This window comes from Carassius carassius, chromosome 21 (genome assembly GCF_963082965.1).
Source record: "Carassius carassius chromosome 21, fCarCar2.1, whole genome shotgun sequence".
Lineage (NCBI taxonomy): Eukaryota > Metazoa > Chordata > Actinopteri > Cypriniformes > Cyprinidae > Carassius > Carassius carassius.
In genome coordinates, this window is record NC_081775.1 from 22,991,594 (window position 1) to 23,063,682 (window position 72,089).

At 36.1% G+C, this 72,089-nt stretch overlaps 3 protein-coding genes across 3 annotated transcripts; 2 read left to right on the forward strand and 1 right to left on the reverse strand.

The window, feature by feature from the left end:
* Positions 1–20,396: 20,396 nt before the first annotated feature.
* On the reverse strand, positions 20,397–26,305 carry LOC132097290 (NACHT, LRR and PYD domains-containing protein 3-like). The gene is made up of 5 exons (XM_059502920.1): positions 24,426–26,305; positions 21,815–21,988; positions 21,573–21,743; positions 21,252–21,298; positions 20,397–21,001 (listed from the first exon to the last, which is right to left on the reverse strand). Exons 1-5 carry the CDS (start codon positions 26,303–26,305, stop codon positions 20,472–20,474), a joined length of 2,802 nt encoding a protein of 933 aa, XP_059358903.1. The 3' UTR covers positions 20,397–20,471.
* A 16,022-nt stretch (positions 26,306–42,327) lies between these two features.
* On the forward strand, positions 42,328–46,555 carry mutyh (mutY DNA glycosylase). The gene is made up of 15 exons (XM_059503888.1): positions 42,328–42,691; positions 42,796–42,926; positions 43,396–43,435; positions 43,534–43,607; positions 43,690–43,731; positions 43,820–43,891; positions 43,997–44,110; positions 44,788–44,885; positions 44,985–45,129; positions 45,214–45,304; positions 45,411–45,593; positions 45,692–45,837; positions 45,966–46,115; positions 46,220–46,261; positions 46,373–46,555. Exons 1-15 carry the CDS (start codon positions 42,583–42,585, stop codon positions 46,517–46,519), a joined length of 1,584 nt encoding a protein of 527 aa, XP_059359871.1. The 5' UTR covers positions 42,328–42,582; the 3' UTR covers positions 46,520–46,555.
* A 455-nt stretch (positions 46,556–47,010) lies between these two features.
* On the forward strand, positions 47,011–49,631 carry elovl8b (ELOVL fatty acid elongase 8b). The gene is made up of 8 exons (XM_059503889.1): positions 47,011–47,259; positions 47,643–47,713; positions 47,875–48,062; positions 48,177–48,257; positions 48,418–48,474; positions 48,579–48,693; positions 48,866–48,993; positions 49,209–49,631. The coding sequence occupies exons 2-8, from the start codon at positions 47,656–47,658 to the stop codon at positions 49,374–49,376; spliced, it is 795 nt and encodes a 264-aa protein (XP_059359872.1). The 5' UTR covers positions 47,011–47,259; positions 47,643–47,655; the 3' UTR covers positions 49,377–49,631.
* The last annotated feature ends 22,458 nt before the right edge of the window (positions 49,632–72,089 follow it).

Consider the following 72,089-nt stretch of genomic DNA (forward strand, 5'->3'; position numbering starts at 1 on the left):
CCTTGCAAAAAAATATCTTTGTATGCCAGCAACAAGTGTCCCTTGTGAGAGGATTTTTTCAAAGGCTGGAGAAATTATCTGTAAAAAAAGAAGTAGGCTAAGTCCTTCCACAGATAAATTAATATTTTTGAATAAAAATCTCTAAAAAAGTGAGACATTGTGGCTTGATTTCTTTTATTAATATTCATTTTTCATGACCAAAATAACATTATGCACAGTGAGGAGCCTATAGGTTACAAGCTTCACATATTAGAACATTATAATAATAAAAAACAACACATTTTTTTAATGGCTCGTCAAGGTTGTTTCAGATCAACACCTGCAAGTGACCACTAGGTGTCACCGTTGAGACGGGTGTCGGATTGATTCGAAGCCTCGAAACAATATGGCACATTTGGTTCAACTGTTTCATTGGTTCACGAGGCCTCGATTTTGCCATCACTACGTATGACTGCCTTTAAAATTTGGTTTTGGGGACATGTTTTGCAGAGTAATTAAAACCCTTTACAATAATGGAAGTGCTTCGATTAAATTAAAGACTGGCACTTCACCAAGGTTTAGTTTATCCAGAGGAGTAAGACAAGGTTGTCCCCTTTCTCCCTATTTATTTCTTCTCTGTGTGCAGCTACTGTCAACTTTTGTATATGAAAGTGGTATTCAGGGTATCCGTGTAGCAGATCGAGAAATATTTATAAGTCAATTAGCAGATGACACCACCTTATTTTTGAGAGATGCTTCCCAAATCCCTATAACCATTAATTATATAAAACTGTTCTCTGAAGCTTCAGGTCTTAATCTAAACATAAGTAAATGTGAATTAATGTCTATTAAAGATTGTACAGCACTCACTATTTATAATATTCCAGTTAAATCCGAGATTACATATTTAGGCATTATGATAACTAAAAACCAAGATAAAAGATGTACACTGAATTTTGATCCGGTTATAATAAAAGCCCAAAGAAGATTCAATGCATGGTTGCAGAGAGACTTGAGCTTGAGAGGCAGAATACTGCTTGCTAAGGCGGAGGGCATCTCCAGACTTACATACTCTGCACTCTCTCTATATGTGGACAACAAAATTTGTAAATCAGTTGATAAAATCCTGTTTAATTTTGTTTGGAAAAACAAAATCCATTATATTAAGAAGTCTGTATTAATGAACACATATGAGCATGGTGGGTTGAATGTCCTTGATTTCTCTTCTTTGAACAACACTTTCAAAATTAATTGGATTAGACAGTTTTTGTGTAACCCAAACTCAATCTGGAATTTTATCCCCAATTACTTTTTTTCCAAATTAGGTGGTCTCCCTTTCCTATTGATCTGTAATTATAATATTGCTAGAATCCCTTACAATTTATCTAAATTTCACAAACAGGCATTACTTGCATGGTCATTAATCTTTAAGCACAATTTCTCCCCTCACCGGTACTTCATTTGGAACAATCAAGACATTTTATATAAGAGAAAATCTTTGTTTTTTAGTAGTTGGTTTGTGAAAAACATTCTGATTGTTTCCCAGTTATTTAACTCAGAAGGTCTTCTTTTAAGTTATGAAGAATTTTTATGTAAATTTAATTTTCCAGTAACTCCCAAAGAATTTTCCATTGTCATGGACGCTATTCCTAAAGGAGCTGTTATGCTTTTAAGGGACTCTGTTAGATCATCCAGCACTTTATCTATTTCTTTAGACCCATTTGAAATCCCAGTAGGAAAACTATGCTTTCTGTCACCTTCTTCATCACGTAACTTTAAGATTAGATCACTTTTTCAAAAGGAGCTTGTAACAACTCCTTATGTTGTGTTTTATTGGAGGAATGTGGTTGATCATATTGATTGGAAAAAAGTATGGACTCTGTCTTCGAAATACATAATAACAAACAAGGTTAGAGAGATCTCATTCAAATTATTACACAGATTTTACCCAACTAAAGTGTTTTTGAAAAGATTTAAATCAGACATCGATACAAGCTGTTGTTTTTGTGGTGACCCTAATGAAACAGATGTACATATATTTTGGGATTGTCCTCACACACAGCAATTTTGGATTGAATTCTGTAGTGTTGTCAATCGCAGTGTGCTCCATGGTTTCTCTCTGCTTTTTAAGGATGTACTGTTTGGCTTCTTTAATATACCAAAAGATAAAATTAAGGAATATTTTATTATTAACCTATTATTACTTCTTGCAAAATTTCACATTCACCGTAGTAAATTCAATCGTCAAAATCCTTTATATATTGTTTTTGAAAAAGAGGCTCAACAGTATATTCAAACTATTTCCTCTTCAAAGAATCTCAAAGCTTGTAAAACGATTCATTTATTTAATATTTTTAATTTATTTTGTTAAAGTTTTTGTTTTGTATTATTTATTTACTGTTGCATATGTCTGTTAATGATGCTTTGCACGTAGTGTCACCTCTTTGCACGTGATGTTGATATTATCTGTATTTGTATCTTTGGTACCTTGGCATTAAAAAAAAAAAAAAAAAAAAAAAAAAAAAAAAAAAAAAAACCTATGACTGCCTTTAAAGGTTTAAGCATAGACAGTAAAAGAGGGTTCTTCTTCTTCTTCTTCTGTATTTTTTATTGGCAGTTTGCAATCAATGTGCATTACCGCCATCTACAGGGCTGAGGTGTGATCGCATAGGGATGTCAAAAAAAAAAAAAAAGGAAAGCTTCAGCTGGCGCTGCGTGTTCAGCTCCTCCAGCTTCCACTCTTATATCTCCTCAACCTTGAATAATAATATAAATTAAATAGATAAATAACTAAATTCTTCTTGCTAGTTGGCTTTCTTTAAGATAATTAATAACCGCCCTAACTGTGGACTGTGTGCTGTTTACACTCAATAAATTTCCCATGGTTAACTCTCTGTCTAGTGCTCTCTTCATATTCTCCCTTTCTCTGGTGTATTGTGTACAATCTATAAGTACATGTTTTACATTTTCTACTACTCCACAATTTATGCATAGTCCAGTCTGATGTTTCCCTATTATGTGCAATCCACTATTTAAACTTGTATGTCCCATCCTCATTCTGGAAAACCATGTTGCCTCCTGTCTTTCCAATCCACTGATTTTCCTAGCTGTAACCTCTTTGTGTATATTATACAAATGTCTGCCTTTTCCCTCCTTATCCCATCTCTCCTGCCACTTTCTGTTAATTTTATTCTTAATAATACTTTTAATTTCTGACCTACTTAATTTAATATCGAGTTCGACCAGTTCTGATGTAACTGCTTCCTTTGCCAGCATGTCTGCCTTCTCATTACCCTTCACTCCCCTGTGTGCAGGAACCCATATATACCCATATACGCTTATGCTTTGTTGACTTATTATAAAATTTATTTGATTAATTTCATCTAGTAAATCCTGTCTACATATAGATTTTCCACTCTGAATGCATTCTAGTGAGGACATTGAGTCTGAACATATAATCACCTTATTTGGTTTTACTTCTTCCACCCATTGTAAAGCCAGAATTATTGCTACCATTTCTGCTGTAAAAATGGCCAGATGATCTGTTGTCCTTTTTTTAATATTTACATTATACTTTAAAATGTGTACTGCTACCCCTGTTTTCCCAGTCTGATCTTTTGATGCGTCTGTAAAAATCTGAACTGTGTCTTCATAATTTATGTCAATATATTGCTGAACTTTTTTATATATCCCTGATTTAATTATATTCTTAGCTTCCAAATCTACCCTGGGATAACAAAACATCCATGGTGGGATTGTTGGTGTGCTAACAGTTTTGCAACAAGCAATGTTGTCAATTTCCATATCTTTGGCCTCACTATTCCCATGCCACCCAAAACTGCATAGTGGACGCCCATACTCCCAGCATTCTAATAACACCTTCTTTGTAGGGTGTGTTTCTTCATGGCCTTGCAGATTTATCCAATAAGACATGGATAGTTGTAATCGCCTTAGATCTAACGGCATTTCCCCTACTTCTATTTGTAATGATGGAATAGGTGTTGTCCTAAACGCACCACTACATATTCGAAGTGCCTTGGCCTGTACTCTGTCTAGTTCTTGCATTAAGGTTTTATTTGTTGAGCTATAAACTATGCTTCCATAATCAAATACAGAACGAATCAATGCAGTATAAATCCTTTTAAGGGATATGCCTGATGCTCCCCACCTAAACCCTGCTAAACACTTCAGTATATTTATGCCTTTTTTGCACTTATCTATCATTTTCTGAATGTGCGTTTTAAAATTTAGCTTAACATCAAACCATACCCCCAAATATCTTATACTATCAACTTGTTTAAGATGTTGCCCATACAGTTTAAGTTCTATAGTAGGATTCGTTCTTTTTTTGGAAAAACATATAAATTGTGTCTTTTCTACAGACAGATGAAAACCCCACTCACATGACCACTTTTCAACCTTAACAATTGCTGACTGCATCTTAACCTTCAGGTTATCAATATTCCTTCCTCTCACCCATAATGCCCCATCATCAGCATATAGTGCTCTACCCATTCTCTGATCTATTCCGTTAAAAATGTCATTAATCATTATATTAAAAAGCATTGGGCTACATACGCTTCCTTGTGGAGTACCGTTCTCTATTGGATATATATTTGAAAATTCCATCCCTACTCTCACCTCTATGGTTCTGTTATTTAAAAAAATCTTGAATCCAGTAAAACATCCTGCCACCTATGCCCATCTTATTTAACTTAATTAAAAGCCCCTCCTTCCACAACATGTCATATGCTTTTTCAATGTCAAATAAAATAACTAAAACAGCTTCTTTACTTACTTGTGCTTTCCTAATTTCATTTTCTAGACAAATAATTGGGTCCATTGTTGTACGCCCACTACGAAAACCACTTTGGTGAGGGGAGAGCATTCCTCTTTTTTCAATTACATATCCTAGTCTTATAGTAATCATTTTTTCCATAATTTTGCATAAGTTGGATGTAAGAGCTATTTGTCTATAGCTTTTAACCTCTGTTTTATCCTTGCCAGGCTTTCCTATAGGGACTACCACAGAGTGTTTCCACATTCCAGGCAACTTCCCTTGCTCCCATATCTTGTTATACAATGTTAAAACAACACTCTTAGCCACATCTGATAGCTGCTCTATCATTTTGTAACACACCTCATCTTTCCCTGGTGAAGTACTCTTAACTCCTATTAAAGCTCTTTTCAACTCAAATAATGAGAAATTTGTGTCAATTACACATTCATTTGTGACTTTCCTCCCCAATATGCCTTTATTTTCCTCAATCACCTTTGCTCTCCACTCTAATTCTTCACTGGGTAAGTTTTTTGTGCTATGTACCTTAACAAATGCCCTAGCCAGTACCTCTGCCTTTTCTGCATTAGTTACTGCTTCAATGTCATTTTCTCTTATTACTGGTAATGCTAAATCCCTTCTAATGCCTCCCATTTTCCTTATCATTCCCCAAACCTCACTAACCTTGATTTCAGACCCAATGTTGCTACAAAAATCTCTCCAGTATTTTCTTTTTGCCTCACGAATGACCCTTTTAGCATTGGCCTGTGCTTTTTTATATTCAATTAATTTATTGAATGTGTGATTTGATTTAATTAATTTAAAAGCCTTATTCCTTGCCTTAACTGCTTCTTTACACTTTTCCGACCACCATGGAACCATTTTCTTTTTCCTCTTCCCAATAGATTTGCCTATAGTCTCCTCTGCTGATTCATACATTATGCCAGTGATCATTGAGTTTAATTCTTCAACATCATTTCCTGAATATGACATAATCTCCAACTTTCCACTTGCTACCTTACTATAATGTTCCCAGTTGACCTCTTTCATTTTCCATCTTGGGAACCAGTTATCTTCTAAATATACACTTTGGTCAACCATCTTTGTCAAAATAGGGTAATGATCACTTCCCAAACTATTCTCGTTAAAAACCTCCCATTGACTTCTCCCTGCTATATGTTCTGACACTATAGTCAGATCTATAGCTGACTCTGTTCCTCTGCCTACATCAAATCTTGTTCCTCTTCCATCATTCAAACATACTAGATTGTGCTCATCCATATATTCCTCAATAATCCTCCCATTTTCATCTGTTCTTATACTGCCCCAGAGTGAGCTGTGTGCATTAAAATCTCCACATATTATTACTTTACCACTTCCCCTTTCCCATATACTTTCTAGCATGTCTTTTGTTAACTTTTGACAGGGGTTATAAAAATTAGCTATTTTAATTTTAGTTCTATTAACCCATATTTCAACAATAACCACTTCAATCTGTACATCATTGTTTATAGCCCTAAAATTAATACCTTGTTGGATGAATGTAGCCACTCCACCCCCTGTAACAGTACTTCTATCCTTACGTACAGCCGAGTACCCATAAATTATAAAATCAAGAGAGGGTTTTAGCCAAGTTTCCTGAACACAAATGACTTTAGGTTTAACAGTTAGCTCTTCAATAAAAGACTTTAATTCTTGTCCATTAGAGATTAAACTCCTGGCGTTCCATTACAAAATGGATACACCCATCAGGATCCACCACCACTTGATGACTGACTCTCTAATACCTCTGTTCTAAGCATTTCATTAATTGACTCAGTTGTTAGTCCCTCTTCACCTAGATACTTCTCTGCTGCTTTTAAGATGATCTTAATTCTCGCTGTTCTACTGTCTGTTTGTGCTGTGCAGTTAATGACTTCCACCATAAATGCAATAAATGCCTTCTTTTCTACAATCAGAGTATTTTCATTTACTTTACAACATTTATGAACAATGTTTTGGGCTGGATTTTGGATCACAGGTACTAGACCTTCCCTTGTGCCTAAATTATTCCTTGTTTTACTGTCAACTTTTTTGATGGCTTCAGCATATGTAATTTTTTCTTTCACTCTCACATTTTGGACTTGAACTGCTCTTTTGTGTGCTTCACACCCCTTATACGCAGCACTATGTTCCCCCCCACAATTACAGCATTTAATTTTGATCCCTTCAGCACATTTACCATATTCATGATCCCCCCCACACTTAGCACAATGGGCCTTAGCCCTACACGCTACAGCAATATGACCAAAACGTTGGCATTTAAAACATCTTGTCGGTGGGGGGATGTATGGTCTCACTACATAACTAACACACCCAATTCTAATCCGTTCAGGTAGTTTATCCTCATCTAAGGCCAACATAACAGACAAGCTTGGTCTTTTAACACCATCTCTAGTGTATGGCAGCCGTTTGACGTTGTTTACACGAACTCCTCTTATATTTACCTTAATCTCCTCTTCAGTCACATCAGTTGGTATTCCAGATATAACACCCATAGCTCTCCCTCTTTCTTCCCATATTTGCGGCTTCACAGCCTTCCCCAGCAGTGTATTACACTTCATTAAAGATTGTTGTTGATCTCTGTTTTTGCAAACAATTAACAAATTTCCATCTCTTAGAGTTTTGACTGTATATACCTCTCCTACTATCTTGTATACAGCTTCACTGATCTTTAAAGGATTCAACTTACACAGTGTTTGAAATCGAATTATCACTTTTATTTCACTTTCATTACCCTCATCTCCTTTGTTCCCATTGGCTCTCCTTCTTTTTTTTTGTCTTACCTCCTGCCAACCTCCATCATTTGAATTCGTTCCATTAGAAATAATTGAAGCTTCATCACCTTCCATTTCATCTACATCGTTCTCGTATTCTCTTCCTGCATTCACCTCCCTTCCTATCCATCCCGGATCACTCCTCAGCCCTCCTGGCTCTCTCGACGGATCTGGGACATGCTTCTCCATTCCCCCCTCGTCCTAAAAGAAGGTTTAAGGCTAGCAAAGAGATTAAGCTGCGGACAAAATCGACAAAATCTCGCGAAACAGCAACCATCCGGCGAGATTTCGCGAGATTTTGTCTTCTTCTTCTTCTTCTTCTGTTGAGTTTATATGGCGGTTGGCAAACCAACTAAAGGTGCATTTCCGCCACCTACTGGGTTGGAGTATGGAGCACTACTTGGTTAAATGTAAAAAAAAAAAAAAAAAAAAAAATATATATATATATATATATATATATATATATATTTGGCTATATCTTTTTTTTACCAGTTCTGTATCCTTTATACATTTTAATACTTTCTCGTGTATTTCATACTTTGTTCCTTCTCCTAATATTTCCTTGAGTGAATAATTGGTTACACCCATATCCTTAAGTGACTGAACTAACTCAAGTCTTTCTCTATTGTATGCTATACAATCTAGTTATATGTGCTTTACTGTTTCAGGATATCTCACCTTTATACCTAAATGCTTTATGTTATATAGCTTCTGTAATGTTTCATTTAAAATATCTTGTCTTGCTAAAGATTTTCCACTTTCTAAACTCTGCAAAACTGATAGTGAGTCTGTACATATCACACTACTCTTAGGCTGCTTTTCTTCTATCCATTGTAAAGCCAATAACATGGCTATCAGTTCTGTTGTAAAAACAAATATATTATCTGTTGCTCTTTTTGATATTTTAATATTGTACTGAGGAATATATATTGCTGCAGCTGTTGAAATTGCAACAGATGGAGCTACCTCTATCTCAGTTATACCTGTTTCCAGTGCCTCCTCATTTGCTACCCAGCCAAAACTCTTTATATTCCCATACTCATACTCCCAACAGTTTTCCAGTACCTTTTTAACTGGATGCCTTTCATCATGTCATTTTATATTGATCCAGTATCTCATCCTTAACTTTCTTCTACGAACTTCCAATGGCATTTCTCCCATCTCTACTTGAATAGATGGTACTTGAGATGTTCTAAATGCACCACAGCTAATCCTTAGAGCTTGAGTCTGAATTACCTCAATCTTTTTGAGCCATGTTTCTGATGCAGAGCTGTATACCAGACTACCATAATCTATTGCTGGTCTTATTAATGAGCTATATATACTTCTTAAAGACTGTCTACCCGCACCCCACTCTACCCCGACTAAGCACCTCATTACATTTATTCCTTTTTACATTTATCTATTAGCTTTTGAATGTGAATACCAAATGTTAATTTAGAGTCCATCCACATACCTAAAAATCTTAAAATTTTAACTTGTTCCAGACTTTTTACTACAAATATTTCATTTCTTCCCTTTTTCCATAGTGCACCATCATCTGCGTACAGTGACCTCCCTATTCCTGTGTCAATTTTTGTATATATATCATTAATCATAATGTTAAAAAGTATTGGACTACACACGCTACCTTGGGGAGTTCCATTGTCTATTTTATATATTTGTGAATATGTTGTCCCAATTCTAACTTGTATTGTCCTATTCAATAAGAAATCCTTTATCCAATCATACATCCTTCCGGTAATTCCCATTTTATCAAGTTTCATTAACAAACCCTCTTTCCATAACATATCGTATGCCTTCTCAATATCGAAGAACACTCCAACTACTACCTCTTTATTTACTTGAGCCTTCCTTATTGCTGCCTCCAGACTAAGTACTGAATCCATAGTGCTACGCCCCTTCCTAAAACCACTCTGGTATTGTGAAAATAACCCCTTTTTCTCAATAAAATATACTAACCTTGACATTACCATTCTCTCCATTAGCTTACATAGACTAGATGTCAGAGCTATTGGCCTATAGCTGCTTGGTTGAGCTTTATCTTTCCCTGGCTTGCCGATTGGTACTATGACCCCATGTTTCCACTCAGAAGGAAGTTTCCCTGTTTCCCATACTCTATTAAACAATCCTAGAATTGTATTTAATGATGTTTCTGATAAATTTTTTATCAATTCTACACAAATGTCATCCTTTCCTGGAGAAGTTTTCCTTACCCCTGAGACTGCTCTCTTCATTTCATACATTGTAAACGCTGCCTCTATTACACTACCTGAATGCCCTCTTTTTTCTAAAATATTTGGATTTTCTCTAATGCGTTGTCTCCTGTGTCTTCTCATTTCCTCAGAAATATTCTCATTACTATGCACCTTCATAAATGTTTCTGCTAATACTTCTACTTTTTCTTTATCTGAAACTGCTGATTTTTCTTTATCTATTAAAACTGGAATGCTACTATAACTCTGAATTCCACTCATCTTTCTAATCATCCCCCATATTTTATTAATTTCAATATCTTCACCAATACTTTCACAGAGTTCCCTCCAATATTTTCTCTTAGCTATTCTTATTACACGTCTCACTTTTGCTTGTGCTCTTTTATAGTTTATAAAATCATTAAAATTAATACTTTTTCTTACTTTTCTAAGAGCTTTATTTCTTATATATACTGCTTCACTACATTCCTCATTCCACCAAGGAACCACCTTTTTTCTATTTCCAGACTTCTTTTTTCCTACTGCTTCTACCGCTGCCTTCCGAATTGCTATACAAATATTCTTATCCAACTCATCAACATCATCTATTTCTCCCAGAAAACCCTCCAAATACACTTCACTAATCTCCTTAAATTGCTCCCAGTTTGCCTTTTTAAATGCCCAACTTTGAATTCTCTCTACCTTTTCTTTTTGAATATCTATACCTATTTGACATAATATTGGAAAATGGTCGCTTCCTATATTGTTGTAATTTATTACTTTCCAAGTACTTTTCCGTGCTAAATTATCTGGCATCAAAGTTAAATCTATAGCTGACATCTTTCCACTTCCAATATCTATTCTAGTGCCCGACCCATCATTTATACACACTAATCCTCTTAAATCTAACATTTCTTCCACTACCAATCCATTATGATCTGTATTTTCACTCCCCCACAAAGTATTATGAGAATTAAAATCTCCACACCATACCATCTTTTGTTTACCGTTCTCATCTATTTTTTCCAAATCTCCTATATTTAGTTTCTTACATGGATTATAAAGATTCACTATTTTTATACTTTCTGATCCTTCCCATATTTCAACTACTATTACCTCGTGTTCCTCATTAATCTCAACAATCCTGTATCCTATATCTTGTTTTATGAAAGTTACTATCCCCCCTCCATTTCCACCTGGTCGATCTCTACGTATTGCGATATATCCGAATAGTGTAAAATTAAGACATGGTTTTAACCAAGACTCCTGAATACATATTATATCTGGGCATCTTTCTTGTTTAGATATAAAGTTCTTAAATTCCTGTCCGTTTGCAATCAAACTTCTTGCGTTCCATTGTAATATTCAGAGGTGGGTAGAGTACCCAAAAACTGTACTCAAGTAAAAGTAAAAGTACTTCTAGAAATATTTACTCAAGTAAAAGTAAAAGTACTAGTCTTGAATAGTTACTTGAGTAAGAGTAAAAGAGTATCGGATAAAAAAATCTACTCAAGTAGTTAGTTACTAGTTAATTTGGGTCATATATACTGAGCCTATTTTTATTTAGATATATAGATAAAATGTATTTAATGTATGTGTGTGTGTATAAATGTATATATTTCATCAGCCTTTACTCTAATTTATAATTTTATCTTCCTCAAACAGATGCAAAAGCCTCTAAGTGCCATCTGAAATTTTCTTATGAGCTTTTTTTTTTCAAGCTCGTATTTAAGTTCAGTAATTTAAATGACAATTAATAGGTAATTTTCATTGCCAGTAATGTGAAATAAGTGAACGTAAACATACAAGCTTGATAAAAATGATCATTATTGAAGGAAATTTCAGATTGCACTTAGAGGATTTTTCATCTGAACTCTTCATATTTAGAATAACCTAAAAAACTGCATCAAACAGAGGGGCGTGTTTTACTAATAATTTGTTTATTTTTGCACAAGGCACTACATCGTTTTAATTATTTTGGTGTTATCAGAATACATAACACTTTAAAATTAAACTTACCAAAATAATTGAGTAAAAATTCAATAAAAGCCAATGTCATGTATGTATGTATTTGTGGTGGTATGGAATACTATTTTATAAAGGTTTCGAGGAAATAAAAAAAAGTTAAATTACTTAAATAGTTAATTTATAAATATTGTTATTTTTAAAGTTTAATGTTAACTAATTTCTACTCAGTTTTATTTATTAATGTACCAGATGCAGTTACTCAGATTTACTACATTTTTTAGAGTGTATCCTCCATCTGTTTGCATCTGTAGATTTCTTCTAAATTCAACAATTTAGATTTCTAAATTTCAGGGGGAAAGGCTCTTGATGTTAATAACTGGGGACGTTCTGTATGCAAATTAGGCGTCAACTAGTTAAAATGCGCACATTTGCATCTAATTGACAGGGAAATGCAGGTAAATAGGATAAACAAAATAACTAAAGCATATCACCTGGTGGTGATATATGCATATTTTATTAACTTATTTTATTACATGGCTTGGTTGAATTCCAATGTAGAATGCGGTCTGTTATAACCAACGGACCGCTGTGCAGAGTAGGCCTATAACAGACCGTTGCCATGAAAAACAGAGCGTTGCTATGGACTCACAGGATTCTAACCGTAGAGACGGAGCGGACTATTTATTTAGCGGAAGCAATACAATCGGGTTTAACAATCGGGGGAGAGGGAGAGGGAGCGCTTCAGAACTCCTGACCTGATATTTAGATACTATATTTCAATAAATATAGTTTTTTGACAGGGAAGCTGTGTGCAAACAGAAATATATATTATTTTTTCAAAAAATAAAAAAAAAAGCATCCCCGAAAAAAGGGCACTTTCTCTCCAGGAATAAAAAGGACAGGTGCTCAAGCCCCCTTTCATGTCTATGTGTTCACGTGCCTGGCCCAAGTTATTACCTGTTAAACAGTAGACAGCACACGCGGTGTTCATCTAATAAGGATCTCCATCGCTAGCAAATAATAGCCTTTGCAAATCTGCTTTCAATTCAGTGCAGTTCCATAGCCACGTTTTCAACGCTGCTGATGTTAAACGTTACAACTCCGAGTGAACCACTTCAGACGCTCAGCGCGTGCGGCAGGGAACTGAGCGACTCACTCAAACTGATTCATGAACCAATTCACTCGTTTGCCAATTGGTTTGATCAAGCCTTTGAACAGAATTGACTCAAAAGAATGAATCATTCGCGAATGGGCATCGCTCATTGCCCAGAGAAAAGTAGACGGCGCATTTGGAATAAACTGAAGCAGTTATAACATTTATTGCATTAAGATAAAGTAACGAGAGGAGCGTCGCGCACAGTAACGAAGTAAAAGTACAGATTTCCCCCCAAAAATTTACTCAAGTAAGAGTATAAAGTACCCATCTTTAAATATACTCCGAAAAGTATTAGTTACCCCAAAAAATTACTCAAGTAAATGTAACGAAGTAAATGTAACTCGTTACTACCCACCTCTGGTAATATTATTAAAACCATTACAAACCTCCACCACATGCTGTCTGGGTGTTTCCTACCTGTATTTTTAGTTTTTCATTGATCATCTCCACATTGATTCCCTCTATCTCCAAATACTTTTCTGCTGATCTCACTATTATTTTAATTCTCGCTGTCCGACTTTCCGTTTGCGCGGAGCAATTTACCACTTCAACTATAAATGCTACAAAAGACACTTTATCAATCTTCATTGGATCCTTCTCGTTCTCTTCTATGCCTTTGTTCATTACCTGAGGTGCAGCTTTCCTAATTTCTTTGGTCTCTGTTTCCTGTTCCACTTTCTTCAGGGCCTCAGCATATGTTAATCCCTCTTCCACTCTTACATTTTGAACTTTCAGGACTTTTTGTCTCGCTTCACATCCTCCATATCCTGCGCTGTGATCTCCCCCACAGTTACAACATTTGAGATTTACTCCTTGTTCTCATTTACCGTAATCGTGCTCTCCTCCGCATCTTGCACATCTTTGCTTCCCTCTACAAACTGCCGCAACATGGCCAAATCTTTGACATTTAGAAAACATCTTAATGGGGGAGGTACATATGGTCTAACCATATAACTCATGTATCCTAAATATACCCTTTCAGGTAATTTATCCTCATCAAAATGTATCATCACAGATAAACTGTCCTTCTTTTCTTTGTCTTTGACATACTGAAGTCTTCTAACTTCCTTCACTTCTGCTCCAGAGATATTCTTTTTGATTCTTTCTGTTGTCATGTCAGTCGGGATTCCTGTTATTACTCCTCTTACCCAATTTTTCTCTTCTGGAATTGAACTTTTCACTTTTTTCCCCAGCAACATTTTCATTCCTAATGCCTTTTTCTGTTGCTTGTTATCTTTACAAAATAATAACAACTTACCACCCCTCATCATTTTTGCATTATCAATCGGCCCTATCTCGTCATTAATTGCTTTAGTTAATTTCAGCGGATTAATTGCAGATTCAGATTCAGATACGAATTGTATCATTACCTTATATTCCTCCTTTCTTCTCCTTAACTGATGTCTTCCCTTATCACTATCAGAATCCGAATTCTGTCCCCAGTTTGGTTTCCTTTTTCGATTTTCAACTACCTTCCATTCATTACCTCCATTTCCCACGCCTGACACTTCCTCTTCCATTTCCGGATCGCTTCCGGAATCAGCTTAGTTTCCTACCATGCGTACTCCACTCTCAACCCAGCTGTTGCCACCACCTGTCCAAAGCGCGAAAGTCGCGAGATTTTGTCTGTAACACTTCTAGACACAACCCCACCAGATGCGCAAGATGTGGTAGCCTATGCTTAATGCAGTTTTAAGAAATCAAATACTTATCTGTTAAAAATAATAAAGGTGTGATAGATTATAATATAGTAAACAGATATTGATTGTTTTTTATTTGTATTTCCCTCCTAAGCTGTTTTCTCTCCCTGAGGGTAATACGAATTTAAACTTTAGTGTTTAGTAATTAAAACTTCCTGGATGCAGAACTGTCTGTCCTGTCAGACGTTTCCTGTTGTTTTAGGCCTGATCGAAACTTTATCACATCTTTTGTAGGGGTGTGAAGAATGTGTACTTATGCTTAGCTGGGTCTTTCTCCTGCAGAAGTGCTTTGATCGAAATTTTTGCAAGAATAAAATATCAGATCTCAGTGTTAATTTCATCTTGAACACCGTTTATCCACTACAGAAAGAACATATTTTATTTATCTTTTTAAACTTTTTAACATGAGTGTAAAGCATTAAACTATTAATCAAATTATGGCAAGAGTGAAATGTGTAACTGTATATGCGCTTATGAGATATTAAAGAATCTTGTTTTATGCTGTAATTCTACTCAGAATTTGGCTGACTGGTGTATTGAGGCAGTTATCATCCTCTGTTAGGTATAATGACTGTTTTTTCTGTAATGTAAGCAGAGCGGCCTAAAAACTCCACCACGAGTATTAAAGCTGACTTCTGCTGATGAAATTGCAAACTATGTTTTTCAGTAAATTACTGTATTAGAAGAAGAGAAAATTTACAAGAAAGCAAGTCCAGAGTCCAGAGCAGATGAAAAGAATGTGTAGGACAAGGTACATAACAAATCATAAATCCATTAAAGATTAGGGTATTGCATTTAAGATCAGAGCATTGCAACTGTTGATTTCCTCTTTAAAAATATGTTTGTTTTCTGCATTCATTTCTCATATAACATCATCTGATCCTCATCAAATTGACTACTTTGTTGGAAAAAGTGACTATACCTTGTTGTTAGCTAAGATTTTTTATGTTTTATGAGTCTCTTGTTGTTCTGAGAATTTAACAGAGAATCGATTCCATATGTTGGCGCTGCCATCTCAATTAGAGCTAGGTAACCGGTATTACATGACAAAGGATTAAAAGACTCACAACTCAGACATTATCTGGCCTTTAGCCTGCACTCCCGCACAAGATAATAGCTGCCCTTTTATTAGTGATTGCACACCTGTGTATATTACTCCACCCACTTCTTGATTACAGTCAATTAGAGAACATATACAATTACATAAGTCAACACCCCCACTTGTTCTTAAATTGACAGAATATAACACATACATGCATTTAGATAATTCTTCGTACTCCAAATAAAAAACACATAAATTTATCCATTTTAGCTTTAGACACAGATTTTGTTAAAATGTCTGCCACCATATCAACTGTAGGACAATAATGAATAATTATTTTGCCATCATTCAGTACAGATTGGACAAAATGATACCTTATGTCAATATGCTTACTCCTTTGTCGACACACCGGATTCTTTGTAAGTGCAATAGCACCCTGATTGTCCTCAAAAATAGTCACTGGTGCATATTCAAGTACATTGTGCATTCCATTGATTACATTGGTCAGATACAAGCTTTCTTGCGCAGTAGCTGATAAAGCCATAAATTCGGCCTCACATGTGGATAAAGCAACAGTTTGTTGTTTCTTAGACTTCCAAGAAACAACAGGCCCATTCTTAGACAAACTGAAACAGTATCCAGTAATACTATGCCTGTCATTCAAGTCTGCTGCCCAGTCTGCATCGCTATAAGCCACTAGTTCAAGATTTACATCACTTCTATTATAACATAATTCCAAGTCTGCTGTACCTTTCAAATACCTCAACACATGTTTAGCAGCCACCCAATGTTGTTCTTTTGGTGCCCTTAGATATTGTGACAATTTACTAACAATGAAGCTCAAATCGGAGCGAGTACTTGTCATCATATAGATTAAACTGCCAATCACTTCTCGATACCTCTTTAGGTCAACAGGTTCTCCATCATTGTCAAATTTTACTTTGATTTCACATGGGGTTGATCTTGGTTTGCAGTGAGTCATATCAAATCTCTCCAAAATTTTTAAAATGTATCTTTCCTGATTCATTTTTACTTTACCATGTTCTTGCGTAAAGTCAATGCCTAAGAAATGTTGAAGTTTTCCCAGATCTTTAACTTTGAATTTAATTCCCAACATTTCCTTCATATCTCTGAGTATTTGATCATTACTCGCTGCAATGAGAAGATCATCAACCCAAATAATCAGTATGACTCTTTCTTTGTCAGTTTGTTTACTGTAAACACAATCTGCTGAATTTTGAAAAAAAAAATCATTTTCAATTAAGAAATCATGCAACATCTTGTTCCAATTTCGTCCTGATTGTTTCAGACTATACAGTGATTTATTGAGCTTACATACCAATTCTTCTCCTGTTTTTGACTCAACTTCAAATCCTTCAGGTTGCTTCATATAAATTTCACAATCTATAGGAGCATGCAGATATGCAGTTTTAACATCCATCTGATGTAAATTCAAATCATATTGTGCTGCAAGCTGCATCAAAACACGCACTGAAGTTATATCGGCAGTAGGTGAAAATGTCTCATTATAATCAATACCTGCAACTTGACTATAACCCTTTGCCACGTACCTGGCTTTATATACTCTCCCATCAGGATTTTCCTTTATAGCATAAACCCATCTTCCCCCTACTGCCTGTTTACCTTCTGGTAGGGTTGTTAATGTGAAAGTATTATTCTCTTTCAGAGAGTTCATCTCATCCTCCATAGCTTCAACCCACTGCTCTGATTTTAAAGAGCCCAAGGCTTCCTTCAGTGTCCGGGGAGCATCACATGCAACACTATAGCAATAGTCAATAGTCAATGGCTGATCTGCATCATCTTTAACTACATAATCATAGTCTGCAAATTACTGAGGGGGTCTTCTTTCTCTTTTTGGATATCTAGTACCTAGATCACTCTCTTTTTCACCCTTTGTACTGACTTCACCTTCTACTTTCATTTCTTGGGGAATTACCTTAGTCCTGTCTAGTTTTGGTACTAAGGTTTCAACCTCCTTCCGGTATTCCATATATTCATCCACATCCTCCACTGTCTGAGTATCCCTTTCATTTGTACTTTTTGTGACAAACTTCACCAGTCTACTCTTAAGTACTTTCCCTGTGTCTGGATAGAAAACAAGAGAAGCAGGGCTATTTTTGTCATAACCAACAAATATACCCTTTTCACATCGTGCATCCAACTTTTTCTTGTCATACTTGTATGCATAACACTCTAACCCAAACACTCTCATTTTGGATAGATCAGGCTTCTTTCCAGTTATCAGGTAGTATGGAGTTTGTCCCAGACATCTATTATAACATCTGTTTCTAATTATAGCAGCGGTTTGTACCGCATATGTCCACAACTCCTTTGGTAATTTACTCTTAATTAGCATACATCTTGCCATTTCAAACAAAGTCCTCCAAGCTCTTTCAGCTGTCCCATTTTGATGGGGTGAATAAGGAGCTGAGGTTTCATGTCTAATAGCATTCTTGCTGAGCAATGACTGAAATACGGAAGATGTAAATTCTGTTCCATTATCTGATCTTATACATGTAATCTTAGCATACGGTGCAACATCAGCAATGAATTTGTCAGTGGCTACGGGAGTGTCACTTTTGTTCTTCAAAAAACAGGTAAACACAGCTCCTGAATAGTCATCTGTGAATGCTAAGGCAAATCTGAAACCATCTTTTCCTGCTGGTTCTATAGGACCAGCCAGATCTGCATGAACAAGTGCAAATACATCTTTTGCTTTCTCATCTAGATCTCCATTTCTGTTCTGAGCAAATTTGCCGTTTACACACACTTCACATTTCAAATTGGATCTGTCAATTTTACCTCTAATTTTCATCCCTTCTGTAACATTCTCCAACTTTAACACATCATCATAATTACAATGACCCAGTATTTCATGCCATGTCTGAATATCATAGCACACATTATACTCATCAATCTCATTAGCAACAGTACTCAAATAAAACAGTCTGTCATACATATGAATATCAAAAGTTGTACCATTTTTGTGAATGAGTCGGTTCTGTCCCTCTTTGAAGATTACTGTTGCTCCGTGTGAAATTGCTGCTTTGACAGAAAATATGTCTTGAGAAAATAATGGCACATAAAGTGCCTCCATCAACATCATGTCCACAATGCGACCATTGCTATTTCTCAAACGCATTTTAGCGGTACCCTTCTTCAACACGATTCCACTGGCTCGTTTTCCATCAGCCAGGTCCAGAATGTGGCTCTGTGGCTTGAAACTTAAATCGAAATCCACGAACTTCTCAATGTCCGTAACGATATGTTTAGTAGCTCCAGAATCCACCATGAGACCTTTCATTTCCACTCCACCATCCAGGACTTTATTCACCTGCTCCACCATAAACGCAAATGTGTGATCCTCCTCTTCGTCCACCGTTTGCTTCACTTTATCCTGCTTTCTTCGACGACAGTGCACGTCTATATGTGAGGTGCTTTTACAGAAACTACACCATTGTCTCCGTTCCCCGCGCTCCCCAGCAACCACCATGAACTCCCCGGCTTTGTGACCCTTATGGCCGCAATTGTAACAGGTGAGTCTCATACACCAATTGTCCCTTCCTTTAATTTTCATTATGCTGTCCTCTCCCGAACTAGCAACGCCGAACTTCTCTGTGCTTTCATAGCTCCTCAGTTTTACTTTAAAGTCAGCAAATGTTCGTTTTTCATCACTCTGCGTAATAAAAATAGAAAATGGTTTGAAAGTATCGGGCAAACCCTTTAGAATCATGGCAGTCAATAAATCATCGCTCAAAGTCTCTCCCGCATTCCGCAATGCTGTAACTACAGTCTCTGAACTAATAATGTAATCTGTAACGGTTTCATTTACACCTTTCTGAAGAGATGTAAACTCCGTATACAAACTTATCACATGTGGCTTCCCCTTACCAGCGTAGTGATCTCTCAAAATCTGTAATGCCTTTCTGCTATCATCCGCAGCCTCTCTCATCACAAGCGACATACTCTTGTCATCTAATAATTGGATCAGAACTGCATATGCCTCTTCATTTTTACTGTCGTCCACCACCTCCGCACCCTCATCATTCACGGCCGAGGCTTCACCCAATATGATGGATTTCAAACCCAGAAGACGCAAATGTGCCAGGAACTTTGTTTCCCACAGTTCGTAATTCTTTTCCTCTCCTGTCGAAACATAAACGATTGCATCGGTTCCCAAACTCTTTACTGGGCCCATAACCTGTTGGCGCTGCCATCTCAATTAGAGCTAGGTAACTGGTATTACATGACGAAGGATTAAAAGACTCACAACTCAGACATTATCTGGCGTTTAGCCTGCACTCCCGCACAAGAGAGCAGCTGCCTTTTTATTAGTGATTGCACACCTGTGTATATTACTCCACCCACTTCTTGATTACAGTCAATTAGAGAACATATACAATTACATAAGTCAACACCATAAAAGTGAATAAACTCTTCTTTAATAGCTCATTTAAATAATTAGTTCACCCCAAATTGAAAATATTGTCGTCATTTGCTCACCCTCCGGTTAAAGCGTGTGTAAATTTCTTTTTTTCTTGTGCTGAACACAAATTAAGATATTTTAATGAAAGTTTGTATCCAAGTCATTTTGGATTACCATTGAATCCCATAGCAGGACATAAAAATACTATGGAAGTCAATGGTGACAAAAAATGGCTTGGTTAAAAACCTTCATTAAAATATCTTCATTTGTGTTCAGCAAAACAAAGAAATTTACACAGGCTTGTAACAACCGGAGGGTTGCTACAAAAACTTTTATCCCATATTTATAGTGGCAAAGTTGGCAACCATAAAAACAGTTATGTTTAAGGGGATCACAGCAACATCACATATGAGTCTGGATAAATCATAAGTCCAGCATACAGTGGTTCAGTGAATGTTGTGTTGAATGTGTGTAAGTGTGTGAGTGTGTGCGTGTCAGAGACACTGTAGAAGGATAAAGTGCCGGCTGGACAGTCCACATACACTCCTACTCTATTAGAGAGAGGTGATGGAGCAGGAATGTCTGTTTTATTACTATTGTGACAGGCAGTGAATCTTTTAGGAGTGATGGTCAGACTCCAGGAATTTTCACTGTAGTCAAACCAGCAGTCCTTGCTCATGCCTTTCCTCCTGATTCCTTTATAAACCACTGAAGTACGAGCTCCTTGTCCGTTCCATTCAACTTCCCAGTAACAGCGTCCAATCAGACTCTCTCTACACAAAACATTACAATAGTAATCAAATCGATCTGGATGATCAGGATACGGCTGGGACTCTTTCACACGTGTGACCTTTCTGTTCCCCTCAGATAGAACAAGTTGAGGGTATGCTGTGTTTGGATCCAGTGTGAAATCACAGGTGTCTAACAACAAAAAAAGATAATAAAATATATTATATTAAAATATAATATATTAAATATAAAATATTTTTTATAAAATATAAAATATAAAATATAAGATAATATATATATATCTCCACTGAAGAAGTAATAAATAACAAGAAACAAAACTAAATATATAGATTTTTATATTTTTTGACAATGACCCGGTTGACAAAAATTGGTAAGTGAGGATATGTCTATGTACAGTATGTCTATGTGTTTAAAAACTTACATTTTCGTAGTCCTGGTGTAATCCTGCTCTCTCCTCCATGATCCAAACTACAGTGACACACAAATTATTTTTAACTCTCTTGCCCATTAGTGATTTACAGCCATATTAATGAAGTCCAAAATAGGGAAAAATATCTTATACAGAAATGTAAAAAAAAAAAAAAGTTACTTGACACAAAACATAAAAAAACTAAAATTAAATTTTTAGTTCATAGTTTCCTAAAAATAAAGGAGGAAGATTTTTACACAGTTTTACTGAATTTGATTAGGGATCCTAATGTTAGAAATCCCTTAATAAAACCCTAAATTAAGTTTTACATACTTGACTGTCTCCAGTGTGTAGTTTGGATCATTTAGATAAGAGATCAGCTGAACTCCTGAGTGTTGTGGATTATTGTAGCTCAGATCCAGCTCTCTCAGGTGTGACGGGTTTGAACTCAGAGCTGTAGCCAAATAACCACATCCTTCATCACTCACCATACAACCTGACAGCCTAAAGGAAATGAACATATTTATATACGGTTCACTGAGTACTTTGATAAGTCAGTATATAGAGACAAATACCTCAGTATGTGCAGCTGACAGTCGTGACTCTTGAGAGCATCAGAGATCAGCTTCACTCCTGAATCCTCCAGGTCATTGTTACTCAAATTCAGTTCTCTCAGTGGAGAGTTGGATGATTGGAGAGCTGAAGCGATGGTTTCACAACACTGACGAGTAAGTTTACTGTCAGCAAGACTATAAAAAAATACATAAAACATGATAGTTAATTTGATTTGCAGACTTTATCTAATTTCTCAACAGATCTGAACATATATGTATGTGTATATATATATATATATATATATATATATATATTAGGGGTGTAACGGTACGTGTATTCATACCGGACCGTTTCGGTAGAGGGCTTTCGGTACGGTGCATGTGTGTACCGAATGACTGAATGTAATATTTTGGTTCATTTTCGTGTTTCCAAACGAACATATTAAGTGGCGGAAGACTCCGCGTTCAGCGCAAATCCCGCCCTGCAGCAAGGCCGGCGACACACTGGATGCGTGGCGCCAGCGTCTCGGCTAGCTGCGTGTCCGTTTTTAATTCGGCTCCCATGTTAGAGCTTGCAGAGTGCCTGCGTGGAACACGCTTGCATGCTAGAAATAGAACCGACCCCTATATTTCACGCAACACGCAAGCATGTTGGAAGCGTTTCCAGGCAAAATAGAATAGGAAAATATGTTTATATGTCATTTTGTACACAAATACATATTAATTCATAACACTTTGATGTTTAAAAGTCTACAGGTATATTCAGATATAAATGTAATTTGAAAAATAAATTAATAATTATCGATTTTCAAATATTGCACCTGTCAAACATAGTCTATTTTGCCGTCAATACTTTTGACAGGTGCAATATGCCAGTGTGTCACCGGCCTAAATCTGAACAGGTCTAAAAACTGAAACTGTTGACGCCGCACTTTACACTTTGGAAAAGTTATATATATATATATATATATATATATATATATATATATATATTAAATATGAGCAGGCCTATAAGCTGGGATTGGTAATGCTGCACTGTAATCATAGTTATTTATTTATGTTTTTCATTATATTTTGTTATATGATATTGGTTTGAGACTGAGAGTATTTTATTTAGTGCAGAACTTTGCAGCAGTATTTTATTTCATATTCTTTTTTTATTTTATATATATTTTATTAAAAAGTATTTAAGAAAAGTGTAAACAAATTGTAAAAAAAAAGTTTATAGTAATAAACAACCTGCAGTTTAATGTTTGCATTTCTTTCCCTTACTTTTCCGAAAATTAACCGAACCGTGACTTTAAAACCGAGGTACGTACCGAACTGTGATTTTTGCGTACCGTTACACCCCTAATATATATATATATATATTAGGGGTTGCACCGACTAATCGATTAGTCAACTAGTCAACTTCAATGGTCTGCCATGACACTTTAAGCTTGACGTCGACTAGTCACCGGTCCTATAGAGGGCGCAACAGGATAAATCTTTGAAGGACTTCCACATTTACACTCCATTTCCAAACAATTAAAATAACAAATACATACATACTATGAAAGCACTCCAGATGCATGTGTGATTATATTACTGGATGCTCGAAATTGAACGGGAGAACGCACATTCTAAACAGCTTATTGTATAGGTAAGTTAATTGCTGTTCTAACCTAATGCGCTATTGCACTGTAACGTGCGCACACACATAGACTACAGACAGTAGCTCGTACGTCACGCGCAGATCGCTCACACTCGTGACAATCATTCAGCGTGGAAAAGTACTGTCAACGCTGTTCTGTGATTTCTCAATAAAATATCTTAGAAACGGAAAAGTTCTATCATTTATTCCTTAATAACTAAATCCCACAGCTTCACCAGTAGAGAGAAGCTGGCAGGAATTAATTCACATACACAATCGCTCTCACTAATACATTCATATGAATGTAATCTTTACTGTGCTACTTTATCTGTATCTGATTTAAAAATGAGCAGAAATCTGTGAGAAATAATGACCCAAAGACAAAAGAACTGATCAAAATGAGCTGTTATAGGAGCAATAACCATGCTCCAAGCTTATGCTCATTAATGACGTCCTCAGCGACTAGTCGACTTCGACTCTAGTCGTTCAACCCCATATATATGTATATATATATATATATATATATATATATATATATATGTTAGTGTTAAAGCTCTTGTATGTTAAATTATTCTGGGAGCAAGAACCCCCATGAGGAACCATACTGCCAAAGATAAATTGTGTTCAATAAACTCATGTAAACTTGCCAAAGTGGTTCCTGTCTGAAATATATATATATATATACAATCTCAAAAAAAATTTGTTACATGTAAGAGAGGGACTTACAGTGTGTGTAAGCAGTGTGGAACTTATCATGAAAGTTATCATGTTACTCAACACATTTCATATTAAATTGGCATATTAATCAGTCACTAAATGTCTTGTATATAGATGTGAAAACTGTCCACTTGGAAAAGTTGTCAGGTATTACACATTTCCATTTTTGTCCCTCCTCTCACTCTACACCAAACTCTTAATCTCTGTATTGCTTTGTGATACAGTCACATTAGTCTAACTCTTGATATTGCTTAAAACTGAATTTTAATAAGCTCTACTCACAGAGCTCTAGTGCAGTTGTTTACAGCTGGTATGAGTCTTCTTCTGCCCTCCTCTGTTGTGTTGTATTTCTTTAGATCAAACTCATCCATCACTTCCTCTGACATCTGAAGCATGTAGGCTATTGCTGAACAGTGAGCAACAGAGAGATTCTTCTCTGAGCATTTGTCTGATCTCACAAACTCCTCAATCTCTCTGTACAGAGTCTGGTCATTCACTTCAAGCAGACACAGAAACAGATTAATGGATCGTTCAGTGGAGAAATCCCGACCATCTTTGATCTTGTCTTTTAAATATGTAATAGTTCCTCTGATGCTCTCTGAGGTGTCCACTGTGTGTGTCAGTAGATCCTTTAAGAGTTCCTGATTTGAATCCAGTGAGATGCCCAGCAAAAATCGCAGGAAAAGATCCAGATGACCAGTTTCACTCTGAAGAGATTTATCCACTGCACCTTTCAGTACAGTATAATTTACATCAAAAAACTGTGAAGTGCCTAGGCTGTTGTAATAGTAAAACACATAGAGAGCAGCGAGGAACTCCTGAAAGCTGAGATGTATGAAGCAGTATATTTTACTCTGATGAATAACAGATTCCTCTTTAAAGATCTGAGTGCAGATGCCAGAATACAGCGAGGCAATGTCAGTGACTTCTATCCCACAATCTCTCAGGTCCTCCTCATAGAACATCACATTGCCCTTCATCAGCTGTTTGAAAGCTACTTCAGCCAGTTTCACAATCACCTCTCTGTTGAACTGCAGGAGTTGCTCTGGATCTCTCTCTGGGTCATACTTCTGATTCTTCATCTTCATCTGAATCAGCAGGAAGTGGATGTACATTTCACTCAGAGTTTGAGGGATTTCTGCTCTCTCATTGTCTTGTTTAAGGATGTTTTCAAGCACAGTGGATGAGATCCAACAGAAAATTGGTATGTGACACATGATGTGGAGGCTTCTCGCTCTTCTAATGTGTGAGATGATTCTGCTGGCTTGATGCTCATCACTGATTCTCTTCCTGAAATATTCTTCCTTCTGAGCATCATTGAATCCCTGGATTTCTGTCACACGCTGGATGTATTTGGAGGGGATCCGATTGGCTGCTGCTGGTCTGGAGGTGATCCAGATGAAAGCAGAGGGAAGCAGATTACCTTTCATGAGGTTTGACATCAACACAGACACTGATGAAGTCTCAGTCACATCACAAACTTTCTCACCGTCATCTGAAAATGTCAGCGTCATTCTGCTTTCATCCAGACCATCAAAGATGAACACAACTTTACACGCATCATAAATCTTTGAGTTCAGATCTTGAAGTTCAGGATGAAAGTCCAGCAGAAGTTTGTGAAGACTGTAGCGATCAGGTCCGATCAAGTTGAGCTCTCGAAATGGAAGCACAAACATGAAATCTATGTCCTGATTGGCCGTTCCCTCGGCCCAATCCAGAATGAACTTCTGCACAGAGACTGTTTTCCCAATTCCAGCGATGCCTTTAGTAAGAACACTCTTGATTTTCTCTCTTTGATATTGTTCTTCAGGTAATGTTTTAAAGATGTCATTGCAGTAGATTGGAGTTTCTTGTAAGTGTTGTATTTGGGGCTTTTTTTCCATGTGTAAAACCTCATGTTCTTCATTCACTCCTTCACTCTCTCCCTCTATGATGTACAGCTGTGTGTAAATGCTCTTCAGGAGGGTTTGATTCTCTTGTACTTTGATTCCCTCAAATAAACTCTCATACTTGTTTTTCATGTTGGTTTTGTGTTTGACTTTCACTCTCTGCAGAGCATCAACCACTGATCGATACGAATCTTGCTGATGATCTTCAGTCTCTTCCAGCAGGTCTGATTGTGTGCAGCGGTGAGCAGAACCAGCAGAACTAGATTCCTCCATGTGTTCGTGTGATTTTAGAACAGGACGTGTTCTTGATCTCTTTCTACATTGAGGACAGTCAAAGTCTTCTGATGTTCTGGTTTGGTCCCAGTAATGGTTGATACAGTGTCTGCAGAAACTGTGTCCACAGGTGATAGAGACTGCATCTGTCTGAACCTGCTCACAAACTCCACATCTGGACTGAATCTGGATCGAAACATCCCTCTGAATACTGAAAAAAACCACCGTGCTGAATCAAACTGATCAATGAGTATAGAACAATTGTTGCTAATGATGACTACAGGTACAATGAGTCTCAAGAGTATTTTTATATTCTAACTTGATTTTGTATTTTTAAATCAAATGCTGATACATTTTAACCAGTTGCATTATTCTGGTGCAAATCATATTCCTGAAGGTCTTTGCACAAGTGGTAAGCTGATTGATTTCATATTTACAGACAATCTGTAGGTTCTGAATATACTGTTTTCTGTATTTGTAGAGCATGAAAATGAATATCATGAAAATTGTTAATGTACGCTTCAATGAGATTCAGTATGAATTTTGTCTTACCCAGGGTCAGATGTCAGTGGTTCATCGCTGAGATTAGGCGGACCATTTATTGACGTATTACTTTTTATAGACTCAGAGCTGGATACTGGAGATGCTGCAGTGTCCTCCTCCATCTCATTACAGAAGCAATGCTGATCTTCTTCACCCCATTCAAAAGAAACAGCTGTCAGTCCTTAAAAAAAATTGTAAGTCACCTAATTTTTAAGTCGCTTTGGAGAGAAGTGTCTGCAAAATGTAAATGTAAAATAAAACAAAAAATTAGTTTAAGTATCAGGTTACACTTACCCTCTTTTGTGGATAATAATAATTATATATATATATGGTAAATGTAACCTGATACTTAAATTAATTTTTTGTTTTATTTTTGTTTTATTTTGTTGTATTTATTTATTTCTTTGGCACTTTTTTAAATATTATAGTTTTGCAGAGTAGCTTTACAGTAAACACACATACACACGATTGTGTAAACCATATACAATGTTCTTAAAAAATAAGACCAATATGGACTTCCATATCTTTTCTGCAAAATGCACTCCCATTGTGGACTCGAGCCTAGAGTCTCAAGAGTCTGGACTAATATTAACTGTGGTTTTTGCCAGCGACATCTGTATCTATTAGAAACATGTGCCCTCCCTATGGCAAGCCTTTGTAACATTTAATCTACAAGCTGTACTAGTATCATTTTTTCATGTTACTAGTACTTATTGCTTAGACACTAGTATCTTTTCCATTAAGTACTAGTACTTATTCATTAGGTACTAGTGCTTATTCATTAACTACTAATGCTTATTATTTAGGTACTAGTGCTTATTCTTTAGGTACTAGTGAATTTTGTAAAGTTACTAGTACTTATAGATACTAGTACTTAATCATTAGATACTAGTACTTATTCCAATGGTGACTAGTATTTAATTAAACTATTCGTGTTAACAAAAAATAGAACTAGTACTTATTTTTTAGTTACTAGTAAATTTTTAGACATGAGATAACCTGAACTTAATAAATACTAGTACTTTTTAAATTTGCATTTCTGCCCAGTATGGTAATTGTATGTTGAATATTAATGAGCCAGCAACATATAGGAGAGAGATTAAACAGGAAACAGAAACAAGGAGATGGATGTACTTTTTTAGAAAACCAAATAGAAAAGAAACAATTATTCTTTACACAAGCACATAAAAAACGTATTTTTGTTAGTTTTTTAACTGTAATTTCGTAAATATAGTAGCCTAATGTGTTTGTTGATCTTTGAGTGACCTCTGCTGGCAGGATGTAGATACGACACCAATTTTATTAGATGTTATTTTCCTATTTTTTCTCCAGTAAAAAAATAAATTATCATACACGAGCTGTATGTTAACTTTATTTATTTTTTATTTTTTTCATATACAGTCATGCCCAAAAATATGGACACCCTTGGTAAACATGATCAAAGAAGGCTGTGAAAATTAATCTGCATTGTTAATCCTTTTGATTTTTTATTTTAAAAATTCACAAAAATCTAACCTTTCATTGGATAATAAGAATTTAAAATGGGGGAAATATCATTATGATATAAATGTTTTTCTATAATACACATTGGCCACAATTAAGAACACCCCTAGAAATTCTTATGAGTAAAATAACTACATATATTCCCATTCATACTCACAATTTTGAGCACTCCAGCATGATTATAAACATGAAATTATCCAGCCATTGCTTCCTGTTTCACAGAAATATAAAGAGGAGGGAAAACAAAACCCAAATGCCCTTAATCATCCATCACAATGAGAAAAACCAAAGAATATATTTCTGATGTGCAGCAAAAGATAATTGAGCTTCGCAAATTATAAAGTGACTTTAACAAATGAGCTAGAGCAGCGAAAATTCCCATTTCCAACATCAGGGCAATAATTAAGAATTTCCAATCAACAGAAAATGTTACAAAACTGCCTGGAAGAGGACGTGTGTCTGTATCATCCTAATGCATGGTGAGAAGGAGAGTTTGAGTAGCTAAAGGCTCTCCAAGGATCACAGCTGGAGAATTGCAGAAAATAGTTGAGTCTCGGGCTCAGAAAACCTTACAAAAAATTGTCAAACAGCACCTACATCACCACATGTTGTTTAGCAGGGTTACAAGAGAAATTCTCCTAGCTCATCCAAAAACAAACTAAAGCATATTCATTTATCAGACATGACTAGAACTTCAAAAGGGACTGGCTTCTATGGTCAGATGAAACTAAAAAATGAGCTGTTTAGCAGCAAACACTCAAGATGGGTTTTGTGAACACAGAGATAAAAAGTAAACCATGTGTACAATGTAATATACTGCTCTATTTTTGATGTTGTGGGGGCTATATTTCTGCTGGAGGTCCTGGACATCTTGTTTAGACACATGGCATCTTTGATTATATCAAATACCAACATATAAAAAATCAAAAAGTGACTGACTCTGTTAGAAATCTTATAATGACCATGTTTGGATCTTCCAACCGTACACTAATACAAACACAAACCTCAAAAACAACACAAAAATGGGTCTCTGAGCTCAAAACCAAGCTTCTGCTATAGCCATTCCAGTCCTCTGACCTGAACCCTATAGAAAATGAGAGGAGTGAACTGAAGAGGAGAAGCACCAACATGGAGATGGGAATCTAGAGGGTCTGGAGAGATTCTGGATGAAGGAATTGTCTCTGATCTCTTGTCAGGTGTTCTCTAACCTCATCAGGCATTATAGGAGAAAATGTAGAGCCTGGCAAATGGAATTAAAAAAATAATTCAATAAAAGGGTGTCCTTAATTTTGGCCAATGTGTATTAGAGAAAAACATTTATTTTATAATAATATTTCCCCCCATTTTAAATTCTTATTATTCAACGAAAGGTTAGAATTTTTTGCATTTTTTAAATAAAAGATCAAAAGGATTAACAATGCAGATTAATTTTCACAGCCTTCTTTGATCATATTTACCAAGGCTGTCCATATTTTTGGGCATGACTGTAGCACTGGTGCTGCAGACACTGAATGTTTTTACATTAATAATCTGTACAGGGCACGCTGGTGCTACAGACACTGAATGTTTTTACATTAATAATCTGTACAGGGCACGCTGGTGCTACAGACACTGAATGTTTTTACATTCATGTTCTGTAAAGGACACACTGGTGCTGCAGACACTGAATGTTTTTACAGTAATATTCTGTACAGGGCACCCAAAATCCAAACCTTGTGGTTTTAAGACAAACATTTTCTTTATTTGAAAAGAAGGCCAAAAGGTATTTATAAAAAATTATAATAATAAAACACCAGGTTTGTGTACTTGAAGGGCTGCACAATTTTGCCCAATGTTTTTTTTAATTTTTTTTATTATATATATATATATATATATATATATATATATATATATATATATATATATATATATATATATATATATACAGTACAGACCAATAGTTTGGAAACATTACTATTTTTAATGTTTTTGAAATAAGTTTCTTCTGCTCATCAAGACTGCATTTATTTGATCAAAAATGTAAAATTGTAATATATTATTACAATTTAAAATAATTGTTTTTAAATGTATTATACTTTAAATTATCATTTATTTCTGTGATGCAAAGCTGAATTTTTAGGATCATTATCACATTTATAAAAAATTATAATAATAAAACACCAGGTTTGCTGTACTTGAAGGGCTGCACAATTTTGCCCAGTGTTTTTTATTTTTTTTTATTATATATATATATATATATATATATATATATATATATATACAGTACAGACCAATAGTTTGGAAACATTACTATTTTTAATGTTTTTGAAAGAAGTTTCTTCTGCTCATCAAGACTGCATTTATTTGATCAAAAATGTAAAATTGTAATATATTATTACAATTTAAAATAATTGTTTTTAAATGTATTATACTTTAAATTATCATTTATTTCTGTGATGCAAAGCTGAATTTTTAGGATCATTATCACATGATCCTTTAATATTTAATATTAATATTTTTTCAGAACATGTGATACTTTTTTAGGATACTTTGATGAATAAAAAGTAAAAAAAAAAAAAAAAGCTATGTTTTTAAAATAAATATTTTGTAATAACAATATACACTACTGGTCAGTAATTTGGGGTCAGTAATTTTTTTGCTTCCTTCTTTTTAAATAAAATCAATACTTTTATTCAGCAAGGATGTTTTAAATTGATAAAAAGTGATAGTAAAGAAATATATATATATATTATTAGAATTATTATTTTTTTTTTAATAAATGCAATTCTTTTTAACCTTTTATTCATCAAATATATTAGACAGCAGAACTGTTTCCAACACTCATAATAAATCAGAATATTAGAATGATTTCTAAATGATCATGTGATAGACTGGATGTTACATGTGACACTGAAGGCTGGAGTAATGATGCTGAAAATTCAGCTTTGCATCACAGGAATGAATTATTTTTTTTAAGTATATTCAAATAGAAAACTATTATTTTAAGTTGTAATAATATTTCACAATATTTTTTCTGTATTTTTGATCAAATAAATGCAGGCTTGATGAGCAGAAGAAACTTCTTTCAAAAACATTAAAAATAGTAATGTTTCCAAACTTTTGGTCTGTACTGTATATATATACACAGTATATTTATATATATACATTTATCTAAAGCTTTTATCCAAAGCGACTTACAATTGCTATATATGTCAGAGGTCGCACGCCTCTGGAGCAGCTAGGGGTTAAGTGTCTGGTGTCTCACAGTGGATTCGAACCCGGGTCTCTCACACCAAAGGCATGTGTCTTATCCACTGCGCCAACAACACCCCATATATATATATATATATATATATATATATATATATATATATATATATATATATATATATATATATATATATATATATATATATATATATATATATAAATATATATATATATATAAATATATATATATATATATATATATATATATATATATATACTAATAGTTATTATTTCTAAACACTAAACAAAATAAGGAACATTACTTTTGTAATAACACTATTTCACTATAATGTACAAAACTGAGAAGCCTATATAAGAATAAATATAATAATAAATATAGCTGCAAAAAAATGCACACTTCTTTAACCCGGAGAAGAACGTAAGGAATTGCACATTTTTACCTCAAAGTTCTTAATTATTTTAGCTATTTTAACTCAAATTAGGGGTTTGCAAGCAATAATGAGTACTCAATTAATTTATTTTTAATTCACACTCGTCGCCGGAGGGCGCCCTCGCGCAGAAACTCCACAAGTTAGACTCACTGATGAAGTTCCAGGAAATTCAGCTTTCGCTGTAGATGTAGCTGAATAACATTCAGATAGACGTTTTACTGGTGAAACTTGATGAAAATAAACAATGACTGTGACAATATATGCTTTTATCTCTGCTCTTCAAACCATCGCGTGTATGTTTATGAGAATAAAGTTTAAAATGCAATCCTAATGCAAATTTATTCTGCGTGTTGTATTACCATGTGGACTCTGATTGGACGGTGGAGAGGTACTCATGTTTATGTAATGATCTGTTTAAACGAAGATATCTCAAAATGCATTCTTACTAGTTCTTAATGAGGTTAAAAATATCTCCAAACGAACAGGGACTCGGAGTTATTCTGTTTTTGATATCATATTTTAATTTCTGACTAGTAATTATTGCAATAGTATCTAGTATCTATTTAAATATTACTAGTAAGTATTCATTAAATACGTTATGACTAGTCCAAATGGCTACAGTAGAGTTCAACAAAAAAAAATTACTAGTAAAATAAAAAATCATACTAGTAACATTTAGAATAAGTACTAGTATCTAATAAATGTGTACTAGTATCTATTAAATAAGTACTAGTATCTATTTAATACGTACTAGTATCTAATGAATGAGAACTAGTTTTTAATAAATAAGCACTAGTACCTAATAAATAAGTACTAGTATCTAATAATACGTACTAGTATCTAAAAAATAAGTACTAGTATCTAATTTATAAGTACTAGTATCTAATAATAAGTACTAGTATCTAATGAATAAGTACTAGTGTCTATTTAATAGGTACTAGTATCTAATGAATGAGTACTAGTATCTAAAAAATACACACTAGTACCTAATGAATAACTACTAGTACATAAAAATTAAGTACTAGTTACTAGTGGAATACATACTAATCAAAACTCAATAGTTGATTCAAACTTTGTCAATTTGATGACTGTTTTTAATATGAAATTTCATGTTATTTAAAAGTATGAACCAAATTGGCGTTAGTTAAGTTCTGTTTCATGTTTTTGTAATTTAGCTGAGGCCTGGAGCCGACCATAGACTGTATGGAGCAGACTCGCGTCTAGGTTTGAGCGTGCAAATTTGAATGATCAGACGTTGGTTGTGTTAATAAGTGTATAGCCAGTAGTACCGTATTAAGTTATTAACTGTGAGACTTCGCGTTAACTACACCGTCAAAATTGAACTTTAGCTTTGCTTAATGCTTTTCTTAGTTAACGTTCGTTACTCTAACAGCACTCTCTCTTTTCCCACAGCATTTATCTACCACGGGGAAATAAAGTTATAAGGTAAGCTGTGGCCTTAATGTGTGTATTATGACAGTTATGATCAACTAGATACATTATAGTGTTGTAGATTTGTGCAAAGGTGGAATAAATTAATCTCAAATTAGTAATGTTAGCTAGCTGGGCGTCGTCCATATTTTTCTGCCGTGTGTGTGAAACGGAGCAGCCGTTGTCTGTCTCGTCAACAGAAAAAATAGTGCATTTTATTATAAAAAAGATATAGGAAAATAAATGTTTTTATCACTGAATTAGTGGAGCTTCGTTAGCTGTGCTATTCTAAAGTAAAACAGGTCGACATCTGGAGATATTAGGAGCCATTTTGTCTGTGAACGGGTAATAATTCTAGTGCTGTGTTCACACCAAACGCGAATAGAGCGTCAAATTCGCATCTACCGCGTCTAGTTTGCCGCTTGACCATTTTGAGATCATTCGCTTCATTCGCACGTGAAATTAACTTCACAACAGACGCGAATTCGCGTCTATTGGTCATGGGGGGCTTCTGCCAGCTGAGTTCACGCAGCATTTTCAACCGCCATTTTTATTCGGATAATTTTCAAAATATTACTGTTATTGTGTCATGAAATGTAGTTTTAAAAGTATTTCAGGCGAGAATGTAGTTGTTTTAAACTCAAATATGCGGTTTATTTATAATGACAGCGTCTATTTAAAAAATGTGTTTCGCCGATCTCGGAGATGAGCTCCATGCCATCAACGGGAGCTCCGTCATCATGTATCCGCCGAGAGCAGCCTCACCTCGGCTAGATCTTATGACATTTGCCGCTGGCTCTGATGTCTCTTTAGTGGTTCAAGTTAAAATATAATTCGTTTGGGGTAAAACGAAACGTTTCTTATCTTTGGCCTTTATTCAATCAATCTATTAATATGTTTTATATATATATATATATATATATATATATATATATATATATATATATATATATATATAGGTCCTTTATTTTATTCCTGTCTTTATAGAAAAATGAACTTTTGTAATATAGCTCTGGTTGACTGCTCACTGACAACATCAGTCGTTCCTCCTTGTTGAATGAGTGGAATGTGTGTGATTAATAAACAGAGGTGGGTAGAGTACCCAAAAACTGTACTCAAGTAAAAGTAAAAGTACTTCTAGAAATATTTACTCAAGTAAAAGTAAAAGTACTAGTCTTGAATAGTTACTTGAGTAAGAGTAAAAGAGTATCGGATAAAAAAATCTACTCAAGTAGTTAGTTACTAGTTACTTTGGGTCATATATACTGAGCCTATTTTTATTTAGATATATAGATAAAATGTATGTAATGTATGCGTGCGTGTATAAATGTATATATTTCATCAGCCTTTACTCCCAATTTATGTAATTTATTATAAAACCCTGTCTGTTTACTTAAGTAACAGATATAGGTGTCATGCCATAACATATTTTTAATACGACTTACTTTATATTAAATGTGAATTTAACATTGAAAGTTAATGTGATATAAATATTGCTACTAATCTTTAATTGTTCAGAAAGAGAGCAAATAACATTTACATTATTAAAGATCATTTTCACTGACAGTCTAGATTTCAATCACTCTCAGAAACTCCCATTAAAATCACTGAAACTGTTAACACTGTGAAATCAATATCTTAATTAAAGATTCGTACACACGAATCTGCACTTTGTTGTTTCTGATGAGAGAATTCGCCAGAAAGAGGTATTCAGTCAGCGAGCGAGTGAAGGAAGCACCGGCATTTTAGCGATGACTCATCGGAACACATCTGATTGGCCAAAGCTTTAATAAGCTCAAAAGAATCATGTGTGATTGGTTATAATGCGCAGCGCTGTAAAAACGCATCTATCTCTGGCTCAGCGCCAGCAAGCGATCACAGATCTGAATTTAGCAGCTGGACTTGCTGAACGTACTCGCACCGGTGTGACTGTATTAAAATTAATAAAATCTTAATCGGCTATTTTTTGTCTTTTGGAAGCTGCATTCAACTTGACTCCCCTCTGTTATAAGCCACACACGTACAACAAACTAATGTCACAGTGGTATCGTGTACTGTAATCGAATGTAGCCCAAGTTATTACCTGTTAAACAGTAGACAGCACACGCGGTGTTCATCTAATAAGGATCTCCATCGCTAGCAAATAATAGCCTTTGCAGATTTGCTTTCAATTCAGTGCAGTTCCAGCAACGTTTTCAACGCTCTTTCTGTTATTAAACGTTACAACTCCGAGTGAACCACTTCAGACGCTCAGCGCGTGCGGCAGGGAACTGAACGACTCATTCAAACTGATTCATGAACCAATTCACTCGTTTGCCAATTGGTTTGATCAAGCCTTTGAACAGAATTGACTCAAAAGAATGAATCATTCGCGAATGGGCATCGCTCATTGCCCAGAGAAAAGTAGACGGCGCGTTTGGAATAAACTGAAGCATTTATAACATTTATTGCATTAAGATAAAGTAACGAGAGGAGCGTCGCCCACAGTAACGAATTAAAAGTACAGATTTTTCCCCAAAAATTTACTCAAGTAAGAGTATAAAGTACCCATCTTTAAATATACTCCGAAAAGTATTAGTTACCCCAAAAAATTACTCAAGTAAATGTAACGAAGTAAATGTAACTCGTTACTACCCACCTCTGTTAACAAATCACACACATCTAACTTACTTTGCTGCAGGACTATTCTTGACTGTGTGTTTTTGATCTAAATGTTTTTCAGTTGCTGTTAAGTTATTTAAATGGTTGCTGTTTAATTGAATCCAAGTAATGTCACCTTGTTAAAACTGAGCTAACTTTAGTTTTGCTCAGTACTGCAACAGCAGTGACCCACTGAAGGTGATGACTAGGAACTGAAACCTTTTTAATCCCACTTGAATTAAACTAACATCTTTCTTCTCTGTCTTTTTGTTTATATGTGCTTCTTGGGCATCAACCCAGAGACAGGTACAAAATCAAAGAGGCAGAGAGGACACATAAACCAGCAAGTCTGTACACTGATCAGGAAGCTCATTGACTTTGAATGGATGTCAGTCTAATGTAAGTTGTGTTCCAACTTCAGAACAGACTAACGAAACACTGTCTTTGTTTTAAGCTAGAATTAGTTATGCAGTAAGATGTTTACTTAAGCTATTAAAGGGTTAGTTCACTCAAAAATGTAAAGTCTCTCATTAATTACACTCCCTCATGATGTTCCAAACAATTTTGTTCAACACAAATTAAGATAATTTTAAGGAGTCTGAGAGCTTTCTGATCCCGCTTATAGACTGCAATGTTATAACCGCTTTCAAGCCCCAGAAAGGTAGTAAAAACATTGTTAAAGTAGTCCATGTGACTACAGTGGTTCAACCTTATTGCTATGATGCGACGAGAATACTTTTTGTGCGTTCCGCACTATTGAGTATTTTTGCATCGCTTCATAACATTAAGCTTGAACCACTGTAGTCACATGGACTATTTTAACAATCTTCACTACCTTTCCGGGCCTTGAAAGTGGTAATAAAATTGCTGTCCATGGAGGAGTCAGAAAATGTCTTAATTTGTGTTCCAAAGATGAACAAAGGGCTAACGTGTTTGGAATGAGGGTGGGTTTTTGGGTAAACTATCCCTTTAATCTGTTCTACGAGTTTAGACAGGCTGCAAAATATGTAAAATTCATTGTTCTTACGTTTATTTGAATTAAACATGCCTTTTCAATGTTATAGGTTATTGATATGTTAGAATAAAAACTTTACAATAGTTTTAAGTGTAAATTTACATCACATTACTGGCTTACTGAGTTGCATTACTATGTACGCATGTCATGTCATTTTTGCTTAACCTCAATCATGTTACTTTCAGAGTCCTCTGGTTTGTTGATTTAATATTAATTGATATAGTACTATTCACATGATTTATCATGAGTTTTACAATAGTAATTTCTTAAATTGTACACATTTTAGGATTAATTTTACAATGCAAGTACCATACTTGCAGATACTTGCACCACAAAGTAACTTAAACTTTTTGTCTTTCTTATCTTTTGTAGATAGTGGACAGAACCCATACTATGCAGGTGCCTGCTGCAAGGGAAGGAGTGAGACACCTGCAACCCTCTCTTTTCCCAACTTTTTGTCTTTTCTTCCCTCTCTCACTCTCTCTTCTCTCTCTCCTTCTTTCTCTTTTCATCTCCTACGTTGTGAAGTACCATTATCACATAGTATACACATGCACAGTGCACACACATAGACACACATTCCTGTTACCCAGTGTTCATTCCTGTTACCCAGTGTTTATTCCTGTTATTAAATTGTATTTTTCAAGTACCATTATCACATAATGGTAAACACAGTAAACACATTCACACACATATTGACAGACATTCATGTTACCCAGTGTTCATTCATGTTACACAGTGTTTATTCCTGTTATTAAAATGTATTTTTCTTCTAAAAAAATAAGTTAAACCATTGTTTTTATCAGTTTTGTTTGGTCCATCATTTATGCTAAATCACAGTATAGACATGGTTGAATACAGTAATTCTACAGCAGCTTACTGTTAAATTACAGTAATATGATAGACTAATTGTAATTGCACAGTAAAATACTGTAATTATAGAGCAGCTTACTGCTAAATCACAGTAATATGACGGCATAGTTATTGTGAAGTCACAGTAAACAGCTGTCATTTCACAATTATTTACTGTAAAAATGATACGGTAACTTGCTGTGAAAGCCATGCAATTATTAACCTGCTATTTATTGTAAATTTACAGTGAAATAATTAACAGTGTAGTCACTATTGAAATAAGTACTAGTATCTAATGAATAAGTACTAGTGTCTAATAAATAAATACTAGTATCTAATAAATAAGTACTAGTATCTAATAATAAGTACTAGTATCTAATTAATAAATAGTAGTACCTAATAAATAAGTACTAGTATCTAATGAATAAGTACTAGTACATAATAAATAAGCACTAGTATCTAATGATTAAGTACTAGTATCTAATGCAGTAGTTCTCAACCTTTTTTTTCCCAGCGGGCCGCACTATGGTCCAGTGCAAGTCTCGCGAGCCACATGCATATAATTTACATATTACGTCACCAATACAAACCAACCTGATTTATAATGTTATAGCCTAAATATTATGATATCTAATCTATTACATTCATTGAAATAAATAAATAATTCTACTCCCCATAAATAAAGCACCTGATGCTGTCGGGAGCTAACCAATTATGTGAGATTCAGCTCGAAAGGAGTAATAGCACAAAGAAGTTGCGATTGTAAAGCCTGTGTTATACTTTCCGCATGAGCAATCCGGACGCGTACACGGCCAGCACGGACGCAGACTTCAATATATACTTCTGAATGCACAGGCTGATGGTTCGTTCTGCAACAAACATGTTAACAAACAAATGCCCAGAATTATTGCACATCGCTGTCTTTATATTCATTTATTGACGGATTGCACAGGTTCGAGTAGCAATGAGCTTCTTCACACTGCCTAAACATGTGCAATTGTGCTTTTGAAGACTACTGACCATGCGCACCTGTCCACGCGCTCGTCTACTCAGTGCCTCGGCACAGACTTTCCGATGACGATTTTTACGTCATGCCTACCTAGCGGTCCATAGCGGACTCGCGGACGCAGAAAGTATATAAGAGGCTTTAAGATGCAGTCTGTTAGACGCGCACAGGAGCATGACCCTGACGCGCAACATTGCAGAAAATGTGCGTTCACAAATGTAGCCTATGTTGATCCAAATATGGAAAGCACCTTCGAATTTAATAATATGAGGTTCTCTCCAGAGATGTTTTGCCACATTTCTTCAATTAAGGATTGCTACGTAGTATATGGTGTTATTTGCCTGAACTTCTTCAAGTGAGTTGAGGGGCAAACCGAAAATCCAGCACTTCTCCTTCACTACTGATACTGCGACTATTCTTGTTTGTACAAGTTCATTCGCTGGCATTTTTCACATTTCTTTTTTTCTCCCTTAAAAACAAATTTGTCCATTCTGATGCTCAATTTTACCTTAACTAATGGCTGTTGATGACTATTTGAATTTAATTCAGCCAAAGTGCGCGCTTGTATTTGTTCGTTAATTGCGTAATGTTATGTGAGTAGGTCTGCTCATGTCTAAAAATAATAGGCCTATATGAAAAACAAAATAATTTCACATAAAAACATTAGGATATAGCTTTTATTTCATTAGTAGCCTAAATGTTTTAATTAATGTAAAAAATAAAATTAATTGTAAAACAAAGTTTGTTTGTTTTTTTTTTTTCAGCATATGGCGGGCGCATTTGAATTTGTGACGGGCCACATGCGGCCTGCGGGTTGAGAACCACTGATCTAATGAATAAGTACTAGTAACTTTACAAAAGGCACTAGTACCTAAAGAATAAGCACTAGTACCTAAAAAAATAAGCACTAGTAGATAAAGAATAAGTACTAGTACCTAAAAAAATAAGCACTAGTAGATAAAGAATAAGTACTAGTACTTAATGGAAAAGATACTAGTATCTAAAAAATAAGTAATAGTAACTTGAAAAAAGATACTAGTACAGCCTATAGATTAAATGTTACAATGGCTTTCCATACCCTCCCCCATTCAAGTAGATAGAACCGTTCCAGAAGATGCAAATGTGTGCCCCTGTTGTACCGAAATCTGAATTCGACTAAAAGGCCTTTTCACCGATATCGGCATGGATTTTAACTGTAACGTTAAACCATTTCAAGCTGTGAGTGGTTGCATTCTTAATCTGACACACTATATTCAGTTTATGAATATCTCAGCAATCGACCGCAGTATCGAAACAGACGTGTTAAATAGGGGAGAAATGTACTGTGTAACTTTAGCTATTATTGAATATGATCGGGGTTACCTTTTTACTATGAATGTTATTGTAAAATATGGTTCCATTAGTGAGATATATAAAATGTGGTTATTACGGTTCAATACAAATGCATAGTTAAACTATGATTACTGTAATAAAACCATACGTTAGTTAATTTCCGTAAGAGTATATGATTTATAATGATGAAAAGTAATGATGCAGTATTAGGTATTTTAATTATTTCTCGACTTACTGTGAAAGCCTCAAAAAGTCTCTGGTAATATTCAGTGCTTGTTGTGATATCATTCATGTTAGAAATACGCGAAAATGAAACCAACTCGAGATCTCCGCAGATGATGCAGCTGTCACACGGTTTCTGGGTTTACACGGGAACGTTTAAACTGCGCATGCTCCTTGACCTAACCCCCCCCCCCCCCCCCCCCCCTTAAATGCTTTATTCATTCAGACCCACTGGAACATGAGATATTACATATTCACATGATCAAATTAACAGTAGCTGCCAGAGAGGGAAAACTACAATAAAAAGGATATTTTTTTAAATATAATTTTCAATGCTTTAAGAGCATTCTATGGTTTCAATGCTTTGTTTGTTTTTTTGTTTGCTCCAAGAGATTTAGATATAACTCAAAGTCATTTATAAAATGTGGAAAATTTGGTTTACATTGAGCCCACTATGCTCTTTGACCTTGCGAACAAACCACGCCCGCGCGATGACGCCAGACGATAGGCTACTCCAGTGTTTTTGGCGAAGGCGGGAGCGCTACTGCTTGCTGCTTGTGGGTGTTTTCAAACTGCTGGGTGTTTCTAAATCATGCAATCAAAATGACCCATCTTACCTAACCCTACCCCTAAACCTACATCACTATGACGTCAGCCAATCAGGTGTCATGGTCTAAAAACACCCTGATCTGGTAACTCCCATTACTAGTAATATACCTATATGGTTATTTACTAAAACTGAAATAGACTTAAACATTTTGGAACTAAAAAGTGAATGGGAAGAGAGTGAGAAAGGACACCTGGCAAGTCAATATATAAGGAACAAATATTATAGTTACTTAGAAATTTATACAGATGGATCTAAGGATGAGAAGGACAATGTAGGAATAGGAATATATATACCAACAATGAACATAAGTATTGGAAAAAGATTACCTGATCAGGCTTCAGTATATACGGCAGAGATGATGGCGATTATTGTAGGACTACAGTGGGTTGAGGAAGTAAAACCAGACAGAGTGGTGTGTTGTGTTGATTCTGTAGCAGCTCTATATAGTATTCAAAATATGAAATCTAATAGAGAAGATCTAATGCTAGAAATCCAACAAAGTTTATTTAGATTACAGATAGATGTGAGATTCTTTTGGGTACCTGCTCATATAGGAATAAAAGGGAATGAGGGAGCAGATAAAATAGCAATAAAATCAACCAGGACAAATGATACAATAAATATACCCCTTGGAAAAGGAGAGGCTAAGGCAATAATCAAAAAAGAAATGATGAAAAAATGGCAGGACAGGTGGGATGTGGATAAAAGTGGAAGGAAATATTACAGATTGCAAAAATCTATTAAGGCACAGGGGGTGAATAGAAGTAACAAAAGAGAGGAGAGTGTTTTAACCAGGCTAAGGTTTGATCACACAGGATTAAATAAAACATTGTTTTTAATGGGTAAAAGCCAATCTGATGAATGTATAGAATGTAGGTCCAAGGAAGATGTTGAACACGTATTATTGCATTGTAAGAAATATAGGGATGAGAGGATGAGACTAAATCAAAAGATAAGTCAGAAGAAAGTGGAATATTGAAGGTTTGTTAGGCACAACAGGAGATGGGGTAAAGGATGCACAGAAAGCAGTTGTACAATATTTGAAAAATATAGGAATATATAATAGGATTTAGGTAGTATATTAATTTTTTTTTTTTTTTTTGATTGATGATATAGTCATGATAATATTTTCTCATGTTACATACTCCTATACAGTAGGTGGCGGTATGCACCTTTATAGTCATGGTTGCAATCTGCCATAAAACGAAAAGAAGAAGAAGAACTCCCATTACTTTCCTGCAGAGAAAGTGCTGCTGTATGTTGAGAAAACACTCGTTACTTGTTCCATTACTAACAGTAGTACTTTGCACGTCGTTTTTAATATATGATTTTCAACGGTCTGAGCTGAGGTTTATTTCGTTTTATTTTTTTTCCCATAATAGCGACCATGTGAAGATAGTTTTGATTTTAACTGAAAGTTTTAAGGGAGTTTTAAGTGTACCACAGGTTGTTTACTAATTAGTTAAAGATTGGTTTAGCGCTATGAGCAGGTTAAGATCTGCAGTGCAGAAGGGGAAGACGGCCGCTCTAGAAAGCACAGAGGTGATCAAATCCAGCAATAAGAAGAACTCAAAGCCCGCCATTAAAGAAGGTGAGTGGTTCTCTGTGCAACTGAGAGACGTTATAAATCAAGGCAACACGACGTTTGCCTTTAAAATGTTATAATGTTTAAGTTTGAGTTCTTATTTCCACCAGAGGAACCGTCTGAAACTGGACCTTCCTCATCATACCACTTTTTCCATGATCCAACTGAAATCCCTCTTTTCCGCTCTCACCTACTGCAGTGGTATGATCAGAATAAGAGAGAGCTTCCCTGGAGGACACTGGTAAAGACATATAATACTCTTAATTAGTAAATAACCTAATCTAACAGACTGTACATAGTTTTTGTCAAGTTACTATGCTTTTTTGGACCCATGGTATACAGTTGTAGATGCTCATTGGAAGTGATCAGCATTTCAGTGCTATTTTATTTTTTCATGTTCAAGCACATTTAATGTATTGCAGGGGGAAAAATGATTGTAGGCCTGAAAATATGAATTATACTGGTAAAATAAATTGTCTGTGTAAAAGCACATAAATTATTTAGTTAGCTAGGAATTATTTAATTTTTCCCAAAATGTTGACTGTGGGGTAAAGTGTGTTAGTTATACTTTAGGGTTATTTGTTTCAGTGGCTTAACTAATGTCTATAACAAAAACTGTTACAAAATAGTTTAGTTGCATTCAATGCAAAGAAAACATTGAAATGCGATCAGTCTTTTGTGTGTGTGTGTGTGTGTTGTAATCTATACAGGCTATGACAGAACCAGATGTTAATATCAGGACATATGGAGGTATCAAAAAGTGTTTTAATGTCGTGATCATCTTAACCTAAATACTTTTTTAAAATGTAAATGTATTTATTTTAAATTTTTTCTGATGTGTTCCTCAGTGTGGGTCTCAGAGATCATGTTACAGCAGACCCAAGTTGCCACAGTGATAGACTACTATAACAGATGGATGAAGGTAGCCAAGCTGTTTGATATCTCCTCTCAAAGTACCTCTGGAGTGCCACATTTTATGCTGTTTCTGCATCTTTTATTTTTAGAGATGGCCAACTGTGGAAAAACTTGCTGCAGCCACACTGGAGGTGATGGTTAAATCCATTGACATCCACAAAATATAAAGACAGAGACATAGTGAGCACCTGACAGTGGTGTATTATTGTCTCCCTGCAGGAAGTGAACCAAATGTGGGCGGGTCTTGGATACTACTCTCGAGGACGCAGGCTGCACGAAGGTGCTCAGAAAGTAGGTTTAACATAGTAATGCAGAATTTAGATACAATTAAGATGTTTGCTTTCGTATATTTGTGTAATCATCTGCACATATTGAAAGATTTGATTCTTACAATAGGTGGTATCAGAACTGGATGGACAGATGCCAAAGAACACAGCAGGACTGCTAAAACAGCTGCCTGGAGTTGGACGTTACACCGCTGGCGCAATCAGTTCTATAGCACTTGGACAGGTACATTTGATTTGATCCATTTTCTTAAAGAAATGGCTCGCCAAAAAAATAGATGAAATTTACTCACCCTCAAGCTGTCAAGGATGGTGATGAATTTGATGAGAAATGCATTTTATACTTGCTCACCAATGCCTCAATTGCATTGAATGTGTGCCACTGGATTTGTGTGGATTACTTGTGAAGTCATCAGCCCACATCTTACCCCTAGTCAGACACCGCTCTGTCACGTTACCACAACAAAAACATGAACAAACACTGAGCAATTGTCTTTTTATTAACATTAATACAGATTAAAAAATTTATTTTTCCATGTTTGCTTTTTACTGCGCACAAGGTTTATTTGCATAGTCCAAGTCTTCTGCTCCGTTTTTAGTGCATATCTGTTGCAGAATTACAGAGCCACATGGTGGTCTGGCATGTACAGTATACGACATGTTTTTTTTTTTTTGTAAGTTATGTGGTTTTGTGTGGACGCAGATATTTCTTGAGGTCAGATAAAAAGATCGCATTGGAAAAGCTCTGGCTTCGTATGGACATAGCCTTAAGTAATGCTAAATAAGAACAATCTTTAACATCTTAAATATCCTAAATTTGGGGGAACTTCTATTAAACACTGTGAATATTTAGCAATAAATGCTGTTTATTTATTTAATGCAATGATGTTTGTTGTTCTCCAGGTGACTGGTGCAGTTGATGGAAATGTCATTCGAGTTCTCTGTCGCGTTCGAGCCATAGGTGCAGACAGCACCAGTCCTGCTGTAACAGATGCTTTGTGGTACTGAAAGACACATCAAGCTGATTGTACTGTTAAGCAAATTTAGATCTGATATGTAAAATGTTGGCTTCAATTGGTCTATTTATTGGTATATTTCAGGAAAATTGCTGATACACTTGTTGACCCAGAGAAACCCGGAGACTTTAATCAGGCTATGATGGAATTAGGGGCCAGAGTCTGCACCCCGAAATCCCCTCTGTGTGGCCAGTGTCCTGTTCAAACCCATTGTCATGCCTTTAGGAAGGTACTGCTGAGCAGTTCTCACAAATGCTTTTATGTAAAACTGTCAAATTATTATATACCAGATTTTATGTCTTTTATACTTTAGGTGAGCATTAAACAAGAGATTGACTCCAAAAGGTTTCTAAGTAAGCTTGTCTCAAAGCTCAACACCTCAGTTCCTGACATAGAGAATTGTTGTAAGTTGTAAAGTCTTAGGTTAATCATGAAATATTCTCTTTTTATCCATACTTCAGATCTATAAATCAAAAGAAGTGTCTAATGCACGTTCACATTCTCTGACAGTGGCTGCTGGGAGATGTGACTTGTGTCTGTCAGAGGACTGGGACCCTCAGCTGGGGGTGCAGAATTACCCAAGAAAGCCTGTTAAAAAAGCTCCACGTGTGGAGCAAACCCTAACCTGTATAGTGGAACGCCAGAGAGCCGGAGAAGAGATGGAGTATTTTCTCACTCAAAGACCGAGCAAAGGTGAAACAATAGTTTTTACTGGGTGAATGAGAAAAGGTTTCTAGAAACTGGAAAATATCATGAAAAATATGATTTTGGATTACATTGATGTGTTGCAGGACTCTTGGCAGGGATGTGGGAGCTGCCCAGCATGCTCTTGGCAGCAGACGTCTGTGAGAATAAATATAAAGACTTGATATGTGACATGATGCAAAAATTGCTGGAAAAATCTCTAGATGCTAACTCAGTGCAGTTTGTGGGAGAGGTTTGTGTTTTCCCCAAAACATATCATCTTGGGTCAATATTTGATTTGCATCTTCGGCGATGATGTGCACGTTTGGTTACAATGCATGTGTTTTGATATTCATTCATGTCTTTCATGTTCTCTATCAGGTGGTGCACATTTTCTCCCACATCCATCAAACATATATAGTCTTTTCTGTGCGTGTGTCTGACTGGTCAGAAGGAGAGCAAGAGCAGAAGACCTGCTGGCTCACTAAATCTGCTCTGAAGGAGGCGGCTGTATCCACTGGGGTTAAAAAGGTTGTGTATATTTTCATGGGTTTCACAGCAAAGACAGACCTAACAAACCTTGTTGTTACTGTCATTCACATGTATGTAAAGATTTTGTATTTTCTTTTTCACAGATTATGAAGCTCTATGAATCTTCAAGCAAGGTGGACAGTAAGGTAAGTGTTCCTGAGTTTGCACGTGCTTCATACTTTGCACTGTTTGTTGTTTTTGACTTATTTTCATTTTCATATCTTTTTGCCCTACCCTAACATTTTACACTTTTTCAGGAAAAGAAGAGAAAACCCAGCCCTGAGAAACAGTCAAACAAAATAAAAAAGCCTAAGGGTGCTGTTACTAATGAAGGACCCAAACAACTCTGCATCAGTAAATTCTTTTCTACCTCTAAGACAACGACCAAAAGCCAAAACTGTTGACAAAAGCCTGTCTGTACATTAAGGTTTCTGATTTTTTTATATAGTCAATGTGTAGTCATTGTCATTTTGCTATGTTGCTATAGTGTCACATATAATAACACATTAGGCTGCAGCTTGTTGTGTTTTTAAATAAATAAATAAATGTGTAACCAGCCTGGTTTTAGAAAAGTTGGGATCCAGAATAAAAGAAACAAAAGAAACAAACAAACACATTTACACAAAGAAATCTTTCTCTCTACTTCACTTTTTATTTTGCAGCAAACTTTTTATCTAAAAGTATTTAGCCAGACAGATAAAATTAGATCACGTGGTCATGTTCATTTAATTCACTGCGCCCTGAATGCCCTTCCCTCTCTGATACTGGGTGTCAAAATAAGAGTCGTTTTTTATATATATATATATATATATTAACAAACCTGAGGTTATTTATAATATGACACATATGTGTAAATATACTTTAAAAGTAAAATTATAAATTTGCTCTATTTGTTTAAATTTCAGATTAATTTGTCTGTTTTCTTGGCCCCAGTGGGACTTATAATTGTGAAACGTGAGTTATGAAAACTGGGTGCAGTCCAAAGTTTTTCTTCCAGTAGTTCTGTACACTTCTGCATAACAACTGATAACACTCTATTTCCCATGTTACTCTAATAATTTTGTGTGAAGTTCAAAGTTCTTATCTGACCGCGCGACTGACTGAACTCTTCCACACAGTGCGATACACCTGTACTTTTCCTCAGGTAAGTTCACCAGTAAATTACTGCGGTCAAGCTAGCCGCAGTTCTGTTGATTGCAAACGTTTGTCAAAACGTGAAATAATCCCTATACGGAAAAAGCCAATTGCAGTCAGATAATAAAAACGTACGTTAAATTTCTTGTCAAGAAGTTGCAATAATTACATTAACAGCCTGCAATATGGAGAAGGTATCCCTCAAGGACAAGACCTCAAATCATTGTGTTGCAAATCTACTTCCTTAACGTATGCAACCCTTCGCTTTTTTTGTATAGCATGTAGCCTATTATTAAGAAAGCAAAAACACTGGATATATTCTTCTTTATACGTGTTTTACCACCGTCGACTGAATGCTAGTCTAGTCTTTTTGTTCTTTTTTTTATGATAAAGCACATATTCCTCTATGGAATCAACATGGCAGAGAGTGGAATCCATGCACCGCTGGATTCTAGAAAATGGGGGTATGATTTTTTTTTTCCGTGTTGTATAAGCATGATTTATTTTACACCTTGTATTTAACTGTACTATCTAGAGAAACTTTACATCATAAAATATTAATATAATCATCTATAGAATGCACTTTTATGCAGAACTCCTTGTGTTTTCTGTCATGGTATTTCAGATAAGCGGACAGACCCCTGGCTTCTTGTCTACTCTCCTGTATCAATCATCTGTATATTTTTGTGCTATCTTGGTATTATTTGGATTGGACCCAAGCTTATGAAAAACAAGGAACCAGTGAACCTAAAAGCAGTGCTTATTGTATACAACTTTGCTATGGTCGGTTTGTCGATTTACATGTTCCATGAGGTACATTTTGTATTTCACACATACTTGTTCAGTCCAATATAGGTGCATACTATTTCAAGATCTTGGCGTTAAAATAACCGTCATCAAATCTGAAATCTATTTTTCTTTCCAAAGTTCTTAGTCACATCATGGCTGGAAAACTACAGTTATCTGTGTCAACCTGTGGACTACAGCCCCAGTCCTCTAGGAATGAGGGTGATTACATCTCTCTCACTTTATGTTTAGCTGCCTAGTGTTCTTTGCTAATAATCAGTAATTCCTGTTTTTCAAATCATAATCAAATTTACCTACCTCATTATTTTTCAATTTCCAAAAAAATATGCATTGTTACCTAATAATTACTGTATCTTTTTAGATGGCCAGTGTATGCTGGTGGTTCTTCTTCTCTAAAGTTATTGAGCTTAGTGATACAGTAAGTTTTACCCTTTTAAAAAATATGATTGTTGCAGATATTTACACCTGTTTTAGACATGCAGTTCAAATAAAGAAGCTTTCCCTCCCAACCTCCTCTATCAGGTCTTTTTTATCCTAAGAAAAAAGAACAGCCAGCTCACTTTTCTACATGTTTATCATCATGGAACTATGATCTTCAACTGGTGGGCAGGAGTTAAATTTGTGGCTGGAGGTCAATGTAAGACAAACATTAAATAATTAATATATATTCAATGTCAACTGGTTCCTTGGCTTCTTTGATTCTATGCATTTTTATATACACATTAAAAATAACACTTATGCATGCATTTTTTTAAAGAAATTTTTTTCATGTATTTCAATATTTTGTGTCTTTTTGCCTATTCATTTAGCATTTTTTATCGGGCTGCTGAACACCTTTGTTCATATAGTGATGTATTCTTACTATGGCCTGGCGGCCCTGGGGCCTCACATGCAGAAATATCTGTGGTGGAAGCACTACCTCACCTCATTACAGCTGGTAAATACACACAACACATTGATATTCTGCTCATTTAGTCTCTCACTTTTAGTCTATTAGAGCCTTTTTTTCACAAATTTGTATTCTTTTGTAAATTGCATCAATACAGATGTCCTGTAAATAGATGGGCAGATGATAATTTTTACAATTAGAATTAAAAATTTTAAAACAGAAACATAACATCAGCGGGACTGTTGAACAACTTGTCATTACAGGTCCAGTTTGTCTTGCTGACTATTCACACTGGTTACAACCTCTTCACCGAGTGTGATTTTCCTGATTCCATGAATGCAGTTGTGTTTGCATATTGCATCAGCCTCATTATACTCTTCAGCAACTTTTACTACCAGAGCTACATAACCAGGAAGAGCAAGATGTCTTAGCATATTGGTCCACATGAGTAGAAGAGGACTCACCCATCCTTTAATAGACTAATTTGTCCATTGCTGTTGTCACTGCAGTCATTCCTCAGCTAAATTAAGTCTTCAGGACTGAAAATCTGCTGAAACCACTGACCTTATATCTAATTTGGGTTGTAAATGAATTATCCAATAAAGATGTCACATGTTTCATTGCATTTTGGAACCTCAACCAAAATAATTTGAACTGTAAATAAAGTGTAATTTCATTTTAAATAACTTAATGTTGAAACCTTGTGCAAAAACAGCTTTGTAATGTCTTACAAATTGTCTTTTTAACAAAGTGAAGTGCACTAGATGGCGTTGGGCTGCCTCAGACGATGGTTTCGTGCAAATTCTCAAGCATGTACAGGGGCGTAACTTGAAGTAGGAGGCATAACTTGGAAGTTGTCCAAATCACACAGAACCACGCGTGAGCTCAAAAAAAAAGTTGTTGGAAATATGGCGGCTTTATTTAGGGCACAGATCTGGGGGGCAGGGTTTCATATTTTTTTGAAGCACCCCTGGGTGCCGCCATTGGCTAGCGGACCCCCACCTGCTGTTAGCATTCCATTGACTTCCATTCATTTTGGCGTCACTTTGACAGCGAATAAATTTACATCTGAGGCATTTAAAGACTCCATTTGTCCATTCATTATTTCTAAAGAAACACGAAAATTTATAAAAGGCCCCATTACCTTGTATCTTATGTTGTGGCCCCGTAGAAGCAGTTTTTGTAAAGAATAGGCTAACGATTGCGTCATAACCGGTGACTCTCTTTCGCACAGTAGAGAAATTACCGTATGGACAGGAGGAGAAGCTTGCAGGCAATCGTTTACTGTCTATGAGGCAATCGTGGGGACGTGGAGGCATGACGTCAAGGGAGAAGCCCATAGAGAGTCCATAAAAGCAATGGGACAAAATTATTCAACAACGTCTGCAAGATTCGGTGGGTGATTCAGATTTCTCTTGGCACAGTGGTTAGAAGACTTACAGGTTGCTCACGTGACATCTACGTCATCAAGCTCAGTTTGAGTCTGCGCAGTACGCCCGACCCCCAGGAAATTTCGTAAACCACCGGCCCTCAGTGGTAAAAAAAAAAATGCTAAAAAATATATACTACTAACGTCATAACCCTTGCTAAATTATTTTAAATATATTAAGAAAGCCACCGCTACTGGTCACATGGTCTATGGTTAGACTGATTTGTTTAGATCCAGTGCAATTGCTACCTTGACAACGCCACGTGAGAGGCGTTCACACCGCCGCTGACTTGAGCTTCCAAAGTTACCGGAAGTCATTCATTTTCAATGGAAGCTGGCTTCTCTCAGCTGCAAGGAGCGTCAAATTCCTTGACGTTGCGTTTTGAGTGACCAGAGCGTCAATCCGAGAGTTGAAAGTGGCTCAACTTTATGGTAATAATGAGCTATGACGCTGTTCAGCGGCAAAACGCCAGCAACCAATCGGAATATAGACGTCCTTCGCGCTGGCTGATTCCGCAGAAACATACGATGTAAACTTTCGTTCAAAACATACATAAAATGTGAGCATATCACTTGCTAATCATTTATGAATGTTTTTGTAAATTATATAGTTTATCATAAACTAACCACTTATAAATTACTTACAACTGAACTTTTATTATACTGATTATTAATTGGCGTCATTATAGTATGAATATATTTAATACACACACCACTGTCTACCTACCACTAATTAAATTAGTCATTATTATTAGGCTACCAACATTTACTAGCTTGTGCTAGTTCACGGGCGGCTAGCAATAACGTACGTTAATTGCAGTTTTTTCTGTCAATTCACCTGTTGACGCCTGATTTCGGAATAAATCCGTAATTTTTGAGCCCTTTGATGCATTCTCCTCCAGCATCCGCTTCTTCTTCATTCTGGCCTTTTCGGCCCCTCCTTTGTCCTTTCTCTTCTTGCCTTCCATGGGGGTATCGTTAAATGTTATGCAACCACGCTAATCCTTCCTGACTGTCAATTTTTCTTTTTTTCTAGAATTTGCGCGCTTTCTCTCTCTCTCTCTCTAGTCTGGCATGTGCCATTTTTGGGTCATGCCATTAGACGAGGGGGCAGGGGGCGCTCATTATCTCCCTACATTTCTGTAAACAGACTTGACCTGCAATCGGTTCATTGGATAAACGAATTCCCCATTCCCAGGAGGTTTTACTCCATTCTATGTTAATTTAAGAACAAACAAATGAATTAAATACTCGTTTTTTGTTTGTTTTTTTGTGACCATTAAAGTTCTGTATGAAGAATATGACGGGGGAGATGAGATGAGTGTGCAGGTACCTGGCGCCGTTTGTAAAGCTGCTCATGCTGAAAATAACAGCAACATTTTGTCACATTTAGCTTCAAACAATGTAAAAAAAAAACGGTATGAATTTTTTGATGGTCACTTTTTAGCACATTTACAACAATATTTGTCAACTTAGAGATATTTTAAATAGTTAAATATAAATATTAAATGTTAAACCTAAATGTTAAATGTTAAATCTAAATGCTAAATCTAAATCTAAATGTTAAATCTAAATCTAAATGTTAAATCTAAATCTAAATATAAAATCTAAATGTTAAATATAAATATAAATGTTAAATATAAATGTTAAATCTAAATGTTAAATATAAATCTAAATATAAATGTTAAATCTAAATACAAATGTTAAATCTAAATATAAATGTTAAATCTAAATGTTAAATCTAAATATAAATGTTAAATCTAAATATTAAATATAAATATAAATGTTAAATCTAAATGTTAAATCTAAATATAAATGTTGAATCTAAATGTTAAATCTAAATCTAAATGTTGAATCTAAATGTTTCGGTTGAAACTAAATATTTAGCTAATATGCAAATTCAAAATGCCGGAAGTGCCAAAATAAAAGCTCGATGAGGTCAGTGTGTCTTTATAGCATCGTGTTAAATAAGGAACGAATAAAAATCATCTCATCTGAGGAAATTGACTCTTGGACATGTATTATCTTGATAATGACTACCGTATTTTCCGGACTATAAATCACACTTTTTTCATAGTTTGGCTGGTCCTGCGACTTATCAAAATTAATTTGACATGAAGCAAGAGAAAACATGACCATCTACAGCCACGAGAGGGCGCTCTATGCTGCTCAATGCTCCTGTAGTTTTTATATTTTTAACTCCACTAATGTTATTTTTTTTTTATATAGAATTAGAAAACCCCAAATCGTTATCTCTATAATATTTTTTCAATTATTTTATGTGATTTTTTTTTTCTTGTATAGGATCTCATATGATGAACATGTTACATTTTTATTTACTGTTTTATGGCGTTATGATTGTTATTGTTAAATACAACCGTCTTACCCTGATCTTTTATGTTATAAGTTTGGCAATAATAATAAAAAGAGGTACAGGTGCACTACCACTTCACAGCATCACTAACTCCACAGTCCAGTACAGTTTCTCTCAGCGACTCTGCAATGTCTGCACACGTCGAACAGCTGCTCGAAGATCTCACCTTTGGAGAAGACTGATGATTTTATACTCTAAAAATGTAAGTATTACTACTCAACAATGAAGATTACCCCATAATGAACTGCATCCTTTGCCCACACCAACACTTACATGCAATAATAATGATAAATGCCAATCAATAATTATATACATTTTTTTCCTTAAAATTACATTTTAGTAAAAGAAGCCAAATGTATTTTCTGTCGTGACATAGCTATACATGAACATACACTAATGCAGTTGATGTGAATGCATCAGTTTTCAGTCAAGCAATTAATACACGAATAGATAAAATATTTATATTTTATTTACTGACAACAAGAAACATGTTTAAATGATTAAAAGAATGTATAAATGTTAGCATCACAATAAATGCATACATGTACAAGTCAACAACACATGAAACAAAGCTTCATTCAAACTTACTGTTCTAACAATCATGTATTTACGGATGGTGAACCCCACATCTTACTCTCATCTCAACACAGCTGTTCTGATTCTGCTGCTGCGCTGTGCTTCACAGTCTCACTCTTCTCAACGGGGATGTCGTTGAGCAACAGGATGAGGAAGACCATGATGTCGGCTCTCTGAACCACACAACCTTGAAGCGAGAGCAAAAGAACACGTGCAGGACAATCTGACTGCTGTGTCTGCTCCAAACAATTGTGTGCCTGCTCTCCACGAGCACCAATACCTTTAAAACATTTACACATAGTTTACAAGTACATGCATTAATTTATTACTTTTGTAGTGGGCTAAACCACTGAACTGGTTCAAAACCATCAGTATGTCCTTGAGCACGGCTCTTTTCTCCAGGTGGATCAGAGGATTGTAGGCCCCTGTAATAAGAGCACTGTCAATGACTTCAGATAAAAGCTCCATCACATTTTTTGATGATGCTTTTTGAAGCTAATGAAAGTCAGCCTTCATTGTATAAACAGAAACCAGCAGAACAAACTTTACCAAAATCAAATCCTCAGTGTCTTTCGGTCTTTCTCTAGATGCTCTCGCTGCTCTGGGGCCACCGATGAGGAAGAGACTACAGCAGCATCTGGTCCTGATGAGAGCTGGAGTGATGGAGCATATCATCCATATCTCTGGACCATGTCCGGATGCTGCAGTGGACTTCTCCATCCTCAGTGCACACACCAGGCTGCAGACATTTTCATAACCTACACAAATACACACACACACACAATACAAAAAGTCATTACTTTATTCTTTTGTTTCAGGTATTTCCTTTTTTCCCCTTTCCTTGCAGGTCCTGCTCCACCACAAAAGATCTGCAGCAAATGCACAGAAATCAACAATAACAAAAGTGCTGTTATAACTCTTTGAAATTACACTAATTAAAATGTTTTATTTATTTTTGTAGTGTACTTACACAAATCCTTTGATGGCAGCATTCCTTCATCAGTCTCTCTACACCAGATAAACACACATGTGTCTCATCTGTTCCTGTAACATTCAGACAAGAGTCAGTCTCCTCTGTGATTTATCTGTGATATACTGCATCTGCATGTTGAGTTAGTAAATGATGTAACTCGCTTTTTATGCAACACAAATATTCCTAAAATTATCAATATTGCAAATGGACAAATAAAATAGATAACCTGTGTTTAGTTACTGTATGTAGATGTGTTTGATTACATGACTTACACTCACGTAAAGCAGTGTTGACAACAATGAGTGAACTCAGATGCCGGTTTTATGTCTGTTAAATGTGCTCACCTGCAATACTTATCAAAGACTATCCTGTCACATGATAGACATTTAGTAATAGTCTTCAAGATGTATATATGGTTTATGTAAATCCACTTTTGAGTCGTGTACTTAATGGAGCTCCCCTGTTAGTTATTCATTATAAAACGTGTTTTTACAGCACAATCACAAATATGCTGTATTATGTAAGTAACAAACAGGGTTTAGATTAAGCCAGGATCAGGCCATGGCTCAAGATCTTGCCTGTGAAACCGGAGAATAGCGTCTTTACACCTTTTGCTTATATGTTGCTGACTTTACACCTTAGATTTAATAGATTATTAACTCCAAAATCAATACCACTGTATGAAAATAACTTGTACTCTTAAATTTAAATAATTATTTGGTGAAAAAATATATTCTCACCATTGTAACTGACAGCAAGCCGTCATATTCGTCTTCTTCCCAGTTTAACGGCGGTTGGCATCCAGCTTATTGGTGCAATACCGCTCTCTTCTGTTCCGGAGTGTGGATCAGATAATAAAACTAAACGTACACATCACTCACATTGTTCCCTAACATTAATATCTACATACACTAGCGTACTCTTCAAATACAGTTTCTCCAAACGTGTTTATTACTTTAGGTAGTCATTATCAAGATAATACATGTCCAAGAGTCAATTTCCTCGGATGAGATGAGTTTTATTCATTCCTTATTTAACACGATGCTATAAACACACACTGACCTCATCGAGCTTTTATTTTGGCACTTCCGGCTTTTTGAATTTGCATATTAGCTAAATATTTAGTTTCAACCAAAACATTTAGATTCAACATTTAGATTTAGATATAGATTTAACATTTAGATTTTACATTTAGATTTAGATTTAGATTTAACATTTAAATTGAACATTTATATTTAACATTTAGATTTATATTTAACATTTATATTTAACATTTAGATTTAACATTTAGATTTATATTTATATTTAACATTTAGATTTAACATTTAGATTTATATTTATATTTAACATTTAGATTTAATTTAGATTTAAATTAATATTTAACATTTAGATTTAGATTTAACATTTAGATTTAACATTTAGATTTAGATTTAACATTTAACATTTAGGTCTAACATTTAATATTTATATTTAACTATTTAAAATATCTCTAAGTTGACAAATATTGTTGTAAATGTGCTAAAAAGTGACCGTCAAAAATTCATACCAGTTTTTTAAACATTGTTTTAAGCTAAATGTGACAAAATGTTGCTGTTATTTTCAGCATGAGCAGCTTTACAAACGCCCCCGATATGCAGGGGGGTAACTATGACTGAGAAATACAGTGCCGGCCGCCGCGCTCCCGCTCCGGCCACTCTCACGGCCGTTATGAATAATTTATAATGGGCTGATCATGAAAATTCATCAACCGGTCGGCCGGTCAAAGTCCCGATCGTCCCGATTGCCACTCCGCCCCTGGCGGTAATGCAACAATAAGCTGGATGCCAACCGCCGTTAAACTCAACTGGAAAGATTATGAATATGAGAGCTTGCTGTGAGAGACAACGTTGAGAATATATATTTTTTTAAATTATAAAATAATTTAATTATTATTAAATAATTATTTAAATTGAAGTGTATAAGTCATTTTCATACAGTGGTATTGTTTTTGGAGTTAATAATTTATTAAAACTAAGGCGTAAAGTAAGCAACGTATAAGCAAAAGGTCTAAAGACGCTATCCCCAGGTTTTACAGGCTTAATTTAAACCCTGTCTGTGACCTACATAATATAGCATATTTGTGATTTTGCTGTAAAAATGTTTTATAATGCATAACAGGGGAGCTCCATTAAGTACACGATTCAATAGTGGATTTACATAAACCACATATACTTCTTGAAGAATATTAGTAAATGTCTATCATCTGACTAGATAATGTTTGATAAGTATTGCAGATGAGCACATCTAACAGACATGAAACAGGTGTCTGAGTGATGTGTGTGTGTGATATTGTGTAGAATTCACTTTTGTCAACACTGCTTTAGATGAATGTAAGTCATATAAACAAACAAATCTACGTAAAGTAACTAAACATAAGTTATCTATTTTATTTGTCCATTTGCAATATTGATAATTTAAGGAACATTTGTGTTGGATAAAAAGTGAGTTACATCAGTTATTAACTCAACATATAAATGCAGTATATCACAGATATATGACAGAGGAGACTGAATCTTGTCTGGATGTTATAGGGACAGATGAGACACACGTGTTTATCTGCTGCAGAGACAGTGATGAAGGAATGCTGCCATTAAAGGATTTGTGTAAGTACACTACAAAAATAAATGAAACATTTTAAATCTTAAGTTGTATTTTATTTTAATTAATCTTATTTTAAACAACTATTACACCTCTTTTCTTATTCTTGATTTCTGTGCATTTGCTGCAGATCTTTTGGGGTGGAGCAGGACCTGCAAGAAAAGGTGAAAAAAGAGGGAAAACCTGAAACAAAAGAATAATGTAATGACTTTTTGTATTGTGTATGTGTATTTTTGTAGGACATGAAAATGTCTGTAGACTGGTGTGTGCACTGAGGATGGAGAAGACCACAGCATCATCCTGGAAATGATCGAGAGTCACAGATGAGACACTCCCTCACTCCACCTGCCCTTTACTGTCTCATCAGGACCAGATGCTGCTGTGGTGTCTTCATCCTCAGTGACCCCAGAGCCAGTGAGAGCATCTAGACAATGACCACAAAACACTGAGGATGTGATTTTGGTAAAGTTTGTTCGGCTGACTACTGTTTAAACAATGAAGGCTGATTTTCAGAAGCTTCAAAAGCATCATCAAAAAATGTGATGGAGCTTTTATCTGAAGTGATTGACAGTGCTCTTATTACAGGGGCCTACAATTCTCTGATCAACCTGGAGAAGAGATCCTTGCTCAAGGACACACTGGTGTTCCTGTGGCTCAAGTGGTAGAGCATTGCGTTGGCAGTGCAAGGTTGTGGGTTTGAATACCAGGGAACACGTTAGGTAAAAACTGTTAGTCTGAATGCACTGTAAGTCACTTTGGATAAATTTATAATTTATTTATAAATTTAAACCACTTCACTGGTTTAGCCCACTACAAAAGTAATAAATCAATGCATGTACTTGTAAATTCTGTGTAAATGTTTTTCAGGTAGTCGTGCTCATGGGGTGCAGGCACACGAAAGTTTGTAGCAGAAACAGCAGTCAGATTGCCCCGCACGTGTTCCCCTGCTCTAGCTTCAAGGTTGTGTGGTTCAGAGAGCCGTCATCAAGGTCTTCCTCATCCTATTGCTCAACGACATCCCCTTTGAGAAGCGTGAGATTGTGAAGTGCAGCAGCAGAACTGTGTCAGCTGTGTTCAGATGGCAGGAGGATGTTGGGTTCACCATCTGTAAATACATGTTTGTTAGAACAATAAGTTTGAATGAAGCTTTGTTTTATGTGTTGTTAACTTGTACATGTATGCATTTATTGTGATGCTAACTTTTATACATTATTTTAAACATTTAAATATGTTTTTTGTTGTCCGTAAATAAAATATAAATATCTTATCCATTCATTTATTAATTGCTTGACTGAAAATTGATGTATTCACATCGACTGCATTTGTGTAACTAGTATAAATTCATGTATAGCTATGTCACAAAAGAAAATACATTTTGCTTCTTTTACTAAAATGTAATTTTAAGAAAAAAAATGTATATAATTATTGATTGGGATTTATCGTTATTATTGCATGTAAGTGTTGGGGTGGGCAAAAGATGCAATTCATTATGGGGTAATGTTAATTTCAAAAAGTAATACTTACATTTTTAGAGTATCAAATCAACAGTCTTCTCCAAAGGTGAGATCTTCGAGCAGCTGATCGAAGTACCCTTTGTGCAGATATTGTAGAGTCGCTGTGAGGAGTTAGTGCACCTGACCCTCTTTTTTATTATTGCCAAATTATTACATAAAACATCATGGTAAAACAGTTGTATCTAACAATAAACAATCATAATGCCATAAAACAGTAAATAAAAAAATTCATGTGTTCATCATAATATGAGATACTATACAAGAAAAACATTTTTCACGTAAAATAACTGAAAAAATATTCAAGAGATAATGATTTTGTGTTTTCTAATTATAAAAAAATGCTTTAAGGATAACACTTGATCACATTAGTGGAGTTAAAAATATAAAAAATTTAAATCAACAGTATTGGCTATACAACAATCACTAAATAAAAAGGCAGCCGTTTCTGCAACAAGACCACAACATGGGCAATGTTCTTCATTATCAAGATACTTACAAATGCATTAATTAAACCTTTTACTTATATCTTTTAAGTTCCCTTTCATAGGTCACTTCGATGCTGCGGTGACGTCACCATATGGGAACACCCCTCGGTGTGACGAATGTCTGAAGCCCTATACCATCCCGCCAATCCTATTGGCCAAATAGCGCTTGGCACCGCCCTACGCATGCATACGCATCGTATACCTGAGTGCCGCGCGCTATTTCGCTCAGATTTCATTCCTTCAGGAAAGCGAATCATCTTTGCCCTAAGAAAACCATCTCGCGTTCTCAGTGTTTTTTTCTTCGAGCAGTGTCAACTCCTCTTCGCGGACGCGATGAGTCAACGAAAGGTAAGAGCCGTATAATGGGTTTATCACGAGGAGGCACTCATGAGAGGTTCCTAGCAGCCTCTCTACATGTTCTCTCCGTGATAGAACATGATCGTTTTACTGATCCTACGGCTACAGTAAAAAAAAAAAGAATCTCCGCTTTGGAGTGTATTTTCTATAGGTCACCTCGCATCTAACCCCCACCGTTTCGCTTCTGCGGTCCCCAAGGCCCCGCACGAGGTGGTGGTTTGGGGTGATATGTGCGGCTTTGACTATGAATACAGTGATGCACTGGAGTTTTTCCACTTGCTCGCTTTCCCCCACTCGAGCGTGTTAATCAGCAGATTTGCTTTTTCAAACTATGTTTGTCCACCGCGGCTTCGAACTCAGAGTAGGCTCTGGCCGGCACATGCGGTTCTCTCCCTCCGAGCAGACAGGAGAAACGCGCCTCCCCTTCCTCAGTGAGCTATTGAATGTGGTTACCCGCGTGGTGGATAAACTATCCCCCCCGTGAGCCGCTACCCTTCTTCACGGACCTCCACCAAGAGGTTTCGAGGTCCTGGAAGCAGCCTTAATCAGTGCACGTCACGAAAGCCGCGGGTTTCGCCACCATTGCTGACATGGTGGACTGCTGTTATACAGCGATGCCGCTGGTGAACTAACTCTCTAACATTGACTGTCTCGCAGCAAAGGCACCTCGAGCGTCATTGGATTGAGCTATCATTTGAGTGCCCCCTCAGACACACTGCACAATCCAGCCTTCAGAGTTTGAGGGACGGCACAAGAGGCTGACAAAGACGGCCAGTTTATAACGGCTCACACAGCTGCCGCGTTCTCGCTAGCGGCGTGTCCCGATGTTTATCTTGTTGGATTAAATCCTGCCGTGGATACGCTTCAGGATTATACACAACGAAACGCAGTGATTCTGACGCATTCGCTTCCCTTCCTGTTCGTCAGGGACTGTGCCCTCCACTAGAGAGTGGTGTTGGACTGCTAATGCACTTCCAACCCTCTCAATGCAGTCCCCACGCTCTAACATTGACTGTCTCGCAGCAAAGGCACCTCGAGCGTCATTGGATTGAGCTATCATTTTTTGCGCCCCCTCAGACACTCTGCACAATCCAGCCTTCAGATTTTGAGGGACGGAACAAGAGGCTGACAAAGATGGCCAGTTTATAACGGCTCACACAGCTGCCGCGTTCTCGCCAGCGACGTGGCCCGATGTTTATCTTGTTGGATTAAATCCTGCCGTGGATACACTTCAGAATTATACACAACGAAACGCAGCGACTTTGACACATGCGCTTCCCTTCCTGTTCGCCAGGGACTGTGCCCTCCATTAGAGAGCGCTGTTGGACCGCTAATGCACATCCAGCCCTCTCACTGCAGTCCCCAAGCTCTAACACTGACTGCCTCGCAGCATCATTGGATCGAGCTATCACTTGAGCGCCCCCTCAGACACTGCACAATCCAGCCTTCAGAGTTGAGGCACAGCACAAGAGGCTGACTAAGACAGCCTGTTTATGACGGCTCACACAGCTGCTGTAATTACGCTAGCGGCGTGGCCCTATGGTCATTTTGTTGGATTTAATTCGGCCGCGGATACGCTTCAGGATTAGACACAATGAAACGTAGTGACTTTTTACACATGCGCTTTCCTTGCTTACGGACGCTGCAAGCTTTCCCTGCTCGAACGTTAATGCATGTGGGAACGCTGCAGGCGGAGGCTTGGAAACCACTACGTAGCACTTGCCCGGCATTTTCACTATGGGTGTTATGCACAATTCGTCACGGATACACCATTCAGTTCAGAAAGGCCCCCCTTTTTGCCGTGGAAATTTCCCATGGTTGTTAACCAATCGTGGTGCTGCGGCAGGAGCATCTAGGTCGCACAGTGACGGTGAGTTTGTGCCTCAGACTTTAGGTCTAATGGCAGCGGCTTCCCCTGTAATCCATCTGGGCTTACTTCATATGCACCCTTTTCAGTGGTGGATGACAAGCCGGAACATTTCACCCTGTTGTCTTCCGCATCGGACGATTTCGGTGACACGGAGGTGTGTTATGTCAATAAGACAATGGATGTCAACCGAATTCCTTCTAGCTGGAGTTCGGCTGGGGATTTGTGCTTCCCGAGAGACTGTCACGACGGACGTGTCTTTGACCGGTTGGGGAGCTGTTTGTCAAGGGCGCTCAGCTCACGGAGTATTGACGGCGACACAACGCAGTTGGCATATAAACAGGTTGGAATTACTGGCAGTTTTTCTAGCTCTCCAATATTTCTCGAATCTGCTGATCGGCCGTCATGTACTACTCAGGTCAGACAGCATAGCGGTTGTGTCGTATCCGTATCATCAAGTAGGATTACGCTCTTGCCCCTTGTGCAGGCTGGCGAAAAATATTCTTCTTTGGTCTCAGAACAGATTTCGAATAAAATCCGAATTTTAGAAGGGGAAGCCCACCAAAAATGTATGTGTAACACCACCGGAATTTTTACCAGGGACCCCACTCGAAACGTGTTTTTAGCTCGTTTTGAGTAGCATTTGGGCGGGTTTTGTTATGAAAACCTGCCCTTCCTATCCCGACAGTGATTAGTAACGTCGGCTGCATCCGAAAAGGCATTCACTAAATTCCAGGGGTTTCATTACCACAACGTAAAATGGGCGTTTCTGCAGGTCTTGGTAAAACGCCTCTTTCAAAAAAAAAAAAAGGTCACCGATCATGCGCAGAATGCGCAAAACACGAGTTTTTTTTTTTTTTTTTTAATCCTAGGATCAACTCAGATGGATAATGAAGGATAAATAAAATCATACCTACGATGGAGAAAACAGTCATACAGGTAGATATTATACTGTATTTCATATCTATTATGTTTTATTATCAGTTAAGCTATTTTCGAAAACAAATAAACAACCAAAAAATGTAAAACGTGCAGTAATGTTAGTACTCATGTTTTACTGTAAGTTTTAATACAAACCAAACATGGTTATTGAAGTTCATGCTAATCACTAAATATTTAATCATGTGTTTGATAAGCCACTCACATTCAGACAGGTACAACAGTGTTCCTGTTCACACATTTTAACCCTCAAACATTTTATTATGCTCTTGATTTATCTATTTCTTTCTCTGTAGTGTGACAGTCCACTCTTCAGAAAAGTGATGGTTTGGGAGATAATACATCAGAAGATCCTATAAGCCCTGAACCAACCAGTCCTTCAAACATTCTCAAACTAAAAATGTTCTTTCTGTGTAAATTCAATTTAGGATAGAATTATGAATAGTTACATGGGTTTTCTTTACAAGCAGTGGGCTTTGGAAAAGTACTGAGATGAATAAAATCTGAGGTTTAACTGCAGACTTGTCTTGTGTGATAGAAATCATGATAGAATGGATGTAAAGTCAGTAAACTTATTGAAGTGAAATAGGTATAACATAACTGAATAGTATATTGTGAACATGAAACGATCAGGACAGGTATCTGAAGTCATAACTATTAATGCAATTTGACATGAAACACCTGAGATCAGGACAGGTATCTGAAGTTGTAACTGTATTAATTTACATTTTATATGAAACACCTGAGATCAGGACAGGTATCTGAAGTTGTAACTGTATTAATTTACATTTTACATGAAACACCTGAGATCAGGACAGGTATCTGAAATTATAAGTATTAATGTAATTTTACATGAAACACCTGAGATCAGGACAGGTATCTGAAGTTATAAATATTAATGTAATTTTACATGAAACACCTGAGATCAGGACAGGTATCTGAAGTTATAAATATTAATGTAATTTTACATGAAACACCTGAGATCAGGACAGGTATCTGAAGTTATAAGTATTAATGTAATTTTACATGAAACACCTGAGATCAGGACAGGTATCTGAAGCCATAACTGTATTTATATAATTTGACATGAAACACCTGGGATCAGGACAGGTATCTGAAATTATAACTGTATTAATTTACATTTTACAAGAAACACCTGAGATCAGGACAGGTATCTGAAGCCATAACTGTATTAATGTAATTTGACATGAAACACCTGAGATCAGGACAGGGGTCTGAAGTTATAACTGTATTAATTTACATTTTACATGAAACACCTGAGATCAGGACAGGTATCTGAAGCCAAAGCTGTATTAATGTAATTTGACATGAAACACCTGAGATCAGGACCGGTATCTGAAGCCATAACTGTATTTATATAATTTGACATGAAACACCTGGGATCAGGACAGGTATCTGAAATTATAACTGTATTAATTTACATTTTACAAGAAACACCTGAGATCAGGACAGGTATCTGAAGCCAAAGCTGTATTAATGTAATTTGACATGAAACACCTGAGATCAGGACAGGTATCTGAAGCCATAACTGTATTTATATAATTTGACATGAAACACCTGGGATCAGGACAGGTATCTGAAATTATAACTGTATTAATTTACATTTTACAAGAAACACCTGAGATCAGGACAGGTATCTGAAGCCATAACTGTATTAATGTAATTTGACATGAAACACCTGAGATCAGGACAGGGGTCTGAAGTTATAACTGTATTAATTTACATTTTACATGAAACACCTGAGATCAGGACAGGTATCTGAAGTTATAACTGTATTAATTTACATTTTACATGAAACACCTGAGATCAGGACAGGGGTCTGAAGTTATAACTGTATTAATTTACATTTTACATGAAACACCTGAGATCAGGACAGGTATCTGAAGTTATAACTGTATTAATTTACATTTTACATGAAACACCTGAGATCAGGACAGGTATCTGAAGCCAAAACTGTATTAATGTAATTTGACATGAAACACCTGAGATCAGGACAGGGGTCTGAAGTCATAACTGCATTAATATAATTTGACATGAAACCTGAGATCAGGACAGGTATCTAAAGTTATAACTGTATGAATATAATTTGACATGAAACACCTGAGATCAGGACCGGTATCTGAAGCCATAACTGTATTAATGTAATTTGACATGAAACACCTGAGATCAGGACAGGTATCTGAAGTTATAACTGTATTAATTTACATTTTACATGAAACACCTGAGATCAGGACAGGTATCTGAAGCCAAAGCTGTATTAATGTAATTTGACATGAAACACCTGAGATCAGGACCGGTATCTGAAGCCATAACTGTATTAATGTAATTTGACATGAAACACCTGAGATCAGGACAGGTATCTGAAGTTATAACTGTATTAATTTACATTTTACATGAAACACCTGAGATCAGGACAGGTATCTGAAGCCAAAGCTGTATTAATGTAATTTGACATGAAACACCTGAGATCAGGACAGGTATCTGAAGTTATAACTGTATTAATTTACATTTTACATGAAACACCTGAGATCAGGACAGGTAACTGAAGTCATAACTGTATCAATGTAATTTGACATGAAACACCTGAGATCAGGACAGGGGTCTGAAGTCATAACTGTATTAATGTAATTTGACATATAACACTTGAGATCAGGACAGGTATCTAAAGTTATAACTGTATTAATATAATTTGACATTAAAACACCTGAGATCAGGACCGGTATCTGAAGCCATAACTGTATTAATATAATTTGACATGAAACACCTGAGATCAGGACAGGGGTCTGAAGTCATAACTGTATTAATGTAATTTGACATATAACACTTGAGATCAGGACAGGTATCTAAAGTTATAACTGTATTAATATAATTTGACATTAAAACACCTGAGATCAGGACCGGTATCTGAAGCCATAACTGTATTAATGTAATTTGACATGAAACACCTGAGATCAGGACAGGTATCTGAAGTTATAACTGAATTAATTTACATTTTACATGAAACACCTGAGATCAGGACAGGTATCTGAAGTTATAACTGTATTAATTTACATTTTACATGAAACACCTGAGATCAGGACAGGTAACTGAAGTCATAACTGTATCAATGTAATTTGACATGAAACACCTGAGATCAGGACAGGTATCTGAAGCCAAAGCTGTATTAATGTAATTTGACATGAAACACCTGAGATCAGGACAGGTATCTGAAGTTATAACTGTATTAATTTACATTTTACATGAAACACCTGAGATCAGGACAGGTATCTGAAGCCAAAGCTGTATTAATGTAATTTGACATGAAACACCTGAGATCAGGACAGGTATCTGAAGTTATAACTGTATTAATTTACATTTTACATGAAACACCTGAGATCAGGACAGGTAACTGAAGTCATAACTGTATCAATGTAATTTGACATGAAACACCTGAGATCAGGACAGGTATCTGAAGCCAAAGCTGTATTAATGTAATTTGACATGAAACACCTGAGATCAGGACAGGTATCTGAAGTTATAACTGTATTAATTTACATTTTACATGAAACACCTGAGATCAGGACAGGTATCTGAAGCCAAAGCTGTATTAATGTAATTTGACATGAAACACCTGAGATCAGGACCGGTATCTGAAGCCATAACTGTATTAATATAATTTGACATGAAACACCTGAGATCAGGACCGGTATCTGAAGCCATAACTGTATCAATGTAATTTGACATGAAACACCTGAGATCAGGACAGGCATCTGAAGTTATAACTGTATTAATTTACATTTTACATGAAACACCTGAGATCAGGACAGGTATCTGAAGTTATAAGTATTAATGTAATTTGACATGAAACACCTGAGATCAGGACAGATATCTGAAGCCATAACTGTATTAATTTACATTTTACATGAAACACCTGAGAACAGGACAGGTATCTGAAGATATAACTGTATTAATGTAATTTGACATGAAACACCTGAGATCAGGACAGGTATCTGAAGCCATAACTGTATTAAATTACATTTTACATGAAACACCTGAGATCAGGACAGGGGTCTGATGTTGTAACTGTATTAATTTACATTTTACATGAAACACCTGAGATCAGGACAGGTATCTGAAGATATAACAGTGTTAATGTAATTTTAGCTGTATGAATGTAATTTGAAAAACACCCAATCTCGCAGACGTAACGCTATTTGAAGCAATTTAGCGAACGGCTTTCCTTCCATCTGCGCATGATCGTTGACCTATGCAAATTATCAAATAGGCCACGCCTGCCCGATGACGCAATATTTGTTACGCTGTTCTGAAATCCCTGGAAAAAAGTGCTAGCCCATCCGAAAACTTAGGCAGGTGACTTGCTGTCTTGCTGTCTAACCCAAGTAGGTATTGCTCATGTATTGCTGCAGCCCGAAGACCTCCAAGTGGGAGGAACTTTTGCTGCTAGTGGGCGGGACTTTACAAATGGGCGCGATACTAATGAAAAACTGATTTATTGTTTTTTATTTTAGTTAAAATTTTATTAACAAATGGTTGTTATATAATTTTGTGAAAACTGCAAACATTCAAGTATATTAAATTATATTAATTTTATAATTATATCAGTATCAAGAAAATGAATGTGTAATTTAGAGCAATAAAATGTTTACTGTATGTTGTTTGTCTTTAATGTTTTTCTTTAATGCAAGTTTGAAATCTGAGGGTGAATTATTTTGTTTAGATTGTTACAACTACCTGGCTCTAGGTGAAGCAACATTACAAAAGGCCACACATGGAAGTACATTTTACAAATAAACATTTAATAAAAAAAAAAAAAAAAGTCTAAATAGTAATACAAGAATTAATAATTTAAAAAAAAACATTCCAAGACTTAAGAGGAAAATATAAATGGTACTAAAGTCCAGTTTAAGACACTCTTTTGCCCATCTCCTTTTTATCACCAACTCAATCACAGGTAACACTTCACACCATTCAAGACTTAAGTTTTATTTGTTATATGACATACAAAAAGCGGTGAAATATAGGTCTGGCATACTCTTTTTAGACTGTGCAAAAAAATAAGAGAAAATTAAATCCAAACAATGAAACAACAGAAAAAAATAAAAATGAATTTTTTTTGGAGATAATTAAATATAAATAATGAAATATACACAATATATTAAACTACTACACAGATGATTTGTAGAGATGCTACTCAGAAACTGCTACACAGATGATGTGCAGAGATGTAAACAATGTGCAGTGAGGATGAGTTGCATAGTTAGGTTGTGTCAAAAGCACAGTGTGCAGAGAGTTACTAAACAACCAGTCTATAAAGTTCAGTGTGTTTAATGTCCATGTTTAGTAGTCTGATAACATGAGGGAAGAAACTCCTCCTGAGCCTCTCCGTTTTTGCCATCAGACTGCAGAAGCGTCTGTCTGACTGTAGCAGATGAAACAGTGGATTTCCAGGGTGTGTGGGGTCTTTAAGGATCTTAAGAGCCCAAGATTTACATCTTCTGGTCATTAAACTTTTTAATTAATCGTTGTGGGTGAAAGTATGGTGTATTATTATAAAAAAAAATGTTGAAAGATATATACCCATTGTTTGAAATGGTTATACTGTCTGCCGAACACGCTTTGCAGCCCCTGCTGTGATGCTGTACTTATATGCTTCCAGTGTGAATACTCGCGAGAGTCTGCTGCTGCAGTGACGATATAGTTGCGCGGACGCGCTGCTTGCGCACCGTTCACGCTTGCGGTGTGAAAGAGGGGTCAGTGCCGGCCCGAGCCTCTTGGGGGCCCTAAGCAGAATTTGATTTGGGGGCCCCCTCCCACCACGCGGAGTCACCTGTGCTTCAAGATTATTGACACAAATGTCACGCTATAATGTTACATTATAAATGAATACAGTGAGGTTATGTATTTATACAAAATAAATAAATAAAAATCAACAATTAAATAACATACTTTACTCTTAAACTTCTGAGTACAAACTGTCACAAAACATGAAATAAATAATTTGCAAATGTCCAAATGCAAATGTGCATTAAATGTGCAATCTTTTAAATGAAACCAAAAAAAGACAAACATTAATATAATAAAAAATCTAATGTTACAAAAAAAAATTTAAAACTTAAATAATGAAAGCAAACATAAGAACAGCTAGGATTCAACAATGACAATTGTACAACAACGACCTCAAAATTTTTCCTTCCTAGCTTTTCAGGAGGCAAAGTCACTGATGACATCGGGACAGCAGGATTGTATTGTTGTGCCCCCCTTCCTCAAATATGATGATGGGAAAAAAAACACCTACTGTAGGGGTGAAAATAGAACTTTAATCAAATAAAAAGGTAAATTAATAAATTGTATTATTTACTAATTACAACTGTAGCTCTCGACATTTACCTACAGTATGGCTATAACTTAATTATGACAAATTTATTTCATAGTCTTAAGCATTCAGAAATCATGCAAAAGTAAATTAAGCAGTTTTACTATGATAAAACCATGGTTTATTTTTGTAAAGGTTTTGATATGCACGTTTTTTGTTGAAGAAATTATATAGGCTGTGTCATCTATAGCAAAAATGTAACAGCAGCAATTACATGGCATTTGGCTCCCTGTGCAGGCATTTGTAATAACATGTACATAAATTGTTTATTTTGTATGTGCCTACATTATATATTTTAACAGTGTTATTATTAACCAATCATTATTGCCTTATAGTTTTTTAATATAATGCATTTTAAGTCATTTTAAAGGCTATTGATGGCTTAGGTCTGTTTTTATAGCAACAACAACAACAAAAAAAGATTACAGTATTCTTTGTAAATTATTATTTGAAGTAACAAAACTATGGTTAATTTGCAGTTGCCATGGCTACAAGAATGATGATTTGTGGTGTTATTGATAAAACCATGGGTAATTTTCGTAAGGGAACCTGGCAAAAAAAAGAAAAAAAACTTTAACAGGAATGTGCCTGAAAGTGACAAACAGGCCTCGTTTTTACCTAAATGATTTATAATTTATTTTAATATATATTAAAAATGTATAAGGTGTGCATTGTAGCTGACACCTGAATGAACACATTACAATTGTTTTATGACTGCAAGTCTTTCTCCTCAAATGCTATTGAGCTTCAAATTTGCCTTTGAGCCCATGTGAAAAAGTAGCATAATTTACATATGATTTACAGTTTATTTTAATAAATATTAAACAATATATTCAATTGTGCATTATAGTTGTCACCTAGATGAACAATTACAGTTGTTTTTATGACTGTAAGTCATTCTCCTGAAATGCTACTGACGTTAGAAAAGTGTATACCAATATCGCATGTAACTTTAGAGACGGCCCCTAAATTTGAGACTCTCGAACGTCCAACGTCAAGCCAACTTTATGTCCTTTTCTTCTTTCTCTTTTCGGCACCAGAGGGATACATCCTTTTTGTGACATGGCTTATCATTTATTACAGTGACGCTAGCAGACACAGCAGCAGTTGTCGGTAAATAAGAATTTTTTTGTCTTGAATTATTAATTTATTCGTTCATTATCCATTCATTCATTCATTCATTTATATCACTTGTTTAAGTTATTTAATTGTAAAAAAAAATAAAAAAATGATTGGCTTATGCCTCGGGCCGGCCCTGAGAGGGGTAATCAGGCAATGATCTACAGCAAAATATAGAGAGCTTTGGTGATAACTAGGTGTATATTTCATTACTGCAGTATTAATTTCTCGCTAAAAATGGCATAAAAAGTGAAAAACGTTGATCAGAAACATACATTTACACACAAACTGACCACCGACCGCAACTTTCAGAGGCCATCTTTATTTTTTGGCTTAACTCTCACGGAATGGAATGCACAGGATTATGGGATATCAAAGGCAGCGAAGGATACATCTATGCTGCCTTCAGAAATCGGCCAGATGAAGGCATCTCAGGAGACAGGAAGTGAAGCTACCTTTGGCTAGGTGCACAAGATGGCGCCGGTGAGCTTCAGCAATGCGAGTGTGTGCAGACTTACTTCCGGTCTTGCAACGCTCGCATTGACTGTAAGGGAAACTTACATACGAAACTTGGCTAGAGGTATATAATAAATGTTCCCTTTCATAGGTTCACTTCAATGCTGCGATGACGTCATCGCTTTGGGAACACCTGTGATGTGACGAATGTCTGAAGCCCTTATACCATCACGCCAATTTATTGGCCAATAGCGCTTAGCACTGCCCATACGTACGTATGCTATATATGCGTGCTGAGTGCCATTTCATCAGATTTTAATTCCTTCAGGAAGCGAATCATCTGTTGCCCATTGGAAAGAGATTCTTGTGTTCTAAGCCATCTATTTAGGGCAGTTAACTCCTCTAAGGCGGACACAATGAGTTTTCCGGTATGTATGGATCACGTTACACGGACTCACGAGGAAACAGGTAGGAAGACCGCTTTGCGGCCTTTATCTATTGTTGTATCCGTGATATCTGTGTTTGAAAATAAGTAAATTGCACTCTGGGCTCGCTCTCTTTCTGAGGAAGGAGAGATGTTCGTTCACCCCCCGCTGTTCTAGTTCTGCGGTTGCCGAGGTGCCGCACAAGCTCGACGCTTGGGGTGACGGCGATGAGCCCGAGTTTTCAGTGAGTGAGAGAATGGAATTAATCCCCTTTTTCTCTCGGTCTATTCCCCGGACTGCGTGCGCTCAGCAGAAGAGCGCCTCGTGAGTCAGGTGGTTAGTCATATCTGTTTCCCGCTCCGGAAGCTCGTAATCGATTCTGTCGGCTGCGGATTGGATGACGCATACTCTACAGCAGCCCCTGGCTCTTGAGCTCGCAGGCGACACAAGCTGTAGATATAAGCTATGGGATAAGAGGCAAGCTTACTGATATAATATAATGTGTTTTCTCAAATTTATAAAAACTATATATATATATGATAGGCACTGATTTGAGAACGTTAAGTCGTGCACTACGGTCTTGGTGCTTAGAGCTACCAAGCATTAGTTTGCCCGACTAATTACTATTTATTTCAGCTCCGCTGCTGCATTGAGCTGAAACAAATAAGTGGAAGAGCTCATGTGTTTCAGAGTATTTCTTATAGCAAGCTATAACAGTGAGCAGGCGTTTTTCCCTTTTTCTCTCTGTTATCTGCTTAGCTGAACTAATGCAGACACGTTCATTTGATTTGGCGCTTACGCTTCCAACTCTTGTACGTGTACTTTTTTTAAATGCAGACTCTAAGGAGACCTGCAGTGGGTGTTTGTGCATAATGATTTTGCCGCTTCAAGCTACCAAACATTAATTTACCCGACTACTTACTATTTATTTCGGCTCCGCTGCTGCATTGAGCTGAAACAAATAAGTAAAAAAAAAAATCACATGCTTTAGAATATTCTCTATAACGGTGAGTAGGCAGGTGGTTAAAAATTCCCCTTTCACCCAAACGTTAACTGCTGCACTGTGCTAAAACAGACACGTTCATTTGATTTGGTGCTTACGCTTCCAAATCTTGTTCGTGTACTGTTTTTAGACGCAGACTTCGAGGAGTCCCTGCAGCAGGTGTGTGTTGTGCACTATTATTTTGGCGCTTCATGCTACCAATAATAGTTGCCTGACTACTTCATTCAGCTCTGCTGCTGCGTTGAGCTGAAACAAATGGAAGAGCTCACGTGGTTATAGCAAGCTATAACAGTGAGATGGCGGGTTTTTGCGCTCTCTCTCTGTTATCGGCTGCACTGCACTGATGCAGACATGTTCATTTGATTTGGCGCTTACGCTTCCAACTCTTGTTCGTGTACTGTTTTAGACGCAGACTCTGAGGAGTCCCACACAGACGTGTTGTGCACTGTGATTTTTGGCGCTTCAAGCTACCAAACATTATTTTGCCCGCCTAATAACTATTTATTTCAGCTCCGCTGCAGTATTGAGCTGAAACAAATAAGTGAAAAAATTCACGTGCTTCAGAATATTTATTATAGCAAGCTATAATGGTGAGT

Excerpts from the sequence above, each read along its gene's own strand:
- elovl8b (XM_059503889.1), top strand. The coding sequence starts at position 47,656 with ATGGAATCAACATGGCAGAGAGTGGAATCCATGCACCGCTGGATTCTA. Across the intron at positions 47,714-47,874 it reads CTGGATTCTAGAAAATGGGG|ATAAGCGGACAGACCCCTGG; the intron begins GTATGATTTTTT and ends ATGGTATTTCAG. Across the intron at positions 48,694-48,865 it reads ATTTGTGGCTGGAGGTCAAT|CATTTTTTATCGGGCTGCTG; the intron begins GTAAGACAAACA and ends CTATTCATTTAG.
- mutyh (XM_059503888.1), top strand. The coding sequence starts at position 42,583 with ATGAGCAGGTTAAGATCTGCAGTGCAGAAGGGGAAGACGGCCGCTCTA. Across the intron at positions 44,886-44,984 it reads GCTGTAACAGATGCTTTGTG|GAAAATTGCTGATACACTTG; the intron begins GTACTGAAAGAC and ends GGTATATTTCAG. Across the intron at positions 46,116-46,219 it reads TATCCACTGGGGTTAAAAAG|ATTATGAAGCTCTATGAATC; the intron begins GTTGTGTATATT and ends TCTTTTTCACAG.
- LOC132097290 (XM_059502920.1), bottom strand. The coding sequence starts at position 26,305 with ATGGAGGAATCTAGTTCTGCTGGTTCTGCTCACCGCTGCACACAATCA. Across the intron at positions 21,989-24,425 it reads AACAACTGCACTAGAGCTCT|TCTTGCTGACAGTAAACTTA; the intron begins GTGAGTAGAGCT and ends ATTTTTTTATAG. Across the intron at positions 21,744-21,814 it reads TGTCAGCTGCACATACTGAG|GCTGTCAGGTTGTATGGTGA; the intron begins GTATTTGTCTCT and ends CATTTCCTTTAG.